Genomic DNA, 60948 nt, shown 5'->3' with positions numbered 1-60948 from the left:
ATCCTTTAGCAACGTTTTTACAAGCGTTGCACTGAGAAATGGCTGATGCAATGAGCTCAGCAGGTACGCAGTTCAACAAGGTGTTTGCTAATTGCTACTGGCTAGTCTGAAGGAGCTCAGTGGGGGATTTGCAGAGGAGGGGTGCTCTTTGAGGTAGAAGTACAGTAGCTTGGATGCTGCTAGGAGGAGCTTTGTCGTCGAAGGCGGAGCTAAGTCCAACCAGGCATTTTGCACAGCTGAATGGTTGCCATGGGAGATTACAAGATTTCTCAAACATGCATGAAAGACGCAAGGCAACTCTCCAGGTATGTTTATGATGAGGGAATAACATTATAAAGTGATATAAAGCTCAAAAAAGCCAATTTTACATCATACTACCCTTTTAATATCTTTCTCATGAAGACTACAACACTGTTCATCATGCAGCAAGAATGAGCGCTATAACTTCCTGGATAATCCGCACATTCACAAGGTTCCACGTGTGGCTGTCGCTCTGCGACTGGTTGATTGTTGTGCGTAATCCTTTCCAGCCGTTTCCCCTTCTCTCTTTTCTCTCAGCCTGGGAAGCAGCCGCGGGGGGGATCTCTCACAGCCGCTCAGTGTTGTGCGCACATTGGTGTGTTTATGTGGGAGTGTGTTGAGCAGACAGCTGCGTGGACGGCCGGGAGCAGCCGTTACAGTGGGGACTCGCAGATAAACACACGCACAAACAGCCGTCTCATCCCAACATCCCACCCTCTGTGTCCCTGAGGTCACCAGTGCATCTCCGCTTCTTTCAGTAAAGGGAGATATCAGCTGAATAAAGGCGGATCTGTGTGTTTTAGGTTTAAAAAAAGGGACAAAAATGATCAATCAATGCTTTGAGATATACCTTTCTCTTCCTGTTCACTATGTGAACAGTCAATCACACATAGACACTCTGTGTGTGTGTATGTATGGGGGGGGGTTGACCACCAGACGGCAAAGCGGTGACCTCTTTATGAGCGTGTGTTCGTGTGTAGGCTGAGGCAGAGTCATATTACATGGATGACTAGGCATTCATGTACCGTGCACCACCTTGTGCATGTCAGTGTATATGTGTGTGTGTCTTTGTGAGCATTTGTGGTTCGTGTGTGTGCAGGCGTGTGTGAGCATTAACCTTCATCTGATAAGGCAGGCCTTCCACCGTGTCCACCAAGTCATGAGACATTATACAGGAAGCTGTAAAATACCAAAATAATTTCCTCTAGAGGTGAATAGTTGCACACATTTTTTGAATTTAAACTTCAGGAATATTTTCTGAAACTGTAACTTTTCTCTCATGGTTTGATGAATACTTGGACTCAGAAGTGCTGAAAAAGAGGCATCTCTGTCTCTTCAACTTTCTACCTGAAGGTTATGGGTCCAAACTGGCCTGTTATTTCATCAACTCTGACCAAAAACATGGAGAAAAGTCTCTTCAGATCATGATGTTGCCGCTGCATCTTTCACTTTTGGACTTTTCTTTTCATATGTTCAGTGTTCTTTTTGTGTCAAGATTTTATTAGTGTCTGAATGCTTTCTTTGGATGAAAAAGCTTTTGATTTACATCCCTAGATTTTAGTCCAGACATGGAGACTGTGGAGGAGAAGTTAACTCATGCTGCCCCCCCCACAAGCTACTACCCTGGGCGGTTGCCCATGTCGCCCATATCAGTAACTGCCACTGTCCAGAAGATACACAAAACAATCAAATGTTGCACAAAATGGAGCAGTTTACTCACACCGACATGCAGACAGATTGTCTGTCTTATTTAAGCAACAATAAATGGTGGTTCCATCAAAAGAGTAGTTGTTAGGTCTTTGATCCACGTCACCGGGATGGATTTCGGCATAATTTTGAGGCAAAAATCTCTATATTTCCCCAGTAAAAATCTCATGTTGCATACGTGGTGATTAACTGTATGTTATTTTGAAGCAGACAGGAACCTCGGTATGGGAGTTTTTTGGTGTGGGGGACAGAGCGAAGAGCGCGACCCCAATGTTAGTGTTGGTTCAGCCACAGGGACCCAATAAAAACAGTGCTGTCAGTAGCGCTTCTAACTGCAAGGCTCTGTGTCGACCCACAGACCAAATAAACAGCAATCAGCACTGCGCTAACCACTGTGTGACACACACAAAGACACACACACACAGCAAACAGTGAGACTCGGTGAGTGAACCTGGATTCACATCACAGAAACCACACACAATGCACACGAAGGCATACACACGTCACTCACAAGTCCAAAAGCAAACAAACCAGGGAAGTGTGTTTAATTAATGTTTTGAACCGGGCCTCGGAGTGATGTAATAACATCATTCAAGTCGTGTAGTCAGCGATGGTCAGCAACTTCCCACACAACCTGGATTTGACGTGTTCAAAGCAACGGCTTCGCACCTGCAAATCTTACAGCATTAAATGTGTTACGCTAAATCAGCACAGCTCCCGCAATTTTCTAACAATTTTGACAGTTTTATGGGCCAAAGTGTTAATTTAGTTAAAGTTGGCAAAGAGTTTATGATATGGTAAAATTTTGATAAGTAATTAAAATCAGAGTAGATTAAGCAACTTATTTAAAATATTACTTTTTATGATGGCATACAAGTCTTTTAGGAGTAGGACCCTTTTCTTCAGCAAATCACACGTTTTAAAAAATCCATACTGCTTACTGTCGTCATGCACCTGGGGTTTGTGGTACAGCTTACTTTCTTCACTCAGCAACTCATAAACCAAAGCATAACCATGGTGAGACCCAGGCATTGCTGAGTTGACTGTGGTAATCAAGTCCTACTCAAACTATGCTTTCAGTGTTCAACCAGACCTCGATTCTGTCTTCTTGTGCCCTAAAAAGGCCTGCCTGGTGCATACCTTACCCCTAAATTTAAGTATTTTTTGGTTTTCTGGCCACTGCCTTGATCAAACCATGAGTGCTTTTCTGCTCCCTTCTAATCAGGCTTTAGCACAGGCTTCTAATAGCAGCTTATATCAAATCTCTCTTAAGCAGTACCTTAAAACTTTTGCTCTATAAATTGATTTTTGACCTTCCCTCAAGACTAAAACACAGTTTATGACTGTTTATAATATTAGTTACCAACAAAAAAAAGCACAGACTTTATCCAGGGATGTGTACTCGGTCCTACATTCTTTATCCATTGATGATAACTTCTTGATTTACATCTGTAAAGTAACTTAACAAGGCAAAATATCAGGGTGTCTACAGTGCCAAGGATCTCTTTAACATGACTGAAGTGGATGTACTTGTTCAATTGTCTGTTCCAAGTGAAAATTACCTCCTGACGTGACGTCACTCTCTTCAAAACTTCGCCCGCTCCGCCATGACAATGAACAAAACAACGTATGCGCTCCTGTAAAACCAGTCAAAAAACGCACATGTGGTAGCCTAATATCGCTTTTATTGAGTCGATGGACCGTACCAGAGGGGCCGCTTTTCATTGGCTGATGCCCATTCTACGTGGTCACGTGCATGGCCGTCTCACAAACACACTTAGCTTCCCGTTAGCTAAGTACAGCATAATGGCAGAACTGATACAACTTCTACACCTTGAAGCCTGTCTGCTACACGGTCTTACGTTAGCTAAACAGATCAATATGCAATGTGTCTGTATCTGACATACACTAAAGATTTTATTTTAGCAGAAAAGGCTTTGGACTAAACTGTTACTCCTGTTAGCCACGTTAGCACCAAGTACAGCTAGTCAATCAACCATCGCTGTGTTCAGCGAAACGCTGATTAATAATCGAGAAATAAATATCAAGCCTGGAAACTTGATATCGTAACGGACTGAATGTTATGTTTTTAACGTAATCTTTGCTCGTCTTGCGGGGAGCAGGCGGTTGCCACGGTAACAGGTGTGCTTAAACTACAAAGAGAGAGAGAGAGTAAAAAGGTAGGAGTGGTATTGAGTTGATCACCTGTTCGGGTTATTTTACCTTTGTTTACCTTAGTTTCTAAAGGTTGGACTAATTACCTCGTTCTTTGTGAGTATACGTCATTCACAACAAACATCAAATAGAACAAATATATTTCATACACAACAAATGGTTTCTACCGTGGTAATTATGTGAAATTAAATTAATTATATCCCAACTTCAAAAGATTTGCCTTTATCTTTACAGAGCTCTTTGGTTCCTCCTATCAGTCTGTAGCTTCTCTTGTTGACATCATCAAACCAAATTTCAGATCTACCATAACTGACTGACACCTGCTGGCCTCAGGTTTGCAACCAGTATGTGACTGAGAAACCAGTAACCTCCTCCCAGATGATGACATGAACTTGTTAGTTCCTCTGTCCATTGTAGTAGCTGATATATAGTGAAAATCCGGTAGAAATGATGCACTAATCAGTCATGTTTACATAGAAACATGGCGCCGCGAGGCTTTGTTTGTGAGACTTGCGGTCACGTGGGTTGTTTGTGGGCAGAGCTTGGTAAGGTCCATTCCGCAGTAAAACTGGTCATAGGGTGGTGCACTGTCAGCTGCAGAGAAAGACAAGGATAGAAACCAAACTTGTCATTTTATTGTATAACTTTTAACAAGGAAAGATACGGTGGTGATGGATAGCAGCTGTCAATCATAATGACTGGAGCAGCCTTCGGTGTAACCGCGAATTTACAGCAAACACTTTTTATAAGGTAAGAAGATTAACATTCATATACTTTATAAGTAAGTATGATTAGAAAGATATCTAGATATTAGAAATATTTTTCAAATCTGGAGAAGGTATGTGTCTAACCATTAGTAACCATGGAAATAATGCCCCACCGCCATGTAGCCTAATATGGAAAAAGAACTGGTTAGCATCTCGTCTTCTGTACGTTTTAAGGCTGCTCCGGTTTAAGGGAAACCACTGTTTATGACATAGTGACATAAATCATGTGGGTTGAATTCGAGCAAAGTCGGTAATTTGATGAACAAGTCAGGAGGGGGCGGGGGGTACGGATCGGTTTCTAAGCTAGCTATTCCAAGCTTCTGTACCGCCGTCTATGAGCCCCAATCAAGTTCTTTACGTTCACAGACAAATTAGCTTGACTCGAATAAACTGGCATAAGAAACATTTCCAGTTGCTCAGTTCAATACTCCCGTCCTTCACTTCCGACGTCCATCATGGCACTTTGAATTATTAAGTTACGTAGTTGCAAAAGGTCAATATTCTTCTGGAAATTGGCCTCTCACAACCCTCTTTTCTGTAAATCTACTATGAAATAAAGACCACTAGAAAAAAAAATCCTTTAAAAATAAGAGGTCTGGCCTGCTGCATTAGATGCTGATCAAGCAGCTGTAGTGTTGCTGACCAGAAGAAGCTTATGTGTGCTGTGGGGATGGCTAAGGAAGTCAGTGCTGTCTAAATTCCCTCTGTGAATACATTTTACATGAAAATATGCAACAAATAATTGCTGTCAAACCTCAAAAGGAGGTTCTCCTCTATTATTTTATACGTAGAATAAAAGAGGTTCAAAATGTCAATTTCTCATGCAACACAGCTGGCTCACTATCTGACAATCACTTTATGAATGATCTATTATTGGATAAATTAACTCATGAATGAGCGTGGCCATTTAAATATTGAAAAAGATTACAATTTAGAATGACAAATTCAAAAACATTTATATTTATATGTTACAATCTTTACAATTTCCCACAGCAATCTATTCAAAAACTTTTCAGTCATTTAATTCTATAATCCTCACTGAAGCAGACCTCTGTAACTGATGTAAAATTTTAGTAAAAAAAAATTAAAAATGTTCTCGGAACAGACCTCTAGGAATTTCTGAATGGGGTGTGCCACGTTTTAACGCAGGCCCCATGTACTGCGACAGGATCAGACATCACAAGTCCCAACTAATGGATGTGATTGCTTCATAATGTCAGTACAAAGCCTCTAAGAGGGCACAGACAGACGAAAGACCTCCCCAAGATCCCTCTGTGATTGAATAAGCACAAGCAGGGATTGCTTTTGTAGCCGCCACAAGAAGCCTGCAGATATGACTGAAGTGGTCGAGTCCAAACAGGCTGAATAGACAGACAGTGGAGGTTTGGTCAAAGAGAGAGCGAGAGAGTTAAGAAGAAAAGCACATGCTGAAGATAAAAGAGTAGCCAAGGCTTCACTGGAGGAGTCTCTCTCACGGAAATACTCACAAACATGCAAAACATTTGTTTTCTTCTCCATGCATCTTGCTCACATTAACATACTGATTTTACCACTGTGGAGTCATTTAGCAGCTGTGACAATAGAACGGAACACAGTTATAAAGCCAGGCATGTGAATCATTTTGACCTCAACTCAAAATATAGTATTTAATTTATCCTTGATGATAATTTCACAAAACCTCTGTTATAAAAAAAACTGCAGACCAACCCTTGTGTACTTATTAAATAAAATAAAGATTTTGTACCTATGGAAGTGACGTAGTTTGAATAATAATGGAATAAATAATTATAAAATTGCTTAAACTTATTTATTTACACTTAAGATGTGTTACTCCACCTTGTCTGATTGAGTATCCAATCCCCATTTGGGCCAGTTCATTTATAATGTATGACAGATTAGGACACCTTGACTAAATTAAGCGAGTTTATTTCCAACTAATGGCTTTGTGTGACCTCCTGCTGTTAGATAACATTTATTTGAGTCACATCCTTTGAATCAGTGGGCACACACTGACACACTTTTGGAGCAAAACACCCAACAGCTAACTTCTTCCAAAACATTACTTCCTTAGAAACAATTCCATGGAGATATTTTTCCAACAGATAAATGTGGAGGATTAAGCATTTGGAAGTGTGTTTCAAAATACAGTTAGGATTTTTAAAAACTATTTGTCAAAATCTGGACTTTTGCTAAAATTAGTTCTCAAAAAGATCAAGTCACGTTTAACTTTTTGGAATTTGGTTGTTTTAAATAAAAAATTATTCAAAGCCCGATATTCTTTTTTAGAAGACATGCAAACTTAATTTAGCAAAGTCTCTCCCAACTTGCTTCTACCATTCCAGCTGAATCTTACAAACAAGCCCACATACACAACCACCACCACCTAAACATAAATACACACCACGGGTCCCTTCTGGAAAGATCAATTTCACAGGATCACACAGCGAGCTCTGGTTCCCAGGCGTTCCTCACGCGCTATGCAGACGCAGACGATCCCCTCACACAGCCTGACTCTTGACCCTCCATCATTACGAGGGTCAGAGGATCGTGAACCCCCTCTGCTGCAGCTGGAGAGGAGGGGGGCTTCTCCGTCTCCCAAGGTTTTCGGAGATGCTTGAAGGAAGGGGTTTTTCTACTGGAGGCCAAATGTCAAACGTTAAAACATGTTTCAAGAGTTTCGAGGTTGTTATCGAGTTAGCGAGGGAAGACTGGTGGTTAGTAGTTTTCATCCTTGTTGAAGGTGTGTGTCCACATACACTGTTTGACCAATGCTGATTTTCATCTCAAATGTCAGCATGAATTCATGTCAGGCTCACAGATCACGTTGCTTTCATATCATAGCATCAGACCTGAAGCATTTAGAGCCAGTCATGGCAAAGACCAGGATCTCTTGCTGCAGTCTTACTTCAGCGTCTTCAGCTTTTTCAAATTTCAGCTGCAGTTTCCGTCTCGTTGACTCTTATTATATAGAAAAGATCAAAACATTACAGATTTATGATTTTCCAACAGCACAAGGCAGGTGTAAAAGTGTGATTAGGTCAAGCTTAACGCAAATAATAGCCTCAAGCTGAGATGAAAGTTAAGTAATTTGCTTTGTTCTCTTGACTTTCACCCTCCTCTCACAGTGACCACCCACCAAGAGTTTCTCTCACTCCAGACATGAGTCCCACCCAAACACCCCCAACCCACCCTTACGCAAAAAAGGAGAAATTACTGTCACTCTACATCCCATTCTTATCTCCACATTAAATTCACTGATTATTGCCAGCAGGTACTTGACTGAACCCAACACATGGGAGTCGAGTACCTTCTTTTTCCATCCCATCCACCTGTTGAATTAGGTATCAGATGTACCAGACGGAGGATTAGATGACCTTTTTGGAAGATCTGAGAAATGCAGACAAAAGGGTGTGTTGGAGTCGTCTTGGTTTCCTGTGGGGAAGGAAAATAAATCACTAACATTATCTCTGTAACATATGTTGATCCATCTGCCTTCAGACAAACTCTACAGGTGCCTCAGAGCATTCACATGCAGCATGAAGAGTTTCTAACTCATTTTCAAATTACTGCTATCCCGAACCTGGTGTCCAGTGAAGTAGAGTCCAGAGGGTTTTACAATCATTTTAATATGAATGTACATCTCAGTAAGGAGGGTCATTTCATGTGTTCCAGTGAAAATCTCCAAACCTTTTCTTCCACATTGTCATAGCGGGGTATTTGTGTGTAGAAATTTGAGGAAAGAGATTAATTTAAAACAGTTTTGAATGAGGCGGTAACATAAGAAAATGTGGAAAAAGCAAAGCACAGTGAATACTTTCCAGATGCACTGTATTTGAATTAATTCAATGTTTTTTGCAAAGCTCTTAAACTGCAACTCTCAATCTTAAATTATTGTTATTTTTCCATGGATCAGGTGGGACCAGGAGTCTATAAACTCCAGCCCTCGAGGGTTAACATCCTGCAACTATTAGATGTGACTCTTCTTCACCAATAATGAGGTAATTACTAGGTTCCTGGAGAACTTGACTGCAAACTGAGGAGGTCATTCAGCCATTTGATTCAGTCTGTTGGACCAGAGAAACCTCTAGAAGTTGCAGGATGGATCTTCGAGGCTTGGATTTAAAGAAACCTGGGTTTGCATTAGGTTCCAAACCAATATATTAAAGAATCTTACAACATTAAATACTGAATAGATTAGATTTTCATGTTCATGCTGTAATGACTCATTCAATGAAATTCAGTTTATTTATATGGTGCCGAGTCACAAATAATATGGTCTTGGGGCACTTTGGAGAAAATAAACAATTTTCCCTCAGAATCAGTAGCACATTGCAAGCGACTGATCACTGTTGCTACACACAGATCCATGAGGACTCAGTCTGTGTACATATACAGCTCTGGGAAAAAAAGTAAGAGACCACTTAAAATTATCATTTTCTCTGATTTTACTTTTTATGGATATATGTTTGAGTAAATTGAACATCGTTCTTTTATTCTATAAACTACTGAGATCATGTCTCTGAAATTCCAACCAAAAACTTTGTAATTATTTGCAGAAAATTAGAAATGTTCAAAATAACGAAAAAGCTTTCAGACCTCAAATAATGCAACCCCCCCCCCCCCCCCCCCCCCCCCCCCCAAAAAAAAACAAGTTCATATTCATTTAGAAACAACAATACTAATGTTTTAACTCAGGGAGAGTTCAGAAATCAATATTTGGTGGAATAACCATGAGGTTTTCAATGGGGTTCAGTGCAGTGGGCTCTTAATTCTTTCCAGAGCTGAATATAATTGATTTTAAATTTGGCTACATTATTGAATTGAATTGACTGAGTATTTCTGAATTTAAGGGGGTTTTTTGTGCCTTTAGACAACATTTGTTGTGAGTTTGTGCTACATAAAACAGCTTAATTGAATTGATCCTGGTGAACCAGAAGCAAAAAAGTAAATTTTAGTACCGGATGTGTTAAACCACTGCTCCAAAAATGTTTAGGCACTAACTTCAAATCAGCACTTAAAACCTCAACATTTAAAAGTCTGAACTCTTTAAGAGTTGGATTAAAATCAGATTTTTATTAAGTTTGTAGATCAGTGAGACTACACTTCGATATCAGACATCTGATCAAACAGAGGGGGGAAAAAATCACTAAAATTGTTTAATCTTTAAATAAGTATTTTGGTGTGACAGAGACTGATGGGGAGGCCCTCATCACTTCCCACGGAGGGGACAAGACAGAGCTGAGTGTCACTGGGTCAACTTTGACACATCCCTCACTTCCTCAATACACAAACACACTGACTGATGTGCTCTGTTTGTAGCTGAAGTGGAAGCACGGAGAAGAATACGAGTGAAGTGGGGTAGAAAGAGAGGACCCCTTTCAAAAACAACTCGCACAAGAAATAACAATGATTGACAAGGGCAAACAATGAAACCACGTTCAAATCCCCGCCCGCCTTAAGGACAATACCAGGCTGTCTCACACACACACATACGGACCTCAATCCTGCATCACAAACAGCCCACCCTGCTAAAGACACTCACATTCATGTCTCATTTGGCTCCCACCCCCCCCTCTCACGAGGGGACAATGGTCGGGTGTCATACACGTCTGGAGGAGAATTAGCCTTCGCTTCCGCTCTCTGTCAGGGGAAACAAAGTTAGTCTTCCTCCGCGCTCCATACAGCTCTATTTATAAACAATAACAAGGCTCACCATCCGCAGGGTCTCACCAGAGAACGGCTCGACGCATTGTTTGGAGCGGATGAACATCTGTCTGTGGCTAACCTGCAGACGCCGCAGCACTCCGCATCTAGGTGGTCCCATTCCCAAAAGTTTTATGTATTTTTTGTTGTTTTTTTTTGTTCAAGTTAGAGACAGAGACACAGGCACGCAGCCAGCCAAGTGACATCTGGACTCCTGGTTCTCCATGCGGTTGGTTTAATTTATTTATTTTTGCAATAAATTCCAATGAACTTATCATAGGGCACTACACAAAGTAAGTCAATATGTTCAATGAGTGTCAAGTTCCTAAGCAGTTTGAAAACAGCATGGAGTTTAATCTGCATAAACATGGAACTAGGAAAAAGTTAATGGAAAAATATCCTCCATCCATCCATCCATCCGTTTGTCCCATTTGTCTGTCCCATCTCCTACGCCTGTCTTCAACATACCCAGGAAAAACAAAAGAGGTTAGCTCTTGTCTTCATTTTGAAGGAGTCCCAGGCGAAAGGATTTGGTTTTCCCTTTCCTCCTGTGGTGATCAGTCAGCATCTTCAGCATATTCCTTGTAGTCCTTTCTTGGAGTCTGAGGTGGACTCAGAGGAATGAATTTCAAGGCCCACAATCTCCTGAACTACAATCCAGGGAAGAACTAGGAGTCTACATAAACTCCTAGTTTACAAGAGTGTGACAGATCTCATCGGTCACCATTAATCGTCACTCTTAATGTTGGAGGAGCAAAACAGTCTTCATCCTCCAGAGAAGTGTGATGGATTACTTGTTGTTAGTAGTAATGTAGGTCAGCTACGTGGTGACAGTCTGATGCTACAAGAGTGTGACTGATCTCAATTTTAGCCTCTCAGGCTGAGATCTTTGATTGTTGTCGCCAGGCCAGGGTTTCTTGGCCCCACTATACTCTAACACTCGTTCCACAATCCTTTTGTCTCCACATCTTTGGAAGCATTACAAATGTTCACCTTCATCCTTGAACTTTATATCTGTCATCAGCTGAGTCAGTCAGGAACTGATTCATTCAACCATATACGGTTCTGTTTCAAACAGGATCAAAGAAAAATCTTTAAGTGGTGGGTTCTCCTAATATTACTATTTAGGGAATACAGTTGTTTCGAATATTTATTTTTTAAAAGCAAACAAGAGATGTTTGGACTTTGAATGACTGAACAAACACTGCTGACATGAAAGTAATTAAAGATTAAACGCAAGCTGACACATCTGTTGACGTATCCAACTGAGAACCCCGAGCTAAACGGGGAAAAAAAACACAAAGAACACTTTAGCTTTTCAGCTCTTGACAGATTTGCACGACTTAGCGAACCGAGAGTTCCTGAATGTGGCATCAACATCATTCATCAAAATCACTCTGTCGACGCTGCAGCCCAACTCCATTTACTCTTCCTGAAGTCATGCAGAGCTGGCCCGGCTCTGGGCAGGAAATCACATCCAAACAAACTGATACAACATCTTGTGGCATGTGGGTCACTGTGCGAATGCATTCAGCACGAGATGCAACAGATTGCAGAATTTTTTGGTGGAATCCACCTATGACAGAGTGTCAAAGCCTTAATATCCACAAGCATTTATTCTGGTGAGAGTATAGATTTAATATGTCTGAAGTGAGGACATGAAATCACTGTAAAGAAAATGGTGTTTTTAATCATAAATATAAGTTAAAAGCATTTTATTGTACAATAAGGGCAAAGAGGGCATGGAAACATGTGACTCACTCGGGAAGGAATTAGAATGTTTCTAAATTATTGTCTTAGTGTCTTCTGTTTAAGCTGGCTCCTAATCAACAGTCTGTCTGAGAGGATTTAGCTTCAATTTGAGGGTTTTAGGCATATAAATTATCTTTGAGTTTAAAGCCACAATAAAATGACTTATCAAGGAAGGAGACGGGCAGGGAGAGGCAAGATTTAATAGGCAGGACTGAGGGAAACTATGTGCAAAAGCAAAAAAAAAAAAAATAATTTTTTTTATATATATATATATAGAAAACTGACCTTACTGGTCAAGAAAAACTGGACCAAATTAGGGGCCAAAGAGAACCTGAGCACATATTACATTGAGACCTTAAGCTGATTTCTAAGCTTGGTACATTGTAGATTTATAGCTACCCCTCTGCCTGTCTCTTGTCAATTAAATTTTTTAATCGATTATGTTTTAGAATATATATATATATATATATATATATATATATATATATATATATATATATATATATATATATATGATTTACAAAACAAAATACAAAAAAACTGTGTCCCCTTACTCTGATAACCTGATGGAAAAGATTTTGCAACCACCTGCCTTAATAACTCTGCTTTATAAGAAAAAAGGAAGGAAAGTTTGCCAAAAGTAATGTTGGGGGGAAATTAAAACATCCCCTTGTACACAAAATCCCCAAGGCTAAAAAAAAATGGTGGCAGCATCATATTGTTGAGAGCTAATGAGAAGAGGGAGAGAGCTAATTACAGGGCAATCATGGAAGAAAAGCTGTTAGAGGCTCCAAAACACCTTCATGCAGGATAACAGCCTATATAGTAAAATAATGTGCGGCTGTAATACGAAAAAACTGGAGAAACAAAGCAGTGTACAAACTCAGCGCTAGGAAAAAAATAAATAAATACATGACAAAACGAGAGCAAAACAGTGGAAACATCACTTAATTTGATGCGATTTGGTGCAGAAACTTAAAAAAGATGGGCGGGGAGGTAGAAGAGGGGGGAGTTATGATGATGTGGCGGAGCTGGCCCTCACCTTCAAAGGGCGGCCCCTGAAAGGCCCTACTAATCACAACATGTGATGAGACCCACAGAACAAAGACAGCCGGGCAGAAAATAACAGCGTGGGAACTCTAGTTGAACTTGAAATACAACAAGAGAGCTCACACACCCCTTCTCCTCCCCTCTACTCCCGCTACCGCTACTAACACACACACACACACAAACGCATACACATATTGTCAGATGGTAATGTGGAAGCACACCTGTTTTACGGAGACGGAAGCTTTCAGGTGGCTAGACTCAAGCTCCAACACTTCAGAATGACACACATAGATAAATCCACAACTAGTCAATATAGTAAATGTTATTCTGCATCTGTGTCTGTGCCGCTGTAAGCATAGCCTCATACAACAACAATAAGATGAAAACAGCCCTAAGTGCTTCCTCTCATTCATATAAACCAAACAAGGGCTACTGTGACTACGGCGCTAGCTGAAAAACGATCACAATAAAAGCTGTTTGTGTGCAAGAGTGTGCATATGAAGGGAGGTGGGGGGAAGGGGGGGAGGATTTTGGTTTGACTTTTATTAGGCCGAGATTAAAATCAGAAGCAGCTCAGAACAAATAGTACTCTTCTGTTGATTGAAATAATTCCACAAGTTCAGATTTTGTGCTTCCTCCTTGCATGCGAATGCTTCCTCAGCTTTTTCACTGTTTTTTCATTTTTGGTTGGCGTGACAAAAATGAGAGAAGTCCTTAGGAAAAATGTTCGACTGGATTGGTTGTCTGCTTTTCTTCAGCACAGAATCCCGGTATCAACCAGTTCAACAGCAACAACAATGATTATCTGAACTTTACATTTACTTTTTAAAAACGTTTTGAAAAGAAAACTATATCGTTTCAGCACTTTGCCTTACACAAATAAACATATTCTGTCTAATAAAATCTATTAATAAACTGACTCATCACTCACATTAAAATAACCTTTTGAAGCTAGCAACCTTTAAGCAGATATTGAACATAATATCACAGAGCTGACATTTATCTATTAGGAATATTCTTTTTTTTGGTCTGATGTTATATTAAATGTGTTTATTAGCTGCAAATGGAAAGCCTTCATGATTAGAAATAAAGACTTAAAAACATCAATCTGTTTTAAGTAAATAATGTATGTGATGGACTTAATGAGTTGAATAACTAAAATAAATTAACTTGAATATAACCGTATATTATCTGAACTACATAAGCTTTAGTCAATCCCTTTCTTTTTATCAGGCTTTAAGCAACTTTACCTAACCGGTTTATTGTTTGCTTAATACCAATTTCAGAGGTTAAAACTCAGTTATTGAATAATTTATTTATTCTGTGTATGTATATGTTTTTCTTTGGTCTAATTATGTTGCAAACCTTTAGCATTTAAACTAAAGAGACAAAATATCAACTTTCAGATTCTGTTTCCCTGACTAAGTTAATGTAGCCTACATTAAATGCAATATATGCTGTCCTTAAATTTTTAAAACAATAAGAGCAGGAACAAATCAACAAATAAAACACGATGCAAAGCTCATGGAACAACGCATCGCTTGGAATTGCGCAGTCTTTCTGCTGGTTCCGAAAGGATTTAAACCATAACACAACTACTTGAGGTTCCCCCGCAGGAGCCCTTGCTCGGACTGAAGAGCCCTGCAGCCAGCTCCACATGCAGAAACATGACTCCTCTGTGTATACAAACACGCAGCAGCGAATCTGTCAAATTATTTGGGGGAGTGTGACCAGCGTAGGAGCCAGCAGTCGCGCTGCGGTGATGATGTGGAAACTCCGGGGAGAAGGAGATGGGGGGGTACTGACTGCTCTCACAGAGACCTTGAAGTGGCCACGGAGTCTCCACCGTGCATGAGGTCTCTCTGTGGGGTAAGATTAGACGTGGTGGCTTCCTCTGGTTGCGGCAGCGCTGCCTCTGTCTGTCCTCCCGGGCTGAGTTAGTATTGGATTACAGGTTCACACGCTCGCTCGCAGACCGCCCGTCGCCCCGACCAATTGCTCCATTCATTCCTGCGCCGGAGACGGCCGTCGGCCTCTGATTGGTTATCAGCGCCGGTTAGGGAACTTTCCCACGGCCAGCGCGTGCTGACAGCCGGCCAGCCACTCCTCGTCACCACCGGGACACACACACACACACACACCCACGCACGCACATACACAGAGAGAGAGGAGAGGTGGGGGGAGGTGAGGGGCACCGAAAGTCCACTGGACCGCTGTCAAAGTTTCTTCAAAGATCCTCTATGTTTGGAAAGATCAGTCACTCCCAAAACCGCAAAGAATAGAATTTCAAACATGGTCTCCAAATATCTAGTAAAAGTAATTAAATTTAAAAATATTGCTTTGCTTTCCAAGGTCAAACTTGAAAATGTATGCTATGACATATCAACGCAACTTGGCTTGATTTGCAGCTATTAGCTGTAATTTTGTCAACTAAGAAGATTTTGGAAATTTGCAACACGACTTACCAATAAGGATGTCCCTCTGTTGAGTGGTAATGTTAGCACTCACAGAAAAAAGTAAAAAATTATTAGAATTTTAAAAAAAAATATATATAAAATATATTCAGTTACAAAAAACAGTCACCAACTAAATCAAAAGAGCTCATTATTTGATCAGTTACTCAGTACTTGAGTAGACTTTTTACCAAATACTTGTTTTACTTGAGAAATTTCTTGTATGGCAACTTTTTTCTTTTACTTGAGTAAAAATGGGTTAAAGTAGTGCTACTCTTTATTGAGTACAATCTTTGGGCACTCTACCAACCTCTGTCTAAAATCCATGGCTACATTTGCTTATCCTCAACTGCGATATATCGGAGCAGCTAAATGCTTTGGACACAGATGCCACACATGCAGAAAAGACTGCAGATTTAACATGTTTGAACAGATATAGATCTGAATGGCAGGAATAGCAGTGCTCTTCTTTTTTTAGAAGTTAAAAATACCATCATGGTCTGATTGTGAAACAAAGAGCCCTCAAACTCCTCAGAAACTCTCGACTTGAAGAAACTCAAAACGACCACAGACCACACTGCTGTGTCATTTGTACTTGTACTGCTTCTCCAAAGTGGTTATTTTGCAGATGTGCATTCTTTTATGTTCTTTGTTGTTGTTTTCCACGGTATCTTTACATCTGCTTGCTTACACCGTCCAAATTAACATTTTTGTTGTTGTTGTTGTCATATATTTTGGGTATTCCATATTGAGATTTTTTTGCAAGTCCAAATATGTGGTCATAGTTTTATTTCGCTCATGACCATCAAAATAGTTCCCCGAGTGAGACGTCTGAACTTTTATTCCCCTCTCAGGTCTCTTCGAGAGGCACTGGTGTGCTGGCGTATGCTTGGCCACAACTGCCCTGCCAATCAAAGTGCAGGCGGCTTTGCGATTGGCTTCTTCGAGCACTAAGCCCCGCCCCCGCTGGCGGGCAACACAGTTGAAATGACACCGTGGGAACGCCGAGCGCTTCAAACAGAGGCGCTTCGGACGAACCTGTGCATACGCACGTCTGGCAGACCCGAGCGACGCACCGAGGGGAAATACTCTGAAGCCGTAAAGATGAAACGGAATCACGATTTTAGCTCATCGGACAGCGAACTGGATGAAACTATCGAAGTGGAGAAAGAGAGCGCAGATGAGAATGGGTAAGATTTTCATCCCCGAATCAGGTCAGACAGCTTTTTAGGTAATAAAGTTTTGTTTTTGTTTTCCTAAAATTCCGTTTGTTTTACTACTTTAGGAACATAAGCTCTCCTCTCGGGTCCATGTCTCCGACAACATCAACTCAGGTGCAGGCGCGGAAAAGACGCAGAGGAGTAAGTCAATCAGATTTGAGAAATTCATCAAATCGTTTTATATATATATATATTGATGCTTTAGGCAGCAGACTGATGCCTAACAGAGTCTTATTAATTTGTCAGATCATAGAAAAGCGGCGCAGGGACAGAATAAACAACAGCTTGAGCGAGCTCCGCAGGTTGGTTCCCAGCGCCTATGAGAAACAGGTGAGTGCCCTAGCAATGCTTTACTAGACATTTGACAACTATAAAATGCTTCAGATATGCTGTGTGTGGGTTGTTTTTAAATAAAAAATAATATAAATTGCCCCCTTCCATACTCCAGGGTTCAGCCAAGCTTGAAAAAGCAGAAATTTTGCAGATGACTGTTGATCACCTCAAGATGCTTCATGCTGCTGGAGGCAAAGGTAAAAGCATAACCTGATTGTACTTATTGGTCTGTTGCAGAGCCAATCCAAGACTGTGTGGGACCCCAATAACTGAATTTTATTTTCAATGCCTTCCTTAACTTGATCAACAGGTCCCATCATGTCACCTGTGTTTAAATGTTTTGTGCATTATAACTTAATCCATATAATTGTGTCCTGTTCTGGCAGCCGAGGCAGATAGTACCAGTCAGAAAAATAATCAGGGTTTATTTCCATTTGAGTTATTATATTGACTAGGATTTCTCTGTCAAGGTTATTTTCTTTTTAATTAGTGCAGAGAATAAGCAAATACATAAAACCACAGACATGGAGGTAATGTTTGGAATACCACATAAAAATATACACTGGTGGGTCTGGTTGCCTTGCTGTGTCAGTGTAATATTTGCTGAACAAAGGGGCGATAAAATGTGATTTTCCCTTTTGCATGGAGCGCTTTAAAAAAGAATATGGCAGGTCTTGTCTGGTTCAGGCAACAAACTGGTCAGGGTGCAAGAATGATCAAGTAAAGAGGAATGCAAAGACAGTCAGGAATAAAACAAACTAGACAGAAGCAACCTGGGAAATTATGACATCACTTAATAAACAAAGTGTAATAATGTTGTTATAAAATCAATTTACATGTGGCATAAAGATAAAACCTGGTATACATATTTTGAGACATTAAATATACACATATATATATATATTCTTAGGGTTTATGAAATTCAGTTGTTTCCAGAGCAGAGAGGTTGCTATGCACTTAATAGAGAATAGTGCTTCTTGAATGCTGTCTTGGTTTTTCACCAAATTAATCCTGTATAACAGTTTTAGGAAAAGCCAGTTATTCCAATTTTACATTCTTTTCAATAGTTTGTTAAAACATATTCAACTTAGTAAGAAAGTTGAAGTGTAAAAACAGTTAGAATGCTTTCAAAAACATGAACTTCTTAAAGTTTGTGATATTCATGTTCATGTCAAGAAATATTTTCAGACTATTTATATTGATTTATTATGTTTTAATAGAACTGTTACAAGTTCTGTTTACCACAACATATGTAATGATCAGATCTCCAATTTTGGTAAAACCAAGCTAGACATTTGACAAGACTTTGAGACTGGCATCTGGTTTTGAGAGTAGCATGTATGAAGATATTAATTATTCACATTAGAAGCACAGACAGTAATCTTCTAGTCTTGTAGTTAATGAATTTATACCTTTACCTTAATTTTGAGACTTCCAAAAAGTTGCCGACATTTCCAAATTCAGCCTGTTCCATGACTGACAGAGGTTGAAAGTTCAAAACAATGAAACAGAGCACCTTTGATGCAATATGTTCAACCTTCCTGTTACCTGCTCTCTTCTAGCCTGACTGAACCAGAGACACGTCTCAATATTTGTGGGCATCTTGTAAAAGATTTTGTGTTCTTAGCTCATTAGCAACTTCCGTACGATTGCTGTTGTCAACACCTCCTGGTGCATCCACTCCTTGAAAAAAACGTCTGATCTTTACTATTTCAGAGCAACTGGTCATCAAGCTTCTCTTTCCAGTCATAGAAAGTTTTTTTCGGTGCATATCAAATTGCCAATGATAGTTTCCTTCATACAAAAATACATTTGAAATACATTTGTATTTTTGTACGTGTATTGTAATTTTGCGCAAGTTGCCTCTTGGATGGGAGTCTTGGTTTGCCTAAAGGCGAGGGCATGATTACATGTGACAGAGCCTCTCTTTAGTTATGTGGAAACTTGTTTTGTGGTGTAAAATTTAAGTGGTTTCCTTTCCTCATCCCCCCAGGTTACTTTGATGCCCATGCCCTGGCGATGGATTACCGTGGTTTGGGTTTCAGGGAGTGCCTGGCTGAAACCGCCCGCTATCTCAGCATCATTGAGGGCCTGGACAGCACAGACCCTCTGCGAATCCGCCTTGTCTCTCATCTGAACAACTACGCCAGTCAGAGAGAGGCTCACACCGGCCTGAGTCACCTGGCCTGGGGTTCTGCTTTTGGTTCCCCTCCTGCCCACATTGCGCATCCCATCCTCCTCCAGCACCAACAGGGAGCTCCTTTGGCACCTCTATCCCGCAGCACCACCAGCAGCCCTCATAATCCTCTGTCATCCACATCTTCTTCCTCTCCCTCCTCCTCCACCTCGCCCACATCCTCCTCGCTAGTCGCAGAGACTCATGTGCCTGGCAGACGCAGCGACAGCGCCACCCCGCTCTCGGATCAGGGTCCAATCAGGATCCCGTCCACCTCTTCTGCTCCCACCACCGTTCTGCACCCGGCCCTGGTTCCGTCGTCAGCATCCAAGCTCTCTCCTCCCCTTCTCTCCTCACTTTCAGCTTTCCCCTTCGCCTTCAGCGCCTTCCCGATCATCTCCCCTACCACTGCCATCAGCCCCCCGGCTCAGAGCGCCAGTGTGGGCAAACCCTACAGACCCTGGGGCATGGAGATAGGAGCTTTCTGACTCAAATAGCACGACCTGCTTACACAGACTCGTTTCACTTCCCAACTGAGCCGGACTCAAGGGCAAGACTTTATGTTCCCTGCTAAGAAAGTGTTATGTCTTTTCTATTTTGATGATATCCCACAGAGGAGAGTAAAAGGTTTATACATTTTGTTTTTTTATATATATATAAATGAATAAAAATACAAGTAAACATCCACAAGAGGGATTTATTGAGCTGATTGATCCCTCTTCAGTAGCTTCACCCTCTTGTTGTCAGCCAGTCAGAAATGGCTTTTTCAGATGCTCAATAGGTTCCTTGGTGAAAACAACCCCATCTGCCCCCTTTGTTGTTTTCCTGAGTTGCATGAAGATGACTGGATGCCCTGGCTGCAGCGGGGAGGGACATGACATAACCCCATCCTCACCCCTCTTTTTACGACAATTTATGGGGCGTAATAACTGAAACCAGGTGTCTGACTAAATACTCCGAACTAAAGCTTGAATACCAGCTTGGCTCCAACTAATCATACGCTGCACTGTTGCCCAAGCCGTCTTCCTAACTTATGTTTCTGTTCTATAGTGAATTCTCACATTCGTCTTTCTCTGATGTAAACGAGGCTAGGTTCGTTCACCATATCTCCAAGTTATTTACATACTTTGTTTAGTATTACAGCATCGACAATAAATGTATTAGAAAAACTCAACTGAGTTTCAATGAAGAATGACCACATGATTGTTCAGAATGGCATTTAGGTATGTTTCTGCATCATCTTGCATTGATATTTTGTAAATTAAGACTATAGTTGTTTGTTTTTTTTCACCTTGTCTCCAATTATCTATGTGCATTTATTTGTTGAGTGTTACATTGTTGCCAATGATAATTCTGAAGCCCTTTAAGTCAAATCAGTTTCAAAGAAACAGGATCGCATAATTGTTGAAACGGCTCGTGTTGTAGACATTTTTTTTTTGTGTCCTCACTTTCAGCCTGTATGTTTTATGGTTGTACAAAGCACAAACAAGCGCCAATAAATTAGTTGTCAGTTTTCCATTTCTGTTACTGCTGTTCATGACTTGTTCCCTGCAATAAACCATTCATTCTGGTAGATGTTGTTGATTTATTGTTGTTTGCCCAAGTGTGTGTACATTATGGAGTGTGTGTTTGCTTGTTGATGCTCGCTGTTGTTTTTCCCAATGACTGTGAACGTGTGTGTGTGTGTGTGTGTGTGTTTGTTTTCATGTGTGTGCAGTATCAACGGCCGGTATAAGATGCGGCTGCTTGTTTCTCTCAGCGGCCCTCTGTGTGTGCACAGGAAACCATTAACAAGGCGGGGATATCCTGGACAATAGCAGGCCCGGCCGGACCCGTGCGCTCCGTGGGAACTGGAGGAGGGAAAGAAAAAAAGAGAGGAGGATGGCAGGAGTAGGTGAGGGAAGGAAAGAGGAGAAAGAAAAAAATCAAAGGTGGGAGCAGAAGTGAGGGGTTGTGAGAAAGGAAGTCCAAAAGCGAAGAGTTTTGTCTTTTTGCCATCATTTCAGGCTGGACCAGCTGCTCCTTCTGTTCTCAACCCGGACACACCATCCCTTCTTTTTCTGGATTAAGATCTTGCCAATATTCAACCAGTTCCTTGTTTGTTTTTTTTTTTTCAAATACAAACTTTTTCCCTTTGGGTTTTTATACTTAAATTCATATTTAATAAGTCAGATTTTTGTTGTTGAACACTTGTGTTTTGTCTCCCTCTACTGGCCATAAAGCTTTCTTCCTCGGAAATCAGAATAACTTTGATTAATTAATGGAGGCCATAAGCAAAGTACACTATAGTTGCTATGACAATTATTACAAACAATTAAAGTCAGAGGTTTACATACGATGATATACAACATAAATGTCTGTAATTTGGGACTTTTGTGAGTTACTTATGCTATTCTTTGCCAAAAGTACCAGCAAAACAACACACAGCTTCAGTAGTTTAGAAAACACAAATTAGATACAAAAGTTGGAATTTATTGTTGATTATTATTTCTTCAAGGTCACAAATGTACATATTTACATTTGGTCAACCAGTTGATTTTGTTCGCTTTGCTATAAATATTGTTTTGTGGTCTCTTTAAATTTGTTTTTCCTGTATTAACAAAAGGCCATATTAAATATAACCTATATAAACTCAATAGTATATATACTTCATATATAATTTGGTAATATAACTATGCATTCAGCTCAGTTAGATCAACTTTAACCTGAAGGTCTGACTCGACTCAAATGTTTATTTTTTACAAGACTAACGATGACTGAATAGAAACACAGAGGGCTTAACTAAAGCCAAACTTAGGAGGTAACGTATTGTCCTACACTACGTAGCCTATGATGTCTTCTTCTGGCAACTCTTAGATAAACGCAGATTTGATCTGCAGTGACATCATCTGTTAAGACTTGGTACTGCAGTAAAAATATAGCAGGCTACAAAAGCGTAAGGCTACATCTTCTTCATGTCCAAATTCTTCATGAGTTTTCTGCCATGCTTGAGAATGAACAATTTTCCAAAATGTTTGTAGAAGCAATACATGGAAGAGAGTGGGACAACTTAACTAATTTGGAAAGGTGCAGCAAATTATTTTGGCAATAAGTATCTGGATACTTATTGAACATTTATCCCAAAAATGTTTGAATAAGTGTCCCTCAGTAAGTTTTAGAGAAACAATAGATTTTTTTTCAAGCTTTTATCAATCTTGCTAAAATTGCATTTTAAGTATTTTAACATAAATATAATCAGTTTTGTTGTAACATAACAAGAGCTGCAAAAATTCTGCTGAACCCATAGATGAATCTGACTCTTATCTATAATACTAAAATGTACTGAACTACATTAATCTGGATTACTTTTGTATAATTGGATATGTTTGTAAACTGGGGCTGTTATGAATTTTTAATTTTTTTTATTTTTGCATAGCAATTCGAATGTTCTCCTTGTGCATGCTTGGGTTCTTTCTGGGAACTTCAGCTTCTACTCATAATCCAAAAACATGCATGCTGGGATAATTGGTCTCTCTAAATTTCCAAGTGAGTGCATGGTTGTTTGTTCTATATGTCTCTGTGTTTGCCTTGTGATGGATTTATAATCTGTAGTCACCAGTCCCCGCCTCAAACATTAAAAAATGGATAGATGATTTTCCCTGATTGCTGAAGAAATAGATGGTTTGGTATTTGTTCCTGAGCCAGTGGTCAGACAACCGTTAATGAAGAAGCACATAAATATTCTGCAAAGTCACAACTGGAAATGTGTATTTAATTTTTTTTTAAAGAAATCACTCTCAAAGCCAGTTTTATTCACTGAACCCCAAATCTTTATTAACCACTGCTTGCTCACAAAGATATACGTGGAAGAGGAGGAAACACACAAATGGACGGAGGAGAGAAAGAGAGTCAGGAAGGAAACTAACTGCCTGTGTCTAACTTTCTGACAATCGTTACACGCTGTATTGTTGTTGGTTTTTATATCTAAACATATCAACACACTAACTACCTGGTCTCTGTGCAGTTCACTCACACACCCACTCACACACATCTACGGGCCAAGTGTGCGTGTGTGACCATCCAAGCACCCGTCGTTGCAACTCATTCAAGATTACTCTTAGAAATACTATTTCTATTGATCATTAATGCATTCATGCCTCTTATGGCTTAAATATCTTCATTGTGCCAGTATTTGCTGTGTTTCAGGGGAAAGTTGAATGATGGTATGAAGAGAGAGAAGTCAGAGATATGTTTTTTTTTTTCTAGTATGATTAAATTGAACAACTGGAGATTGCTGAGCTCCAGCGTTATAATGACAGACCCATACTTTAACAGAGGTGCTGTATGCAACACTGGCATCCGAGGACGTAACGGCGCCATTTCTGAGGGAAGCTTTATGAGATTAACGGTGCATGAAAGGTATTTTCCTGTGCTGTGTGGAGAGCGTGTGAGTGATTTCACGGCCTACGTGTGTGTGTGAAAAAGAGAGATGGAAATGAAGTGAAGGATGGGCTCATTAAATGCTATCGTGTTCTCCTGCAGTACAGTCACTACCTATTTTCACAGGAGCAGATGTGCGGAAACAGCTGGCAGTCCCCCACAAAAAAGCCAGCCTGCAAGAACCAGCAACACCACCGTTCCTTTTGGCGACCTTCCTGCGAATGTGGCCCCGACTCTGCACCCCGCTCGTGCATGCAGGCTTTTGTGGTGGGGAGGCGCAACCTGTTCACAGCAAAACATCAGCTAGCTGGCAAACTCACAACAAACACCTAAGCTTGTTACCACACAAGAGAAACCTAAAACAAACATTCTCAGGCTGAAATGAGAGGGGGGAAAAAAGTGAACAGATCATTACATCCATTTATATATTTTATATAAGCAGGGAGAAGAAACCTATATATAAAAATGGCACACTGCAATCAATACTTTTGCTGCTTGTATCGGACTGTATATAACAAAAAAGAAGTATTTACAAAAAACGCTGCCAGGTGTCAATTGGATTTTTTTTCTTCATGTTTGAACAAAAACATTCATTTTTAAAGGATAGGAAATGATAGTTTTCCTCCTTTCTTTTTTTTTTTTTAAACATTTTTGCAATCCTTTCCACCCCCAACCCTATTTGAATCTCCCGCTATCTCAGGGTGGCGTTTCTTCAAAGTTTCATAGCAATACAAGAGGTGGGTGGGTATGTCAGGGAGACGGGTGGAGAGGTGTGGACATGTAGGACGAGGTGGGGAGGGAGGTGTTCCTCGGACGGGAGGTGGTGACTGAAGGTGGGGGTGTATAGAGGCTGTCGGGGCCTCTCACGGCATCAACTCTTCTCTCAGCTCCTTGTTCCTGCGCACCTCCTGAGCATGCCTCTCCTGGGGAAATTAAAAAAACAGCAAAAAAAAAAAGATTTTAGTGGGTTTTTTGTAGCTTTTGTGGTGCAAAAGCTACAAAAGGTGGAACACATTTTGACATTTGGTTGTAGCAATTACAAATGTCAGAGTTTTATCGGGATTTTATCAGGTGGACCTGCACAATTAAGCACATAAATATAGAATGGAAGGGCAGTAATGCATTTTGCTACTCGGGAAAATCACAATATTGTGTGATTTTTACTCAGCATGACCCTTTTCTTTCCAAGATAGTTCAATTTTAATAAAATTTGAATGGAGATCATGACATCCAAAGAGTATTTCTTTTTTTTTTTACCCCTCCAGGGGCTCTTTTGTGGGCTCTAGTGTCCCTTATATGACAGTGGGCTAACAGGAAACAGGGAAGGAGAGGGGGGAAGACATGCGGCAAATGTCGTCGGGTCCGGGAGTCGAACCCGCGACGGCCGCGTCGACGACTGAAGGCCTCCAAATATGGGTCGCGCTAACCCCTATGCCACCATGGCACACCCCCCAAAGAGTATTTCTATAGATTTTCAATTGGATATAGGTCTGGACTTTGACTGGGCCATTCTGAAACATGAATGTGCTTGGATCTAGGCCAACTTTCAGGTTGTTTCCTCCAGGAATTGATCTCTATTTAGCTCTATTCATTCCCATTAACTCTGACCAGTTTCTCTGGTTTAGTAAAAAAAACAAAAAACATCTCCACATCCTCATGCTGCCACGATCATGCTTTACAGTGGCGATAGTGTGTTCAGACTGAAGTCTATTGTTGGTTCGCTGTGTTTTTATTTTCATCAGTAAAAATATGAAAACATGTATGATTTTCCTTCTACTGTGCTAGTACTAATATCCCAATAAGACTCACTGAAGTGGTATGAATACTTTTGCAAGACACATCACTCCAGTCTTATTATCTGTTCACTAGCCTCCCGTCCAACTCGGGATGAATTTTACAGTTTTGTTGGTTCATTTTAAGGATTTAAATTAATTACCCCACAACACTGAAACAATCATAATTACCATCATCTCAAGAATCTCCCAAGTGAGAAACTCAGTTTAAAACAATGACAGTACAACAATAAACAGAAAACTCACATCAAACATCCCACTCAATACAAACCATTACAAGCCACCAACCAAAACTAATCTCATCAACAACCACACAATGAAAAGCTGTGCAGCAGAAGAAATTAACTCATGTTGATCTGGATTTTTCAGCAGCAGACCTAAGTCTGAGAAATAAATTCCTCTTCATAAACTTTTAATTTTTTCTTTAAGACTCATCTGAATTACTAGAAGTAAATAAAGTTTTATACTAAAACTTACTGTGATTTTCTTTTTGTTTTATTTTTATTTACATATCTTATATTTTGCAATTGCTCTAATTTTAAACATTTTTTAAAATCCATTTTAAAGTATGATTCAGCATGGTTGGGAATTTTCATGTAAGCCATCCAAATGAAATTGACTTTTCACTTATTGAGTTCTTCCTTGAACTTCTTTAGAAAGAGCGCCCTCTGCTGGTGGCCTCCACTCAGTTCTCTTTCTTATCTGAAAAGCCAATTAACAGACCGTTTAAATAACTAATAGTCACACTAACAAACTTCTAGTAAGAATAGTTAGCATACTTTTATTTACAAGCAATTGAAAATAAATGTTCTAGTTGTATGATATACATTTATTTTTGACAGCAACACCTTCTTGTAATCTTCTGAAATGATCTGGATCAATAGTTATTCAGGCTTTCTGAAGGACTTCCCGGTTTCTTTGGACTTTTGGTTGCTTTTCCTTATATTTTTCTTGTGTAGTTCTTTTACCTCAAACAATATTGGAGGAGGAAAGTCGACAACAGACAAGAAAAAAAAAACAGATGACCATGATCTTCTATCTGTGTGCCACTTTTCCAGGGTTTACCTCGCCTTACTGCTGCAACATCCTACCACCCTGAAAATAATTTTCCTGTCTTCCTGCGTGAATCCTCCCTAGTTTTCCATCCCACATTCTTCTTTTGACTCCCTTCTCCTCACCCTCTCCTGCAGGCGCTCCATTATGGCCGCCAGGTAGGCCTGCCGGTTCTCCTCGATCTGCTCCATCTTCACCTGCAGCTTCTCCTCAGCCATGCGGCTGAAGTTGCTGTTCTCCTCCATGGCCTTCAGCAGCACTTCGCGCTCATGCTCGCGTTTCTCGGCAAGGATCCGGAGGATCTGCGCCTCCTGGGACTGAAAGAAGAAGAGAGCGATGAGAACGGGAGGATTCAGATCAATACCATAACAGGACCTTGCTGAAAACCACTCACAGATCTCAGAAGACGAACATGAATCAGTGACTAACAAGGTCGGAATAAATGAGTAAAACTACAGATTTCACTTTGTATGCCTTCCTTTCTTTCTCGAAATGCGATCTAGAGTATCTACTGTGATTTCTAAGTATTCTAGTGACAATCTAGCAACAAAAAAATCAATCAAGCAGTCGTATTGACTGGAGGATGATTATATAATTGATCTGTTGATGGATTGCCCCAGGTACTAGGTGCTCATTGTATTGATGTTTGAATCAATGAGATGCAGGAATTAGCTCACAATAGATGGGATGTTTTTAATTCATCCAGAGCTGTTGTTTGACATTCAGCGAATTTTTATGAGATTTGAAGTAGATTTAGCTAAATGTCCAGTATCAAGCAAAGTGATATTTGGCATCTGGCTGCAGCCATAACGACAGGAAGTCTCCTTACTCTCCTCCTGTCCTCGGCCGCCTCCAGTTTCTTCTGGATGTCCTCCAGGGAAATGTCCCTCTTTGGGGGGCTGGTGATGCAGTGAGCCGCATCAGATGTAGGAGACGGCGGCTTTAGGATGACCTCAAAGGCTTGACCTGATGCACGCTTGTTGATTGGCTTGATGTCCATGTCTGCAGGAGCATTCATTAAACGGAAAGACTGTCACCTGCTGCCTTATGAATTTTAACTCAAATCTGTTTGCTTATAGGAATGGGCTGGTAGCAAGGTATAGCAAGGCCACTGAAAGTTTCAGATTCAAAACAGCTAATATTTTCTATCATAATGACCCTACTATTTGAAGGAACAGGAGGGACACAAAATCCTCCTGTTATTTTCCATTAATCATGTCCAACATGTGTTTAATTTGCCAAATGATTCTCGTAGCTTCTCATAGCACTGCAGTGCTTCCAGAGTGCATCGTCTTTCATGCAGTGCTGCCCCTCTCCCAGCCAGATTCTGCTCTTCCATTTCAAGTTTGATCAAAGACTGGTTTTCCTGACAAAACTGTAATTACTCACAGTATTTTAACTGTAAATAAAATATCTTCCTTGCAGTAGGAATAATGTCTCCACTTCCATTTTTTTAAGAAAGCTATTCAATTCTGCCACATTGTTTTGTTTTATATTTTTGTGTAATACCATGAAAACCGTGGTAAATATACCATGCGAATTTCTTGCCAGCCCATGCCCATTCACTAAAGATAAAAATGTTTCCAGTGAGGATTCCCTCCTACCTTCAAAGTCCCCCAAAATGTTTTTGCGGCTCTCGGGGTACAGACAGGAGCATATGAGAGAGAGGACAGAAATCTCCTTCATCTTCTCTTTGTAAGCTGTGGAGAGAAATGGAGGAATGATTGCTTTCTTATCGTGTGCAGATCCAGCTGTGCTCCTCACGTATGAACAAGGAGGCGATATTAACCCAGTAACACAGAAAAAGATGAAACATTATTAACCTACTTTCATGCCAAAACACCTTTGATGTAAATACGAAGACTTTTTCTATTCAGAGAAAGAAAAACCTCCTCATCAAAGCATGTCTGATGCAGCTGAGTTGCTTTCATCTCCCTTTGTCTTCCTTGCAAAGAAAGTGTGATGGATGCCTCCTCACTTGGCCTAATTTCCCTGTACAGCTTCGATGTTCCCGTCCCCACAGGATTCGCAACACATCATTGACTATGCATTTTATTTTGACGTATTATTTATTGATGCTGCCAGTGCCATCGCCCCTTTAAATCCTGGCAAATTCTCTTGTTAATGCAACCAAAGATCAGAGATAAGTCACTTAAAAACAACAAAAAAAGACAGTATTTTATGTATATTCCCAATTTAGTTTCGATGATCTGTTTTGAGGTTTGCTTATCCGCGCTAGGCAGCAGCCTAGCTCTTCATGTCGAGGCCGTTTCTTTGTCATAAAAGTTAATAAAGCTGGCAGCAATTCTAACTGGCTGGATTTGGCAACATGCAGACAGCTTAGTGGAGAGGAATGAAGTGATTAAAAGGGAACACAGACAAAAAAAAAGAGAAGAACCCCAATAACCAACCTTGTCTAACCTTGTTTTATATATTATTGTCTTTTTGGCATCTGTTTTACTTGTTAACGTAGAATCAGCAGCAGCAGGGAAAGAGTAGAATAGATCTGCTTGTTAAACAGATCTATTCTTGTTAAACATTCTGTTTCCATCGATTACAATTTCCTTAAAATCTGTGCTCTAAATATGCAGAATGATACAAAGTATGAGAAATACATCAATCAATGTATTTAAATGAAGGGCATAAAATACCCAAAGCTTTTTTAAGCTTTCTCTTTTATTGTAAGTTGTCTTCTCAACTCAGCGGCCTTCCTTTCTGTTATCCGAATGTCACAAAAGGTATCCATCAAGGCCTTGCATATGTACAATGATTTTTTTTTGTTCACTTTTTACATTAATAAATGTGCCAGAATGTTATTAATGTATCCTTGATGATACATTTGTTTATTGCCATGTAAACACACTGGCCCTGGTATTTGATCATCTGCAGGTTGCATTACATAATATTCAGTCACATCTGTTCTGCATGAAAGATGCTAATATAAAAGTTTGCTATTTTCAAACAGAAAGAAACTCCAACCAATTCTTCCTGGTATCAACTAAATATATTTCTAAAATATTTTATCGATCTAAAACTTTCTTGAACGTGCATCGTTGCACATCGTTGAGAATATTCAAATGAAAAAGTGTTTCATAACTCTTTTAAAGATATAAATTGTGTTTTTCCTTTAATATAAAAGAACAACATTTTGCAGCCAAATGGGGTCACAACTGAGTGGATTTGGCAACATGCGGCCTGTTTAGTGGCGAGGAAAGATGTGCTTCAGAGAGCAGACAGAGAAAACAAATACAGGGAACAACCAACCTTTTCTAACCTTGTTTTTTTTTTTTGGCATCTAAAATACTTTGCTGTGTGGATTTATCAGCAGTCTCTGCAGGGAAAAGGTGGAACAATATCTGCAACACACTGCAGGTTATTAAACATTTCCGCTCTCTCAAGGCACCCTGCACCATACTGCAAGATCTGCATGCCAGCTGTCACAGAACAGCATCATCCATCATCAGAGCACAAGGCCTGCAGGGCTGAAATATGGCACTTTTGATTCATGATTTGCAGCAGGATACAGTAGCAAGGACAGAAGTTAGATTTACAGTGAAGAAGCAATACGGTTAGTGGGTTATTAATCGGAAATCTCCTTCTTATGTGCTTATTTGCAGCTCTCTGTGTCTCACTTTCTACCCTGCAGACAGGCAGACGCCCCAGTAATGTGATGAACTCTCACATATAGCTCTCACTACTCTCTGATGGTCTTGTTAACCCCTTCCCTGAGGAATACGTGGGAGAGAGTGAGCACAGAAAGGGGAAATTAAAACTTTGGAGAAGAAAGGAACAAAGAGGAACACAGACTGGGGTTAAAACGGAAAAGAAACAGAGTTTCCTTTTATTGAGGTTATGGAAATTAAGCTTAGGCGCAAATTCAAAACTGGAAGACTCTCTAGCCCCACCAGCATCATCCAATCGGCGAGTCTCGCTCATCGCTGTCGATCTATCAACGCTGGACCAAGCCACGTCACGGCCAATCACCAACCAAGCCCTAGATGATAAGAACCTCCATCCATGGCATCTTCTGCTTTCCAGCTGCTCTCAATCCTCCTCCACCCCTTCTCCACCTCCACTCTCCCGGCTCTCCACGCACACATCATCCACCGACCTCCACCACCAGTCTCGGGGCCCCAGAGGATGACATTTCTGACCTACATCGGGAATGCTCATCCGAGCTTACTGCAATTCACAGCTCGATGTCCTCAGCCGGGGCCCGAGCGCCAAAGAACTTTAATTCATGCTTGTCAATAAACCTTTTTAATCGCTGTCTTTCTCCATCTGAGTCTCTCAAGATTGAAATGAGGAAACAGCTGCTGATGGTCTTTACCCTGACACTGACACTTGTTTGATTTGAAGAGGAATCACAAACAGACTCAGCCAGGAGTGACAACCCCTGAGGAATATCTGCCATAGTTGGCTGCCCCCAAGACAGCCTAATGGAAGCAGCCACCTCAGGTGGAAAACACTTCTGTCTGTAATTAGCGGATTGCCCTGTAATCAACGGGGGACATTTGAAGGGCCGTCAGCGGCTCGTTTAGAAGCTGTGTTTCTGTCAAGACTCCAGCAGCCATTTTCTAACACCCTGTTGACATCTGAAACCGTTAACAATTCAGTTAATTATTTTTGATCATTTATGGGGCTTTTAAAACATTTGAATATAACTAATATTTTTTTTCCACTATCAATTAATCTGCTGATTATTTCAATAAACATTTAGCTTCAGATTTAAGCAAATGTCCTTAAACCAGTACATCTTTGGTCCAGATTAAGGCTCTCTTTTGACCCTTTGCTGTTGTTCTTATGCACCTCCCTGCACGGATTTAACACCCCACAGCAGCTCCAAAGCTGCGTGCACTCAGATTTGGTACATGTCCTGACGCTCCTCCCGTACTATTCCCAGGAAGGAACGAGATTTTAACTGGGAATTTCCACCTGCTCTCCCTCTATAATTCACGTTTAGGACATGCTTAGGACATGTTTAGAAATGTAGCAGCTACGTGAAACTAAGTAAAATTAATCATTTGAAAGTTATTTTTCAAATATTATTTAGTATTAAGGTTGTTGATTTTTTTTGCCTAACCCAACCCAAATACTAAATAATCATTAAAGTATTTATTATACTTTAATGATTATTCAATAATTTCTGCTGCATTTTTCATTTCTAGGGTCACATGAAATGTAAACTAGAGTTCTTTGCAAGTGCATCAATCCAGTTTGAGGGAAAATATTTGGTAGTTTAATCGTTAGTCTGTAATAACAATTGTGATAAGTTTGAATTTGAATGTTCATGAATATTAATTGATCAGTGTGCCTTTCTCTTCCCAAACACTAGGAGTCGCCACTGATGAAATAATACTCCTACACTGCAGGAATGAGAACAGAAGAATCTTACCTAAATATTCACAGACTTTTGACTGATTTGTGACATGAATTTCTCATTCCAGATCATTTTACTGATATAAACATTTGCAAACAATCCATCTAATTGCGGCTGCTCTTCTAATACTCTTGTATCGTAGCTGTGTCTATGAATCATGACAAACTGGTTAATCTGTAAAAAAAAAAAAGTGATTGGGTTAGCCAGAAGTTGGACCCCAAATCATAATTCTACTTAAGGCTCCATAAAACCTTCAAACTGTTGAAATAACCTCAGTAAGAGAAAAATATTATGCAGAGAAAACTACAATGATATAAAGTTCAGTTCCTCCAGCACGTAAACTCAAAAATTACTTGAGCTGCAATCTTATTTCATTTCATTTGTAGCCTCTGAGGTGAGGTTTTAGTATTACCCTGTCAAAGCAAATTTAATTTCCGAACATTTTACACAATAGATACTTAAAATGAGCTGAAATGTCTCCCTAGCTCTCATTTTTTTTTAATGTATCCATAATCCAAAATATATGAAGTTCCCCATGGAACAAAATCTATTAAAGTGCCACTGCATGTCTCTTAATAAGCAGTGTATTATAACGCATCCTCCTTAGATCAGACACATAAAAATGACAAATGACCCGCAGTGACAGAGCAACACAGAAAGTGTTTGAACACATGCACATGGTCACATTCCTGTTCCCGGCTGAGATGGGATGAAGTGCTGTCAGACAGGGATGATGACATTTTTAATGATTCTCTCTGCTTCCCACAGGCAGTTCCAACCAGCCAGGTCAGCATGTCTGCGCCTCACTTCCCATCTTGACCACTGATGCACCCATCAAAGAGCACTTCCGCTTCCAATCCATCAACCAAAAAGCCCGGATCATCAATATCCTCAGAGTGCACCGCTCTCGCTTTGGCACTTTCTGCAGCTCCTGTCCTCCATCTCATCTGTTGCTGATGTTTTCTCACTTTTTTTTCATCATTTTTAATATTTGTCACCCTCAACCCCCCTCTTTTACGCGTTTCCCTTTGTCAGCACAAACCGCCACACCTGCATTGGCTGTTTTCCCATCTTTCTTTCCCCTCTACTTCTGCCTCCATCTAATCTTGCAGAACCCACCATTACTAAAGGGATTTTTACAGTCACTTTGAGTAATCTAACCATAAAAGGCATACAACAAACATGCAGCATTGTTCATTAGGTCCTTAGGCCCCCCTGGGTGCTGTAGCTTTCACAGCACTGTGGGTTTGAGGACGCCCGTTCCGCGACTTTACAGCAACAATATAAACATAAAATTATGAAGCTATCGCAAGAGCAAACTGGATCGTTAAATGGATCGTTGTGGGACCCAGACAATCAAGGACAGTGAGTGGAGAGCTGGTGATGAGATTCCAGTAATTGAGACTTCCAGTTGGAGTACATATATCTCTAAAGACTCATACATCTACTGATATTTCAGTGAAATAGTCAGTTTGTGGACAGTGTCCTGATAGTTTCCAGTGATAGCATGGCATGCAATATGAGGTAACACACCACACTGCACATAGTACCTTAAGACAACATTCTACCACACCAAGCAATTAGATGTTTTCTAAAATATATTTCTTGTTGTAAACCATGTTTTCTATTCAATGGTCTTTCTTTACTGTTATTTGAATGAAATAATGAGAAAAGGTGTTCTCCAAGGCTCTACATTTGGTGATGTAGCTTTCACAGCATTGTGGTCTTGAAGTACATCAAACTGCATAGAGATAGCCTTCTCTACATCTAGATAGGATTCTGATAGACCAAGTCAACGTCTATGTCAACATTCAATTATAAGAACCTTCTGCCTCTCTGTTACACAAAAAGGAGAATCTATACACTGCTCCTTCATTACAAACTGAATTTATATTCCCCTTTCCACCTGGAATGACTTAAACAGGACCTGAAGCTATTAAACTGAAGAGATTAAAACACATTTTAAGTCAATAGACAAAGCATCAATGCATTTCTATGCATTGTATTGAATATTGCCTATTTATAATCTGTCTTGAATCCCCTGTTCCATGATATTTATCTTGATAAAAGGTTATTAAAATAAAATTAGCTGAGAGCACAATAACCATATATTAATGCTGTTGATTTGCCTGTACGGTCTCTGATCTGAATATTTAGATGTGATAAACATTCAGCAAAACGTCGCCAGCAGGATGGATGTCACCTCCTCCTCCTCTCAGCCTGTCATTAGGAGCAACAGTCATCTAAGACCAGCAATGGGAGTGTGCCGCACAGATCGATGGACCCAACCGGTGATAAATCAGGATGAGTTACGAACCAGGGGCAGATCATGCAGATATGCCCTTAACAACAATGGTCATAAATACCAATGGGATGAACAATGGAGAAGACTTTTCTATTAAAGGGGTCATTCTGGCTTCTGGTTGTGAGATTCTGTTAAAAAGTGAAGTTAGCTGCAGTAGTAACACTCCTGGTGTCTTCATTTAGTTTACATTCAGATTAGGTTTTCCCAGTGGCAACTCAGGACAAAGTGTGACTTTTACCACATTGAAACAGCCTTTTTTTGCCAGCAATATTCCTTTTTAACCATTGCTATGTTGGGATTGTGCAGTTATTTACATTAAAGCTGCTGTTTATATGATAAGTGAATCTAGGATGCTGATCTTAGAAATCTTATAACACATTTCAATAGCAGTGTAGGAAGTAAAAGTATCACTTTTTGGGGGACTGCTTTGTGACTTAGAGTTTATTGAGCAGAGATTCAACAACAGATTGTCTTCAGTCAGAGGCTCCTTCAGATCTGATGTAATACAGACCACTACAGGAGAGCTGTCTTTTCCACAGCTTTAACCAGTTATATTGAGTATGAAGAAACTTAGTTTGAGTTACTACAACATTTATTAACACAGATTTTAAAAAATGAATTCGAGGCCATTCACATTTAGTGTCTGAGCAAAATCCATGTGGTTCCCTGCATACACATATCGGTTAGGAACTAATCTGAGTTAATACTGAATTAAGATGCAGAGAACATGACCTTTTAATAGAACTCCACTTAAAAAACCCTTATCTATTGATTTTAGGGTGGATATTATTGGATAATTTCCATTGCCAGAAACAAAGGGATTGATTTCTGTAGCCTCAACCTAGAGATAAATGATCACCCTTAATTGGAAGTGACAAGTATTTATTTATCATCAACTTAAGTCCTTAGATATCATAATAATAAAATGAATGGTCATAGTAATAATAGAATTAATCTTCATGCAGAATGAAGATCTGCTGCTGTTAGAAAATAAATGCTTACTTAGTTTCTTTGTTTCTTTCTGCTTCACTGCGAAAAAGAAATTGGTCTAAACGAACTCAGTGACCCACAGAGCGGTGACTGGCATCATGGCTGCTTTCCGTGCCCATCCCATTCTGCCTGTCTGCAGTTCAATTCAAGATCATGCAGGAGGAAGAAAAAAGCAGGGAGGAGGAGGAAAAATGAGGAGGAGAGACCGGTGCTTAAGTGTCCCAGAGCTCAGACATCCCGGACCCTCACCACTGCCCCCCATGCACGCCCCTCCATTACCTGCTCTGCCAACCAGAAAGCAAACATTCATGCACTTGAGCGCAAACGTTAAAGCTTTCTTTCACTCGTAGCAGCTAAGATTCTGTTTTTCAAGCTGTTGCTTAATAGTATCAAAATAAAGTACAATAAATGTCACAGAAGGCCTGCCTTCCGCCAGCCATCTCATTTTATTTATTCCTATTTCTAACAAACACTGCCATCTTTTTTTTTCCCAGAGCATACAGCTATAGAGCAAATTCATCCAATAATCTTCCTAACAGGATTAGGAGTCTAATATTCCTTTTTCAGCGGCAGTCGTAAATTCTTCCCTCGACAGCAGAGTAATTCTTGATAAGGGTGCTCCTTTTTCCCTCCCCCTCTTTCCTACATGTCTGTATATACAGCGGTCACGTAGAAAATGGGTTAAGCAGACACAGACAGTGAGGATGACCCAGTTTTTCTTTAATAAAACGGGAGATTTGTGACGGTGAGACGTTTCACACCCCGGGGAGCGGCTTTTTAACGGAGCGGGGATGTTGGGTGGGGTCGCTGGAGCTGCATTATGCTGCACGGCTCTGAGTCAGGCAGTGAAGGGGGCAGGTGCTGCAGCGATACAACCATGCTTCCATAAAGGAATAACAAAAACAAAAAAATATGTTTTTTATTTAGTTACATACATTAATCAGAATGCAGGCTGAATAAGAATATGCGTCACTGACTGAATTTCAATCCGACCCATATTGATCTGTGTGAAATTTTAAATTGAACAAAATAAACAAAAATTGAATTATAACAGCTGCAATTTAATCAATACATAAAGATGCCACAATTTCCTAACTTCAACATAAAGAAGTGAGTTGCAGAGTGAGTTTGGCCGCTCCCTCCTGTCAGCCCTCAGCATCCTTTTGTGCCATGGGTGTCGCCACTGCCTCTCACCATCATCACCATCATCACCACCATCATCATCATCATCATCACCCTGAAACCTGCCTCGTTCTTTGATGTCAGGGAAAATATCTGTGAGAAAAATAAGAACTCACCGATTGCGGTCTTAGCCATGTCTGAAGTGTGTCGATGGGGTGAGTTGGCCGGAGAAATGTGCGTCGGTGTCTGGATGGTGTATCACCGGGTGAAGGGACTGCTGTTAAGGCACTGAGTCAGCAGAGAGAGACGGGGGCTGCCGGTGCGCCTGGTGGTCTGTGCGGAGCTGCAGGAAAGGCAGCGACAAATAGCCAGGACAACACCGGAAGTCTTGATTAAATACTTCAAAATAAAAGAAGATATTTTGTGATTATTATTTTTTTCCCCCGCAGCCCCTTATTAGTATTATCCCACATTCACAACCTTAATTTAGGCACTATGGTATGGAGGACATAGAGAAAACAGTAAGTTAACATAAATAAATAAATAAATAAATAAATAAATAATTGTGAGTTTGTCTTTGTATCGCTTAAAGTTTGCCATTTCGGTATTAGGCAAATATCCAAAAAGCTGTATAAAAATATTAATTATATAAAAATAACGAGTGAAAAACTGTTGATTCCAAATGAAACACACAACAGTAGTCTATGTAGGTAAAAAAATTAAAAAAATTAAATGACAAAAATAGCCCAGTGACTTAACAGGAAAACAAATCTGCATGTTTTAAATAGAATCAAAGAAAAAAATTGCGTATGTAAAAGGTAAAAATAATGAGAGATATACAAAGATCTTGTAAATAAATATATTTTTTCTTTATTTTCAGATGCATTTGTTAATTTCCTTCCATTTTAGTCTGAACAATGTGATTAGGATATTTGTTACCTTTATGCTTATTAAGATAACATATGTTATTTCCCTCCTTATTTTCTCCTAGTTTTTGTGTTGCTTTTGCGTTATCCATCAAAGTTTCAGACCGAAAAGCAAATCAGTATAATAGTGCAGGAGGAACTATAACTCCACCAAATCTTTGATTCAGCTTATAATGAGAGGAAACACTGAGTGAAGAATGCTTCCTTGGTTTAACGCGTCAAGTCTTTTAGTAGCTGTATAAAAAGGATTAGTATTTGTGCACACATATTGCGCATGTGTATATCTTAAGCATTCACTGAGAAGTTAAGTTAACTGACAACAGCAACATAATGTGGAGGTGAATTTGGATTGCAACATCAAATGCAACTAGAGTTAGCTGTCCAGAGCTATACTCCACAATCTGCAATTTCCACAACCCTCAAAAGTTCTAAGAGTTTTGCATCCCGTTGGCTTTTATTTTGAAAATATTGAGAGGAAACATCAGTTTTTAAGCTGACTTCACTGTGGACCTGTAATGCTCGTTTAGCTGCTTGAATTGCATTGTGCCACACTCCCTTCTCCCAGCTACAGCCCCGATTGCCCTCATGTCCTCCTGTAAGGGAGAGCCCAGCCACCCTACGGAGAAAACCCATTTCGGCCGCTTGTATCCGCGATCTCGCTCTTTCGGTCATGACCCAAAGCTCATGACCATAGATGAGGGTGGGAACGTAGATCGACCGGTAAATCGAGAGCTTCGCTTTTTGGCTCAGCTCTCTCTTCACCACGACGGACCGGTACAGCGCCCGCTTGACAGCAGACGCTGCGCCAATCCGCCTGTCGATCTCCCGCTCCCTTCTTCCCCCATTCGTGAACAAGATCAATTAAGTATCTTATAAATATTTATTCACTAATTTGATCGTGTGCGCTCACCTTTCCTCCTTTTCTAAACCTTGACGAATATCCAAGATAATCCAGTTAGAGTCATTTAAGAAACTGTTTGAACTCTCGAGGACAAAGAACCTCCAATTATTACCTCTATTTATTTATTTATTTATTTATTTTTGCAAAAAAATAGCAATAAATAAATAAGCAGATAAATATTTCAGTAGTACATTATAGTTTCTTTTGATGCATTTATTTTGATCAACTTGATGGGCAGTGTGCTATGAGCCTGCTAAACCATCACAAAGGAGGAAACACCCATAGTGCAATCAGCCACTAGAGGAGCAGCTCTAACTTAGAGATAGGGTGAGAAGCTCAGTCATCCGGGAGGGACTCAGAGTAGAGCCGCTGCTCCTTCACATCGAGAGGAGCCAGTTGAGGTGGCTTGGGCATCTGGTCAGGATGCCTCCTGGACGCCTCCCTGGTGAGGTGTTCCGGGCACGTCCCACCGGGAGGAGGCCCCGGGGAAGACCCAGGACACGCTGGAGGGACTATGTCTCTCGGCTGGCCTGGGAACGCCTCGGGATTCCCCCGGAGGAGCTGGAAGAAGTGGCTGGGGAGAGGGAAGTCTGGGCCTCCCTTCTGAAGCTGCTACCCCCGCGACCCGACCTCGGATAAGCGGAAGAAGATGGATGGATGGATGGATGGATATTTATAAGAAACACCACAAGATGGCAGCAAATCCCAACCTACAGAAATCCACCGAGTCGCAGCAATCACATGGCAAACACAGAGTTAAATGTACATCATTTATTACTCTAATTTAGGCTCTGATCCATGTAAGCTTTTAGTACTCTTGGGCATGGTGCAGGTTATGACGCATTTGTTCTTCATGTTGCTCCACCTGCATCTGTTTTTGTTTTGCCCCAAGTGAAGCGTAGAGTGACCCATACTTCAAGATCCTTATCAAAACGTGTGTGTTTGCACTGATAAGAAATTTGTTACGTTGCTGTTTATTTAAAGTGTACGAACAGAGGCCTTATATATTGCTACTGATTAACCAGAAAGGAGCTTTTGACTTGGTTTTGTACCAGAACTGGAGAAATCCAGAAGGAAATTGTAAAAGCACTCAAAAGCGTAAAATAGCTTGGTGCTGGTGTAATTCATGAGTGCTTTGAATATTTATGCATAGCATAAGGTTGGTTATTTGAAAACACACAGACAGAAATAAAGAGATAAAACTACAATAATCACATATATAATATATAAGACTTTCAAATGCAAAAACCTTCATTTCGAAGTCATATGAGTTTTAAAAATTTAATATGAGGTACAAAAAATTGTCACAATTATAACTTTCAAGTTCATCATTTTGTCCAAATTAAGAGTGTCAAACTTGTCCTTTTGACGTTATCACATGAATTAGAATTTTTAAAGACTATTTTACAAGCGTCATTATTAAGACACATATGAAATACAAAGTCATAATTATTTTTGGAGTTTTAAAACCTTATTCTTCTAAAAATTCAGACTTTATGTTTACAGGTCATAAATATGAGATCTAAAGTTATTTTTTTCCTAGAAACAGAAGATTCACAACAACATAATCAAAGTTATGTTTTGAAAGTCCTAATGGTGAGACTCAAAACACCAGTTCTTACTTTTGAAATCATAACTCTGAAATACAACCCTATAACTGTGAGCTTTCAAACTCAAAATCAGAACTTTGCGTCTCTCTTACTATGACATACCGCATTCATTTTTGTCTCAGGTGGCAGCAATGGGCTTCCATAACCTGCTCCTCAGGTTAAACAGGCTGTCATACAGACGCAACCCTCTGCCAAATGTTGGGATCAACGCTTCAAACTTATCTTTATTTAATGTACATGGGGTTCAATCTGGGTATTTCTGTTAATTAAAGAGCCGACCTGCCCCTGGTCTCTCGGTGAGTCTTAAGTCATGCTGTGGTTGCTGCTGAGGAGGGGCTTGACCAGATGTTGAGTGCTATGCAGCGTGGACCGAAGCTAAAGTTCTTCCAACACTGCACATGGGTTGCTATTTGACTCAAGCGGCGAGGAGTGTATGGGCACGAAACGAGGTGACTATATTCTGTTGTTTTTCATCCTTTGATACATCCTTCACCTGGAGCCTTTACGTGAATTTAGACATTACAACGTGGTATGTAAAGTGACACATTACCTCCTTTAGCCGTTTTTACATGTTCGGGTTAGCACGACGCAACTACTACATCATCTATGATCTCCAGCTGCCTGAATTGTGTTAGCTTGATGCTAACCGGGGAGCTTCCGCAAAGTGGGTTTAAAACGCCAGAATTGTTTGGCTAGCTAAAGTTTTTGCAAAACAACTTGTTTTTATTCTCGCGGGTTTCCCTTTAAAATCCGCATCGGGCCAGCAGCTAACCATCAACCAGCTGGTTGCTAATCGTTGATGCAGCGAGGGGATTTTTTTTTTATAGCGTGGTGTCGGTATGTGTGCGATGCGATTTGCTTTCCAACCGGAGTGACGCATTCACATTAACCAGGGTTACATTTTTCAGCAGCACACACGGAGGCACGACGCCTCTTGTCCACGTTTTCACAGCCCCATCCTATTGTCTCAGAATGCGCACCGGTGTTACGCCGACTTTTGTCTACCTGGAGGAAGATGAAGCGCGATTTAATGTCAATTAAAATTTTCCTGTAGTCTTAAGTGATGGATAGAGATTAGCTTTTCCGTCTAGTTTGTTTTGTTATTTTTTTATCATTATTATTTTTGGGTGAAGAGGGTAAACTCAACTCCAGCGTGACCATTTCCGGATTCCGTTTTTTGTTTTTTTTCTTTGTTGTTGTTAGTTTAAGCTGTATTTTTCTATAACTCTAGCTTCTTGAAGCAGTGGTTTTGGGGGAAAATTTTAAGTTTTTTTTAATTTTTTTTATTTCTTGTGCCATTGACTCCCATTCAAAATGTAAAAATAAATAAATAAATAAAAAGCACACAGCTTTGCCAAAATGTAATTGTTGTTGGTTTTTACACAAGTTTAACATATGTACTGTAAGTTGACCAACACAGAAATATCAGTTTATCAGAATTAATGTTGCTGCCAATTTTTAAACTCTCTGGCACAGCCATTGACCTTCCTCCTCAATTCCAATTTAAGTATAAAATAGAAAAATGCAAAGAGCTTTAAAAAAGAAATAAAAAAGCTTAAATCACTGAAGTTGTCATTTGAACATAATGGGAAAAAAAGTGACTTAATGGCAGTCTTCCAGATCTCTCTTCTTTATGTCCAACAGACCAAAGTGGAGTTAATGTCAACAACTTTACACAAAAAGAAAAAAACGTTTTTAGAAATAATCTTACAGTCAGGCTCAGATGACACTCACAATGCACAATTTCCATGTTCATATTTGAGATGTTTTTCTTTTCTGAAAAAAGTAAGACTTTAATAATGAAAATGAGCATTTAAGAGGTTAGATGTTCCAAAATATTTATTGTCAGCTTTAATTTCACACACAAGGGTTAAAAAGATCCACAGCATTTGTTTTTTACTTTAAAGCTACAGAATGTCATATCTTAAATCTTTTGTTTCACATCTATTCATCAAAGCTACAGTAAATCTTACTGATGAACCAGTGGGCTAATTTTCTTTCTTTTTTTATATGATTTTTGTTTCAAATTTTTAACCAAATATCGTGAAAATATGGTGTTTTTACTTAGGGTTATCTTACTGTGAAAATATCATTGTAACACATGCAAAATTTCTATTGGTGCGTTTCTCTGGCATTGTTTTAGTTAAGTCATGTACATTATTATATAGCTGTACTGAAACAGAGTTTTAGAATTCGCAGAAATTAGCCTTCGCTTTTAATTGCCTAAGGTTCATCACTTAATGTGGAGCACATCGGTTCACATTAACCGATGTGCTCTACATCGGTTAATGTGGAGCACATTAACCGATGTGTTAATGTTAACACATGTTAACATGTCGACAGCACATGTGCTGTCAACATGTGCACCGTCGACAGCACATGTTCTTCATGTTGTGCAGAGTTTAATTGTTTCCTCCAGAGATGTATTGTAAACAAGGATCCATTAGCTGCAGGAGCCAGATTAGCTTAGGGATGCAGAACAGATTCTTGCATAATTCCATTCACGTCATAAAGGGACCCATGGTGGCTGCTTGTCACAGACCAGCAGCTGCAGGTTTTTATGTCCTTTTTTTGTTTTTTTTAACGATTGCAAGAGAGGTCAAAACAAATTTAGCAACTGCCGATGAATAATACTGGACCCGCATTTGGATAAATGTGAAAATAGCATTTTGTTTTTAATAATAACTTCTTTCAGGCTTATGGTTAACCACAGATTGGTCATTACCTTCACCAAAGATAAATGTACGGTGGTGTCGAGTTGTGGTTCATAATGTCTCAAAATCTACTAGAATACACTGGTCAGGCTTAACATTCTGACCATTGAGAGGTGAAGTGAATAACCCCAAGTATCTCTTCATCATGGTCCATGTTGGTGGTTGAGGCAGATAAGGAAGCAAGTCAATATTGTGACCTGCAAAAAGCACGAGACTGAAGAGCGGCAGTTAGATAATTGGGTCAGAGTGTTTCTGTTTGAATGTTGTCACTCTGCAGTGCCCTGTATCTAACAATGGAGGTTCAAGAATACATGGTTGATCAGTTTGTTGCCTACGAAATTGCATAGATTCAGACCTGCTTGGTTTATGTATTATTGTTGTTCAGAAGTTGGTCTGGGTGTGTCGATTTAATTGTGTTAATAAGCCTTAAAGATTAGAGGTGACTCGTTGCAGTGTAAAATAGTTTGCATTGTTTCAATTCTTTCAGTTTTTGGAAGGCTTGGGTGTGACGCATAACTCTGTTCTCAGCAGAGGTAGATTCAGGTTCTTCTGCAGAGCATGATGACGTGTTGAGGAGATCATCCGGCCTTTCAAGGTTGTTGCAGGGTCACCGACAAAACACGCTGTACACCAGCTCCAGAGGATTGGACCACCAGCCCTGGTGTAGTGGCCTGCATAGCAGAATGATGTTGGTTGGCAAGGTTTCCCCCAGAAAACTTGCTAAGCCCAGTGGTTAGGCGTTAAGGCAGTCATTCATTCAGCTGCCCTTCATGTTTTTGAGTTAAAAAATGTTTAAACTTGACAGGAAATTTGAAAATATCACTTGATAATTATATGTTATTAAAAGATTGGAAGATTAATACCTGAACACCAACTATAAAGTCTTAAAAAATGCAAACATTTAAAAAAAAACTAAAAAAAAAGAAAAAAAAAAAAGCAATGCTTAGCCTGTATTATAATCCTGGTGTTGCTCTTTTATCTATATATTCCACCACATCCCAACAGAAATGAATATTTGCAGACGCTTTGACCCAGTGTTTGTGTGTGATTTGTCCCAAAGATACATTAGACTAAAATCACTTAGTCCCTTTTAAATAACTTTAAGAGTTTTAAGAAAAAAAATTGAATATGTCTGACGGTTGTTTTTTTTGTTTTTTTTGTTTTGCAGAGTATCCAACCAGAGAAATTACACCTTGGATTCTGTTCTGAGATGTGAAGATCTTGAACTTCCTATAAGACCAACCCCACTTGTCTTTGTTAGGACCAAACTACCTATCATTGTTTACCAGGATAAATTTGCGCTACTCTTAATTCATTATATTAACCTTTGCCTTTGAGCGTTGAAATAAATTAGTAAACATGGTGGCTGATGGAGACACCCTGTCTGTGGACAGTGGTGTTAGACTAAAGCAGGAGATCTCCCTCCTCCATGGGGTCTGCCTCATCGTGGGAAATATGATTGGCTCTGGAATCTTTGTCTCTCCGAAGGTAAGACTCCTGGTCTCTTGCATAAATGTATGATCATCACAAATGAATCTTGTTACCATTTTGTTCTCTGTGCAAACAGTGTTGCATGTTTCCCCATTTTCTCCTGTTTCTCCACACATCTGTTGTCCCTGCAGGGAGTTCTCATGTATACGGGCTCTTACGGCTTGTCTCTGGTGGTGTGGGCCATCGGAGGGATATTTTCTGTGATTGGAGCGCTGTGCTACGCTGAGCTCGGTACCACTATCCGCAAATCCGGAGCGTCTTACTCTTACATTCTGGAAGCATTTGGAGGCTTTTTGGCTTTTATTCGGTATGTCGGCGCACCTTTGAAGTTGCGGAGATTTTTCTTCTTCGTAGCGTCTTGAAAACAAGTACAACTCTACTCACCAAAAAGTGAATTCAGTTCAAACAGTGAAAGTTATGTAGAATGATTATGCATGAATTGTAAATGTCTTATTTTTGTTACTTTTGATGAAAATGGCTTCAAGTTAATGAAAACTGAAAATTCAGTTTCTCAGATACTTTGAACATTACCAAAAAAAGAAAAGAAAAAGCTGTCTCCTGGTGCAAAACATCACAATCCTCTAAAACGTGTGTGTTAAACTCAAGACAAGTGGACCAAAACCGGCCTGCCATAACGATTTCTGTGGCCCTCTAGGCTTCAGAAATCGAACTTCAGGATAACAGTTGTGTGCTTAAACATTAATTAATCAGTCAAATCACATCTGTTTCTATTTGTGTAGAATGCAATTAATGTCAAAAGATGTTCAATATTAATTTTAAGGAGTGTGAATCAAATCCAGAGAAAGCTACAATATTTTAAGTTTGTTAATATGTAGTTTTATCTATATATTCTACCACAACCAGCCCTTTGAGAACATTCATGATCTTGATTTGGTCCACAACCTTTAGAGTTTAAAAGCTGTGGTTTTCCTAGTTGCCTATGCTCTTTTCTTTCTATCACATTTTTTCTTTCCACTCAACTTTCCAACAAAAGTCTATGAAAAGCAAGGTTCTGTGACTGTCAATCCCTGTGAAAAATTTGACTGAAACCTGAGCAAATACAAATTAAGGTCGGGCGTAAGATAATTAAATTTCTTAAATTGGGTTTTCCGTAATTATATTTCCTTTGAAACTAAATTTGTTGTTTATAAGATCTGTAAGCCACAATCATCAAAAGTAACAGAAAACACATTTTGATTTGACTTAGACATACATTAATGTTGGTGTAGCTCATATTTTAAAAGGATATTAGGTCTAGTAACATCCATGCTAAAAGTGTCCAACAACAGTATCTGATCATTCATCTCCACTGCAGACTCTGGACGTCCCTGTTGATCGTAGAACCAGCCTCTCAGGCCGTGATAGCCTTGACCTTCTCCAACTATTTGATCCAGCCTTTCTACTCCACCTGTTTCTCCCCGTACTACCCGGTCCGCCTCATTGCAGCTGCCATAATATGTAAGACTCTTCTTCTAAGCATGTTGCATGATTTTTTTTTTTTTTTTTAAATCAGAGAAACAACATCTTTGGTGTTTTTGTGTGTCAATTCTTTTTATATGGCTTTACTTGCCTCCAAGTAAGTAGATATGGTCACTTCTGCATGGTTTGAATAAAAATACAGCCTTAGAGTGGTCCTGACTTGAATCCAGTTTAGATGCTTTGTTATGATATTTTAAAAACATCAAAGACACCTGAAGAGTAACCGACTAAAACAATTTTGTACTAAGAAAACCAAAATGTCTCCACAGTAATGTAAAAGACTGACGGCCAATCATAAAAACCAGATGGCTGTGGTCATCGAGGAGATTCAGCCAGTTGTTTGGGTTAGAGGAAAATTACTTGTTCCACATCGGCCTAAACTGTTATGGCTAGATTTTATTTTGGTTTCTCGCTCCATACATGAAATCATCATTTTGAAAACTGTTTTTAGTGTTTACTCTGATTCTCTTTGATGCAAATATTTAATTGTTCCGTAAGCCAGTCTCTCAAAATCTTGTAGTATAACCACACATTTTCCAGCTACCAGCTGTTTTACTTGCTTGTGTATCTGAAAACTGTTGAGGTTACAATACACGCAGTTCCTCAAACAGCACAGCTCTATGCAAATAAACTGCACACACTCTTGGATTAGAACTTCCTCTTATATGAAATGCTTTCTGCAGGAGCCAGGTTCACAATTTGAACATAATTGCATCATAAGTGCAGCATGAAAATGGAGGGGAATAAGCTTGAGTTTTAGAGCCTTTGGCATCTCGACGAAATACCTTAATCCTGTCTTCTCTTTGAAATCATAAAGTTGTGTGTGTTTATAGCTGCACTGGTGATTAACTCTTAATGCATCTTGAGTGGTAAAAGACAACAGTAGAGGCTTAGGAATGGTACATTAAGAAAGACTTTGAAGAATAAAGACAATGCAAACACACTAGCTGATCCTTAAACCTGTTGGTTTTATTGAAACAACCAGGCATATTACCGTGATAAGTGTCTTTAGGCAAGCTTCAAAAAGATCAGTGAAACCAGCTATAATCTTTAAAATTGCAAATATTCTTGCAGGTTTTCACGTTTCTACATTGAAGGATTATGACTATGCAGTTTAAACGCTTAATATGTATATTTTTAATTACTAAAGGTCTATTTTTTTTTTTACAGGTTTGTTAACTGCTGTAAACTGCATGAAAGTAAAATGGGGAGCGATCCTCCAGGTCATCTCTACTGTAGCAAAGGTGCTGGCTCTCATCGTCATCATCATCGCTGGCTTGGTGAAGCTGGGTCAAGGTATTGTCCCGTTAACTCTGTCATGACTGCAGCAGCACCGGAGGTGAAGGCAGCATCATTTTCTAAATACAGGCGTTCATTTTTAACCTTGGCTTCAGAGACCAAAGAATTTCTCACACAATTTTTCTGCATTGCTAACAAATGTGTTGCTAATAAAAATGTTGCCGTTAGAAATGCAAAGCTTGTTTTTTTTATTTAAAGAAAATATATCAAATGTTTGGATAATGTTGGCACTATTTCACTTTGAATGAAAGCCTCATTCACTTCGAGTCCAACTGTTTATTTAATATATTAATTTAGTTTGGATGCTTTAGGTTTTAATGTTAGAATTTATTGGAATTTGTTCACCAGTGCAGTGGACATACAGTATGTCATGCATAATGACAACAGTGACAGTATGAACAATTGCATTTTTCTTTGTTTTTTGGGGGGGAAGGTTTTGACCAGAATTTTCAAGAGCCGTTCAAAGACTCCAAGCTGGAAATGGGCCATATGGCTTTGGCTCTTTATTCAGCTCTTTACTCCTACTCTGGCTGGGACACACTCAACTTCATCACAGAGGAGATCCAGAACCCAGAGAGGTGCGATCTCCTGTTCTCCTGTGTTCCCTCCATATCCTTTACATGAGCGCTCACTTTAAAACTAACAAAGATACTCTAAAACGTTTTTAAGCCATTTTCCCTTCATTTCCCTTGTAGGAATCTCCCTTTGTCCATTGCCATTTCCATGCCCATTGTCACAATAATCTACATTTTAACCAACGTAGCTTACTACGTGGTCATGGAGGCAGACACTCTGCTCTACAGTCAAGCGGTTGCTGTGGTGAGTTTCTGTGCGGTTCTCAGGATTAAAAGCAAAGGCGGCTATTTGGTGTTCACATGGTAACCCATCAAACATGCCGATTATATGAACAGGCTGATTAGCAACGGCTTGTAAAGATATTCATGTCAATTGAGCCTGTTGTTTTTTTTTTATTTGATGATCAAAACAAGGTGCAGAGAAACAATTTTTTAACTATTTTTGAAGAAAAATCTAAAAAGAAAAATTTGTATTTCTACCCTCAAGAATCCATATTTAATAGAACCATTTTCTTTCAGTAAAGCATTTCTTCTTGCTTCCCTTCTATGAAAGCTAGATTTGTGGAGCGTGACACAATTATGTACCAAAATCTGCCGAAAAAATAACATCAATGTGTTGGAAAACACAGGATCTCCCTTTATACATGATTTGTTCATCATCACAGAAGCGCCGGGTTATGATCTGCACTTCCTGTCTTTGACTGTCATCATTTCCAGTCTGGTAGACGAGCACCGATACATTCATCTGGTGATGGTTCATCCCTTTGGTTACCTGCGACCGAGGGAGTAGAGACTGCAGCGTTCTCATTTAGCTAAAGACATTAGTGCTCCACGCAGGAGCAGCAGGGAGGTTCATGATCTGATTACAGCGCAGATGGAGGAACAATTGTTCTTAATGACCCATGTCAGTGCCGTTTTATAATTTTTATTGCAGTGTGATGGCTTACTTATGATGTCAAGCTATGACCTGGGTCTGTTGACCGAGAGTGAAGCGATTCCCTGAAGGCAAACGTCTTCTGCTTCCATCTTACATTTCTTAGAAATTTAAACTTGGAGCCAGACTAACCGAAACTAATTGATCCCGTTTTGATTTCAGCTGGCGTCGGTTTTAGTTATTAACCCAAAATGATTCCTGTTTAATCCTAGGCTTTGTTACTGAATCTTATCTGCATTAGTGATGATCTCTGTTTACTGTCCTGTTAGACATTTGCAGATGAAGTCCTGGGCTGGGCTCGATGGATGATCCCTTTCTCTGTGGCCGTTTCATGTTACGGAGGCCTCAACTCGTCCATCATTGCTGCCTCCAGGTGGGTGTAAAATGATGCCATTAGACATGGCATAAAATTATTTCGGTATGATAATTACAAATCAAAAATGTGGTTTTTTTGCTTTTTCTTTTAGCATGCTTTGATATGAATGCATAGGTGATTTGCTTCTTAAATGTTTTCTGAATTTTCGGCAGATCTTCATGAACTGTTGCTGCCAGAGCCACCACTGTTCACCACTGAAAGAACAATTAGGACAAACACGGAATTAACAGGAAATGACAAATTAACCTGTCACCATAATGGCTACAGTCATAGTCAGCTTTGATCGTCTTTGGAATCTGTTTTTAGATTGCAGGTGCTGAAATGTAATTCTAGCATGCACATTCATACTTGATTACTCAATTTTTGCCACACAACACAAATAAGCTATACTAATAAAGTTTACATCTAATAGTATAACTGTGTTTCCACTACTTTCAGTGGACTTGCACTGCAGGAACGATGTGATGGAAAATTTTAGTGGTTTTGAAACTGTAACCTTTCCGTAACCCATGGCTAAATCTATGGGTTTCGCCATAGATTTAGGAATTTGAGGAATTTTAGATTCCTCAAATCTTCAAAATTTGAGGAATTTTGAAGAGTCCTCAAAGGGTCGGTTTGCATTTGTTTCTTCTTTTTCTTTTGCCCTTTGCAACATTTCTTTTCGCCCCGCAGGTTGTTTTTTGTTGGCTCCAGAGAAGGCCACCTGCCCGAAGTCCTGTGCATGATCCACATTAAACGTTACACCCCGATTCCAGCCCTGCTTTTCAATGTTGGTTTGTTTAATATTTTAGTAGCTCTCAAGCAAAACTCTGCACTCAGCCTCTGTCTGTACCTCATGTATGTGTGTGCTTCTCTTCTTCAAGGGGGTCATGTCGTTAATTTACCTCTCCGTGCCCGACGTCTTCCGGTTGATCAACTACTTCAGCTTTAATTACTGGCTGTTCATCGGCCTGTCGATAGCCAGTCAGATCTACCTTCGACTCAGATTTCCCGATTTGCCGCGCCCTATTAAGGTAGGACCCCTGTTGCGGTCGCTTTAGCCGCTCATGTCTCCTGCATGTTGCAACTCCAAAAACGTTGGTAATATCTGCACTCCAGTTTTATCAGTTCAGTGAAAACTTCAAGGATTTGTATTTGAATTGCTCGGCAAATTTCCATTCTCACTTTTTGCCACAGTTGGTGATGGACTGAAGGTAAAATGATCAGATTGAAATATCTTACCAAAGTATTGGCAGTCACTTTTTTATTTTATGCACTTGACAGCAAAACCATTGTGTGCCTGATCAACATATTCATGTTTTTAGCAATAACTCTGATTAATTTTAACTTAATACTGACTGCAGTCCAAGTCAACTAAGTAACTTGACGTAATAAAGAGAATCGCATTCCGTTTTTTTAATAACGTCTACCTTTTATATTTTCTTATATATATATATATATATATATATATGTGTATATATATATATATACATATATATATATATATATATATATATATATATATATATATATGTGTATATATATTTATATATATATATATATATATATATATATATATATATATATATATATTAATTCATGTATTCTTTATATATTCTTCTCCGCAGCTGTCTCTGTTCTTCCCAATAGTTTACTGCTTGTGCAGCATTTTCCTGGTGGTTGTTCCCCTCTACAGTGACACCATCAACTCTCTTGTTGGAATTGCTGTTGCTCTGTCCGGAGCGCCAGTCTACTATATTTGTGTCCATCTACCTCCCACGTCTAGACCACCCTTCCTCCGGAAAATGCTTGGTAAGAGCCTCCGTGTTGCATGGCACTGCAGTGCGTTTTTATTATTATTATTTTTTTTTTTTTTAAGAGAACTTTTTTTTCATTAGAATAAATTAGTACTTAAAAGTATTTCTCATTTAGATTTTTCCATCAGCCTCAATAATGTTACAGAATCTGTAATTAATAGAGAAAAGTTGTCCAACTTTACAGTTTGGTTTGTTTAGGTGTCCTCATTTTAAGTCTGAGTCTGAAAAATGTTTTTACATTAAAAATGTTTTTAATTCTTCCTGAGTGCAGTTTGTCGACTAGATTAGTAATTTCCATGGGATTTGTGAAGAAGTGGGTTTATTAAGCAACAAACGTCATGTCCAAACCCAGATACATGATGTCCTTAAGGAAACCTCCTCTGATCTGGATTAACAAGATCAAACTCGCTCTGCTAAGGAACTGATCCAAACTAGACTTGCCGGCCAATCTTTCAAAGTTGCTGTTGTGTTTCTTGTTTTTACTCTCCAAGTAACTGAAATACTCATTGCATAGTATTTCCTAAAAACCAGGTTCTTTAGATAATTATCTCCATCCTTCTCTGCTCTGTGTCTACATAGACATTTGATGTTTAACTTGGCATGGGATTCTCATGGTATGTTGACATCGTTGACTAAAGATACCAGTTTTCACTGTATTTACATAAACACCTGAAAAGCAAAAGTACAACATGATCTAATTGACGTTATTTCTTCTCCGATATGAGCCTAGTCAAAACCTGACATTTAGGGTGTGCTGTGGTGGCGTAGGGGATAGCGCGACCCACGTTTGGAGGCCTTTAGTCCTCAATGCGGCCGTCGCGGGTTTGATTCCCGGACCCGGCGACATTTGCCGCATGTCTTATCTCCTCTCCTTCCCCCTTTCCTGTCAGCCTACTTTCACAAAAGACCCCCTGGAGGGGAGAAAAAAAAAATTAAAAAAAATTGACATTTACTATCACCTGTGGAAGGACACCCTTAACATTTGACCCTACTTGTGTAGCTCAGTTCTGCTGAATACTACTGAAATATTTGTAAGCTGCTGAATTTGAAGGAGGAAATCTCCAAAATGTTTTACCCAATAGAAGTAATTTCAGTATAACTGACCTAAAAGACGAAATGATTATTAGTTTGCTTTATGTCAAAACATAAGGGGGCAAAAATTTTTTTTTGTTTGTTTGTTTTTTTAGACACTGTAACTATCTGTCCTAAACTGTGTATATTTCTGTTGGATCCCAGATTTTAGTATTATTTGAACTTCATTTTTAAATTGTAGATTTACATACAGCTGATATTGTGCTAAGCTCAATTGGCATTAAAATATTAACAGTGTTATTTACAGACTTGTGTTCAAAGCAAAACAGAATTACTTAATTTTATGTTGTGTAATCATTTCTTTGTTCATTGGCTTAAACAACCTCGTGTTCCTCTGAGTAACTTTCTGCAGTAAGAAGCTTTTCTTGACTTGTTTTTCAAACAGAAAAACAAGTGTTAGGAGCTAAGAAAGGGATTCAGATTAGTGTTTCAAAGTTCAGTCCACTGGAAAGTCTGGATACGCTAAATAATGAAACAGTGTGTACATATATTTATATCTCAGGAACACGCTGTCCCCTTCCTACTGTACAACTACCAGCAAGCAGTGCAAAATGGTCCAAGAAAAGTTTTGAGCTTATTGTTTGCAAGCCCAAGACTTAACAAAATAAAATGATGCTAGTTTAATGGAAATAAGCTTGTCTTGATTTATCTTTCTCATGCTTTTCTTTTGTCCTCTCACTGTAGATAAGATTTCCCTGATCACCCAGAAACTGTGCTTCTGCTGTGTGGCCTCGCCAGATATTGATCTGGACAACATAGAACCAGAGAAGATGGAATGATGCAGTGATGAAGAACCCGGAGAGGAGCTCTGTCTGAATAGAGGATGATTGGATACACAGATGAAGGAAGCTGAGTTGCAGATTACCAGGGAAGAAATAAAAAAAAAAAAGTAAATACGCATGAGGGAACCTGAAGAGAGGAGCTGCACAAACTTCCTGCCTTCCTCTTCTCACATCTTTCAATCGGCGAAGCAGCAGCAGGGTGTTTCACACATAAGCAGTTTACAGCATTTTGATTAATAGTTTAAAGTTGTGTGTGTGTGTAGGTGTGTGTGGGTGTAGGTGTGTGTGTGTGTAGTAATGGCAGCAGCAGGGTGAGAGAGGAAACTCACCGGCACTCCTCAGAGATCACAAAAACAGTTTTGCACATATTCTACTGACTGTTCTGTGGGTTACAAATAGTTTTGTTATGCTTTCCTAAACCGTAGGACCAACTGCTGACTATTTTACTGTTTTTTGTTTTTTTTTCCCAAGAGTTGACAGGTCAACATGCCTGGCTGTTTTTCACTCATTTGACATTTCGTCTTTATTTAGAAAACTTTCTGCTCTATGTAGTCTCCTCTGTGTAGGAGATGGTAATGTCCATCAGCAAGGTAGAAGTGGCTTTATTCGCCACGTTTTTGTTAAAGTTGTGCCTTATTTTCATCCTTTTCTTGCCTTTTTTCACACATGTGCAAACAGCTGAGAATGGAAACCTTTTCTTATTTACTGTGATTGTTGCAGGATTAAATGCCCCGTGTAATGCTAAGCGGCGATCAGTCATGCTCTTTATACTGATCCCTGCCAGTCTCAAAGGATTGTGAAACATTTAGGACATTTAATGTTGCAGTGTGTCGTCATAAAACTAATAAAATTCAGACTCCTGTGTTATTCAGCTGTGTGGAGTTTGAGCTGCATGTAGAAATGTGGTCCTTCTGAATTGTATGTGCGTTCCAAGTGTGGTGAAATGTTCCTGCCTGTTGTAACGTCATGAGCACAATTGTTGAAACTTTACTGTAACATAGCCAGATGTTCTTCGTGTCTAAAACATTTGCTGCACCAAGCAGTCCTTAGCTTGATTAGTCATATTTACAACATAAGTTAAAAACCAAGACAAATGCAGTTCATGTGCTCATTTGTTTTCTCTGGGATTCTAGTAGATGTTGAGACCAAACTATAGTGAGCTGTTTTTTTAAAGAAAATATTGACTGTACAATATTTAGTCCATTTCCAGCAGATATGAGCTTATATGTAACAACAGGCAGTGCATACATAGCAATATAAATGAGTGTTTGCTGTTTCAATGGATACCAAATGTTTGAAATTTGTTGGGAAACATATAAAATATTGAGTCTTTGTTTTTACCTTTCTATGGACGTAGACCAACCAAATGCTGAAAACCGTATAATTTGTGTTATTTCATCTGAAGGATGTATGTGCTGTGTGTTTTATCCAAATAAAGTTGAAATGATGTACGTTTTTTTTTTTCTTCCGTAGTTTATACTTTTTGCCACTAGAGGTCACTGTTTCTTAATCTGAGAAAACTGCATGAAATGTTTTTTTTTTTTTTTTTTTAAGTTTAACTCGATTTCTGTTTTCAAAAAGCTTATTGCTTCAAAAAAAATGATGTGTAACAATTCAATATTTAAGGCAATGCTTAAATCAGTTGATTGCAATTTGCATTTTTATGAAATGTCTTTGAGAAAAATATGGGGTTTTGGGACCACAGCTACCTAAATGGCTAAAATCCACAAATATTTGAGAACCACTGTAAACAAGCTTATAGCTGCCTATTTTAATAGTTCAAACACCAAGCGTAACTTAACATGCAGTGGAAACTATCTTAGCACTACGCAAAAGCCAAAATTTAATCCTCCGTTTCTTTTCTCCTGGGGTTATAGGCAGGCACAACGAAAATAAGTCGCGCTTCTGGATTGGCTGCTTTGCAAATGGTGTGACGTTTGGCTTTATGTCTAGTGATTTAGCTTCCGAAATTTTCAAGAATTTTAAATATGCCCTTTGAGAAAATCTGCAAACACAAACAATTTCTACTGAGAAAAAAAATAAAAAATGCTAAACCGCGAACAGGCAGGGGTCCATTGTATTAGCAATGCTGTTGGTGGGCAACTCCAGTAGACTTATCTCATGTTCTAAATGTAATTATACTACGGGAGAAATTTGGCCCACACGCCAATTGTTATAAAAATGTTAATAGTTAATTGTTTTACCAAATAATGGCAAAAAAATGTGTAGGAATTTGATTTAACTTTAAACCAATGTGTGGGAGATGGTGTGATAATACAGCAACTCATCTAAAGGCCACAGTTTAGTGTGGATTTCTTGAGTTCATATCTATGTACACAATTATTGGGCAATGGTAGTTTAATAAAACATTCTTAAATGAAAAATTTTGACAGTTGGTAAAAAAATTGGTAACCCTTGCAGCCACCCTTCCTTTCAATGAAAGGGTCAGGTGAGGAAGAGAGTTGTGTCCAGTAATTTCATGCTAGTACTTTGATGCATACTGACGTCTTGCATAAAAATCATGTTTGTTGCAGACTTTTGACTGAAAAGATCAGCCTTTACCTTACTGCCGTCTCAGTCGAAGTGAATTTAATGTTCCAGCTACAGGTCCATCCATCTGGTGTCACTCTGATCACATCGGTCCATGAAAACCTTTGAAAAACCTGTCCTCAGGTGTTTCTTGGCTCAGTCTTGATGTTTTACTCATCTTGTTCAGGGGTTGTCAAGTGTTATCCTTCCATAGCTGGGACATGTCTCTGAACACCTGAGGAACCACTGCAGTTCTGAAATATGGCAGCACTTGAGGAGATTGGGTCTCTGGTTACTTCATGTTTGATATCTTTGGCACTTAAAACAACAAAATCTTTGATGGTTTTGTGATCACATCCCAAAATCTTAGCAAATTCAAGAATGCTACATGTATTTCAAAGGCTTTTTACGATTTTAGATCTTTTGGGGTTAAATCTAGATTTCTTTTTTGGCCTTTTTGCTTATACAAATACATCCATCCATCCATTTTCTGTACACCTTTTTTCCTAGTGAGGTTGGGAGGGGTGCTGGTGTCCATCTCCAGCAAATGTTTCAGGCAAGAGGCGGGATACACCCTGGACAGGTCGCCAGTCTGTCGCAGGGCAACACAGAGACAGACAGGACAAGAAACAACCATGCACACACGCACTCATACCTAAGGACAATTTGGAGAAACCAATTAACCTGACAGTCATGTTTTGGACTGTTCAAGGAAGCCGGAGTACCCGGAGAGAACCCACGCATGCAAACTCCATGCAGAAAGACTCCAGGCCGGGAATCAAACCCAGGACCTTCTTGCTGCAAGGCAACAGTGCTACCAACTGCGCCACTGTGCAGCCCACTAAATACACAAGTGATGTTCAAATAATCGTATACAGTGTGTATTTACAAGCTTATAATTCATATTGATTCATTGCAATATTTACAAATTGATGATAGCTAGGTCATTGCTAAACCGAATTTAAAGGGAGGGAGTAACAAGGGACATCTACTTTAGAAAGGAACAGTAAAGTTTTGACCCATGAAGGGTGTCTCTGTCCACCTGTCTACCTTCCAGCCTCCTCAGGTAGCCGGCTCAGCCTCGCCGTCCAACCGGCTCCCCTCCTGGGAGGCTCAGCTCGGAGGCATCACGTTTCTCCTAGCTGGGCACTCTGTACTTCAGACGCTGCCTGTGGATAGGAGCTGTGATCCTCCCCAGAACCGAGGGAGTTGGGTTCCACTGGCTCATGCATAAAAGATAGAGCAGTGGAAGGAAATGTAGCTGAAGCTGCTCCATCCCTTCAGAGAGGCTAGCAGAGAGCAGCAGAGGAGGGGGAAAAGCTGTTTTTAGCTGTGAAAATACAGGCTGTTGAGGTGGTGATTGGCACTGCAGCTTCTTTGGAGGAAATATCTGTCCTAGGGATGGGAAGAAAGAAAGGTGTGCTGTTTTTGAATGGGGTGACTAGATATTACACACTGACACCTGCTCGTCAAAATGGAGCTGTCTCGGCGTCTACACTGGATGCAAAGGCGACCCTGGAGGCCTCATGTGTGCCGCAGGAAGTTCAACCGTAAGCAGACTGAATGAGCCAAACTTAACTTTTTTACTTTACTACAGGACAACTATTTATTGTGTTATTGGCTTCTTTGCTGTTGTTTTTTTTTTTTGGTGCTCTTCTGGTTTCCTTACCTGGCCTTTGATTGCTTGCTATGAGCCAGAGAAACTTCTGGCGAAATTTTCATTCTTGTGTGTGAATACTTCAGGATGACTAAAACCCCAATTCAGACTGGTATTAAGGGTGAATTAATACCATAGTGGCACACATGCTAAGATTAGCAGAAAAGCAATCAAAACATTGTGATTCTGATAAATATCCCAAATGAAGAATCAGTCTATACTTATGATAGATTGTAGAGTTTTCACCCATTTTTTTAAAAAACAGTTCAAGCTCATTCAGATTAGATGGAGAGCATCTCTGAACATCAACTTTAAATTTTCCCTGCCACAACTTCTTATTGAATTTATGTTCGGACTTTAACTGGGCCTTTTTAACACGCGACTATCCTTAAAAACCAAACCACTCCATCGTAGCTCTGGCTGCGTGTTTAGGATTGTTATCCTTCAGGATAACTACCCTCTGCTACAGTCTCAAATCCTTTATGGCCGTAATTCTTCCATAATTGTCTTGTAATTGCCGCCCCCACCATGTTTCACTATGACTGCTTCTCTGATTAATGGCCTTTTTACTGCCGGTTTATGTGGATAAAGATATGTTTATGGGTTATTCATTTTCAGATGATGGATTGAATAGTACTCTATGAGATGTTCAAAGCTTGTTGTTTCACAGCGTTACTGCTACAAAGTCTTCAGAGCTTCCTTCCTCAGCTGTCTGTTGTGTTTCATGATTTCAGATTGTTAAAAGCTTGATATTGAGATATATTGAAGTGGAAATACTTTGAAGGATACAGATTTACTTTGCAAGTCCCTGTAAATGACAGCATGCCTAACAGTTCAATATTCTTCCATAAGCCTCAAGGAAGTGTCTAATGAAATGTGTTTTCTTTTCCTTCCATCAATCTTTCTGTAAACAGGCTTGGTTAGAGAGATCTCAGAAAAGCTTTGAATGTTTGTTCAGACCAGTAAGCAAATGTTTGAGATTTTTGGGGGGGTCAAATTGTGAGGAGAAGATAGATGCCAGGTGTTTGTTTGTTCAGTATGTGAGCAACAACGTAGCTCATACATTTGCAGTGTTTTCTGACTGAAAACAAAACATGCATGGAGTTTTCCATGAAATAAAATGCTTATTTTAGATGGAAACACTGAGTTTCTTATTCCTTACTTACTCCATTAGGTATATGTTTTCTTCTTCTTCTGTAGTATGTCTAGTTATCTTTTAATTAAAAGTTTGTTTTCAGTTGCTTGACCACACATTAGTTTATGATGAATTGTTTGCGGTGGTCATCCACTGATCTTTGCTGTTTTGTTATAATGAAGATATTTCAGAGGAGATTAATAAGGTCGGCTCACTTTGATATCTTGTCGGATGGCATTTTTTAATTGTTGGTCAGATTAAATGTATAAAAGCTGATTTTAATCATGTGAAATAATAAGACATTTTTTTAATTATGACATGGAACAGTATTTAATTTTTCTCTGCTACTCTTCAGAATAGGAAAGACAAGAAAATATGTGGTTCCAGTAAAACAGATGTGTGCTAATATTTGGATGTCAGGAAATTAAAGAAAACGGGACCTCCTTAACTTGTTCATAGCTGGTCAGAGAAAAAAAACACTGGATGAGGACCCATTTATCTGTTCGTCACACATTAAGCAGAAAACAAATCTCCATGACAACCATTCAGTTCCAAAGAATCTCAGGAAAGTGTTTTTTGTCCAACCGTCCTTAGGTTATAAGTGTGGAGGTTTCTAAAGCCTGCTGGGACTTTGATTAGGTCTCCGTGCTTTGATTAGGTGAGATTAAAATTAAACTTTCTGAAAATGAAAGTCAGCATCGCAGACGAGAAATGGGATGTTTTTCTGGGTGATGCATTATTTACGGCGTTCCCAAAATAAGCTCTGGCTATTTCCTCTGGTCGCACTACGAGTATCACAAATCGTTTCCTTGGATTAGCAGAGGCCTTACACTCACGATGCATCATGCTTTTAAATGTTGTTTGTGATGAGAAGATAAACTAATCCACACTCCACAGTTCTTTCAGTTTTTTTAGGTAACATATTAGAGCCTCTTTAATCTGGCCGCCATCAGCAGAGCTTTAAGGATGAAAACTCTCAGGTTATTGATTACTTCCTTGTAGGGATCCTTTGATCAGCTTAGTACTGCTGATTAGTTCAGTGTTCATAAGTAAGTTCTTCACCACAGGATTGTTATCCCCAACTCACTGCAGAGATTGGAGATTTGTTGTATAACTTTATGTTGCATAATATGCCACCTTTAAGCCATTAAATGGTAATATGCAGTAGTTTTAGATCTCCCCATATGTCACAAGTAATTTCGCATAAACTAAGATTAATGAGGCTTTCAAAAGTGTGGAGAAGGCCAGATGATCTCATGACTTTGCAAGTTTCTGATTGGTTGGTTACAGCATTTGGCATGAAAAGAGGCACAACTCAAATGCATTTCTGTTTTGTTTGACATTATATTAAAAAAAATCTAAATATATTTATAATTGTGGACCTCCGCAAATGCAAGTATGGACCCTATGTGAATGTGTTTTGGTGTGAAATGTGCTTTTTAGTTGCTCAGAAATCTCCAAAAAGATCTTCATTTGTTAAACTTACTCGCTTTCTTGTGTGCAAGAAGAACCATGAGCTAAAATATAGTGACAAATTTTCAGAATGAATGGACGTTATGATCTCATTCATACAATGCGAACATGTGACTAGAGAAATGTCACATTTGCCAACATTATTTTGAAGACTTTTGCTTTGAGGATGATTGTGAAACTTTTTTGTTGTCGTTTAACACTCTCTGTGTCCAGCAACCACCAGCAGGGGGCCTCCACAGTCACGCAATAACACCAGCATTCAAACACACAAGTCTTTGCTAAGCTTTTCACGCCAATCAGCAGTGTGTTTGAGGCATGAAAGTGTTTTCTTCTTTCCCTGAGGATTTATCCTGTCTTTTGTCTGCTACCACACTGAGGGTACAGTCATTAGATGTTTTTTTTTCCCATCCAGTCATAACACAGGCCCTCATTTGTTATCTGTTAGACTGGTGGGTTTTTTATAACAGGAAGCTGTGACGGAGGTGATAGAAATAAACCACTTTAGCAGATTGTATGATTGTGTTCCTCCTGACCTTTCTGACAACACTTTTCTCATTCTCTATTCCACCTCCCCTCACTTTGCCTTCCCATCGCTCGCCTCTGCCCTCCTCGCACTTACTTTATTGCTTCTCTTCTTTCTCATCTCTTTCCCTCTCCTTTATTTCTCCCATCCCCTCCGCTCCTCCTGATCATCATTATCTCCCCGATGCTCCCCTCTCTGTCTCTGCTCAGATCCATAATGGTGGTCCACGCTCCGAACATCTTCCCACTCCATGGCAACGCGCCTCCTCACCACTGTAGCCTCTGTTTCTGCCGATGCAGGAGGCTTCGTTGGAATGTTGAACTGCACCGGAGGAGATTATACACCTTTTGTTATTTCTTTCACCCTGCCACCTTTTCTACTTCAGTTTCTTCTTTCAGCACATTTTTCCTTCTCCCTTTCACACCGAGAGAGATTTATTTCACAGGCATTCATGGTACATGTGAGTGAATAGTTCTGGCCCATTTCTCTGCAGTTTCACACAATAAAGTCAACAAGCAGAGCTGCTGCGTGGGCTACTTATGAGGACAGAGAGAAAGTCTAATGGAAAGAGAGTGAAAGTCATGGAGAAATGAACAAAGGCCACATGCACTGTTCACACACGCATGCAGATGTGTCGTGGACAAAAAAGTGCTGCAAATATTTTTTGTAAACTTTCTGCAGAGAGAACAGATGCATCTGAATTTATTTTAAAGTTGTTCTACCTTCAAAGCTTTGCCTTATAAAAACAAAACTATTGAACTGTACTTTATTTTCTATTCAATATTTCAGCTAATTTCATTTCACTACAGTCATAGGAGAACCAGATAGAAATCTGAAAAAGTGCAGGTGAAACTTAAGGCCTTAAAATGACTTCAAAACCAGGAAACTGCTACTGCTATTACTGAAAGAACCGTTCTAGAATATTTAGAGTTCACAGGTGGGGCATCCATCTTAAACTTAACCCACAATGAAGATAATTTAAAACAGCAAGGAACCAACTAATGACCCAGAAAAAAAAAGAAAATTGTCCAAAAGTCCAAAATGTTTTTGTCCCCAGTTTGCCGTTAATTTTACTTTAATGTTTCACACAAATTGTAATTTTTTGACAGAGACAATCTTTGGAAATACAAAATACTATTTTCAAATACTGATTTAGTGAGAGAAAAAAAGTGATTCAAAGTAACCAGGTCATAAGTGTAAAAGTAACTGCCTCCAAAATCTAATAACTGGTTTTGCT

At 39.5% G+C, this 60948-nt stretch overlaps 3 protein-coding genes across 3 annotated transcripts; 2 read left to right on the top strand and 1 right to left on the bottom strand.

The window, feature by feature from the left end:
• Positions 1-16558: 16558 nt before the first annotated feature.
• On the top strand, positions 16559-20930 carry hey1 (hes-related family bHLH transcription factor with YRPW motif 1). The gene is made up of 5 exons (XM_028037053.1): positions 16559-16818; positions 16914-16989; positions 17095-17178; positions 17297-17378; positions 19175-20930. The coding sequence occupies exons 1-5, from the start codon at positions 16616-16618 to the stop codon at positions 19843-19845; spliced, it is 1116 nt and encodes a 371-aa protein (XP_027892854.1). The 5' UTR covers positions 16559-16615; the 3' UTR covers positions 19846-20930.
• A 2213-nt stretch (positions 20931-23143) lies between these two features.
• stmn2b (stathmin 2b) lies at positions 23144-36762 on the bottom strand. The gene is made up of 5 exons (XM_028035815.1): positions 36596-36762; positions 28227-28322; positions 27452-27624; positions 26748-26939; positions 23144-24699 (listed from the first exon to the last, which is right to left on the bottom strand). Exons 1-5 carry the CDS (start codon positions 36612-36614, stop codon positions 24640-24642), a joined length of 540 nt encoding a protein of 179 aa, XP_027891616.1. The 5' UTR covers positions 36615-36762; the 3' UTR covers positions 23144-24639.
• A 3235-nt stretch (positions 36763-39997) lies between these two features.
• LOC114155753 (Y+L amino acid transporter 2) lies at positions 39998-53850 on the top strand. The gene is made up of 12 exons (XM_028035814.1): positions 39998-40305; positions 43739-44058; positions 44193-44368; positions 45377-45519; positions 46711-46836; positions 47273-47417; positions 47535-47658; positions 48618-48721; positions 49397-49493; positions 49588-49737; positions 50332-50515; positions 52297-53850. The coding sequence occupies exons 2-12, from the start codon at positions 43930-43932 to the stop codon at positions 52389-52391; spliced, it is 1473 nt and encodes a 490-aa protein (XP_027891615.1). The 5' UTR covers positions 39998-40305; positions 43739-43929; the 3' UTR covers positions 52392-53850.
• The last annotated feature ends 7098 nt before the right edge of the window (positions 53851-60948 follow it).

The sequence above is a fragment of the Xiphophorus couchianus genome, chromosome 13, assembly GCF_001444195.1.
Source record: "Xiphophorus couchianus chromosome 13, X_couchianus-1.0, whole genome shotgun sequence".
Taxonomy (NCBI): Eukaryota; Metazoa; Chordata; class Actinopteri; order Cyprinodontiformes; family Poeciliidae; genus Xiphophorus; species Xiphophorus couchianus.
Note: the sequence above shows the minus strand (reverse complement) of the source record. Positions and strands in the feature narration are given on the sequence as shown.

Coding starts and splice junctions, on each gene's coding strand:
- hey1 (XM_028037053.1), top strand. CDS start 16,616: ATGACACCGTGGGAACGCCGAGCGCTTCAAACAGAGGCGCTTCGGACG. Junction 16,819..16,913: donor GAGAGCGCAGATGAGAATGG/GTAAGATTTTCA, acceptor TTACTACTTTAG/GAACATAAGCTCTCCTCTCG. Junction 17,179..17,296: donor CCAGCGCCTATGAGAAACAG/GTGAGTGCCCTA, acceptor TCCATACTCCAG/GGTTCAGCCAAGCTTGAAAA.
- LOC114155753 (XM_028035814.1), top strand. CDS start 43,930: ATGGTGGCTGATGGAGACACCCTGTCTGTGGACAGTGGTGTTAGACTA. Junction 47,418..47,534: donor GAGATCCAGAACCCAGAGAG/GTGCGATCTCCT, acceptor TTTCCCTTGTAG/GAATCTCCCTTTGTCCATTG. Junction 50,516..52,296: donor CTTCCTCCGGAAAATGCTTG/GTAAGAGCCTCC, acceptor CTCTCACTGTAG/ATAAGATTTCCCTGATCACC.
- stmn2b (XM_028035815.1), bottom strand. Junction 26,940..27,451: donor CGGCCGAGGACAGGAGGAGA/GTAAGGAGACTT, acceptor TTCTTCTTTCAG/TCCCAGGAGGCGCAGATCCT. Junction 24,700..26,747: donor TGGAGCGCCTGCAGGAGAGG/GTGAGGAGAAGG, acceptor TAATTTCCCCAG/GAGAGGCATGCTCAGGAGGT.